Raw genomic sequence first — 72,089 nt, 5'->3', positions numbered from 1 at the left:
ATGTAAAATTTTTCTGCAGAGAGAAAGCTGACATTACAGGTGGGTAGAATGAAATTTGATGGGTTAAAGTTGCATCTTGATCCAGATTTGTGGGGAGATAAGAGAGGAACTGTGGTGCCAAAAACATAAACATACAATAGGTTGTTGCAGTTCTTATTTGTGTATTGCTTGTAACATGCACTATATACTGATGCATCAATACACAGAAACCCAAAGATGTACAGTTGCTACAGGACCCATGTGTATTGTTTCTCTCAGAGAGTTTTTTTCTAATTGACCCCAGATGTTTGGATCTCCTTCTTTTAGAACAGTAAAAGCCAGAAAGCCATAACTGACAGCAAGCCTTTCCCTTTCACTACAACTTGCACAGATTACAGTTTCTCTGAAAAGTGTCTCTGGAGTTTTAGAGCTTTCTTATACGCAGTAACACTATCTAGAATTAACAAGCATTGCTGTGTGGAAGTTCTTTTATGCACCAGTGTAGAAAACTGAGAATTAGCTGCAGTGTGATTCTACACTGTCATTTATTTGGACTTCCTTTAGCCTTAGAAAAAGATATGACAAAGATTAATCAACTTCCATCTTCTTTTTTTAAATCTGCAATTAATAGATCGCTCCATTATTCCTAATAATTTCCTTCCATTATCAAAGAAAAAGATGTTTGTGAAGCACCATAACAGTGCTGAAGTTCAAACAAATAATACTAAGTATTGTCTGCATATCTCTTGGGAATATTCTAAAGAGAAATTTCAGCAGTGCTGAAAAGAGTAAACATAAATTTTAAAAAATAAGAAATCCAATGACCTTAAGGAACCAAAGCTAGAAATACAGTAATAAAGACACTAGAGACTTGACTCAAAAGATCAGTTATCCTACTACCTCTTCTAATGTTTCCCTGTGTAGTTGTAGGCAAATCTTTCTGTATTTCCATTAACCTTCAAAAAACCGCAGTACTGACTCCTTTGTTTTTGTTGTTTACTTCTTCTGTTTTGTTGTTAAGAGGCATTGGAGGGAAAAAAAGCCATTTTTCCATCATTTCCTGTCTTATTACACCTACACTAACTTTTCTTTGCTTTCTGACTCTACAAATCAAATATAGATCCTGCAAATCTACCAACTGCAGGAAAAGAAGTTGGGCTCCCTCTTTCCAGGAGGCCAGTTTGACAACAATTTTAATCACTTTATAAACCACAGTGTGCCATTAGTTGGGGAATGGAACATAGATCTGAATTATATACAGTGCCACTCATAGTCATGAGTCCTTTGGAGCTGTTACCATTACAATAAGTTATTTTTATTACTGCACAACTGTATTGATTTAGGAGCACACAATAAATTAATAAAAATTAGGCATATTTATAACACAGAAGAAAGAAAAATGAGGAAAAGGAGAAATGTAAATTCCTCCACTTTGTGTTTTTCAGAGTAGCCAATGTTTTTAATGAATTAAAGAAAATATATACCATAGAAACTGAAAGAGGTCATAGTAACTAGGAGTAGGAGAATAGCATAATATAAAAAAACTCCTGGAAAACAATAGCATTTAGGTTCTTAATTGCCAGATCTCATTTAAAAACAGACTAAATATCCTTTGTCTTCTGTGCAGTTTATCAGAGTTGCCTGAATGGTTCAGCATAAGTCCACTCTTACACCTTGGTGCAATTTCAAAACAGAATTTTGTCTGAACCAGACAGCAGAACGCCACCTGACTGACAATTATTAGTATTAACCCTGTTCTTCTAACAGTGTTCTAAGTGGAATTTTAGTTTCATAGACCATGGGACTTGTGAAGAACCATATATCTCCTTCTGACCAGGCACCAGCCAATACTCAGTATCCAGATGGTTCTATCTGTATATAGCAAACACTCTACTGAGGATGCATTGGCAATGCTGCTCCCATTTAGCAAGTCAGAAAACTGAAACACAGAATGTGTTAAAAAGATTGCTGGCAGGACACAGCTGTTCTGTGTGGTTACCTGTTAGCAGAGCATACTACTTGACTTTGACCAGATTTTCTGGTAATAATTATAGCATAAAAGGCTGACACAGCACATACAGTATATAAATTATCATTTCAAGACGGGGATGTGGATTTTTTTCTATCCCACTGTTTTCCAACTGTTCTCTCTTCATCCATACAGACAGCTGAAATCCTGTGGAATGTTCCATTTTTGGATGGAAAATAGGTGAACTTCCAAATACTCTATTGTTGTCTGCTAACAATTCAGAAATCAAACAAGTATACTGACAATGTATTGTATATTTATGATGCTGAAATGAAAACTTTGGAAGGTCCTTTATTATCAATAAAAGTAAAAGCAGTTTACTCTGAAATATGTAAATTTGATTAAGTAAAACCATCTTAAAATCTTTCCTTGCTGACATTCACTAGTTTAGGAGGAAATAATTTGGTTTCAGTGCTGCACTCTTAGCCTGTCTCAGCCAAATGCTACAAGGTCTTAAGTGTTGTGCAATCCTTTGAAGGTTTTAGTGGGTCTTTAGTAATGCCATAGCCCTTACGCTGGCACCCAGCCCAGGGTGAGTTTTACTTTTGATGGCAACAGCTGTGTACCTATCAGATTTCTGAATATGTGAGGAGCTCAGAGCAGGGTGGTGCAGTCCCCAGGCAGCTGCCAAATGCAGGAGAAACAGAACTGCCGTGCTGGGATCAGGGACTACCGAGTAACAGGCACCAGCTGGGGTTTTTGTCCTTTGGCATGTGACCCTTCCCATTCTGCTCCAAACCTCTGTGGCAGTCTAGGCACTTTGGAAGGCACATTTCTACCCTCTGGGCAACCTCAGTTATAGGTGTCACTCCTAGAAGCACTAACGCTGCCTCTTTTTCTCCTTAGTATTTGCTCTGTTAGCAGCGATTTGCCATGTAAACATGGCAATTAGTGGTTGCATTTACAATAAGTCTTGAAAGTAAAGAGGATATGGGAGAAAAACTTTGCAAATAAAAATATTATAACAATTGGAAGTCTTTGAATATTGCAAAATCAAGAAATGACATCTCTGAAGCAATAAACAAGCATTTAAATAATGTACTAAACTTTTATGCTTCACAGAAGATACATGACAGCATGCTCTTGCTATCATTATTATGGATGTTTATCTTAATATTTTTGAAGATTCGGCTCTATTCTTAGACAGGCTTTTCAAGAATGGACAAAGAACAAAGCTGAGATTTTTCTGCTTCCTAGAGATTTTAAATAGAAGAAAGAGGAAGCACGATGGGTTTCAATGTTTCTTCTAATTTTTATTTCCTAATATTGAATAATGTCTTCTTTGATTATTTTGTCATGTGGAGACTGACTAACCTAGTAAGCTGTTTAGTTAAAAAATAAGTAAAATCGGCTCTTTTCAGAATTACCAAGATTTGGGCTTGCTTACTGAAAGACTTCAGGATTTTTCTCAATGACTCATATTCCCTTCACACTGGCACTATAATCTAACACCATCCCGGAGCTGTCAAGAAAAGGGAGCCAGCAGCCCTGCTCCATCCATCTCACTGCACCACAAGCAGAATCTGCAGCATGTCTTACATGTTGTTCTTAACACCTTGTGCTCATGTGCAGGTGAACCTTGGGCCCCCGTGAGATCTGTGGAGGGCACAGGGAAGGAAGTGGGACCTTGTTTTGCACCATGCAGCTGTAACTGGTCTGTCTGCAAAAGAGCATGAGTACTTTAATATAGCAATCTCAGTTCAAATAAAAGTCAGACCTTTCTTGGCAATTGATTGAATAAAAAAGGGGAGAGCGGAGTATAAAAGAGCAATTATACTTTGTTAGACATTTGAGTGGATTTAGGTGGTTTGTTTCCAACATACCTCTCCTTGTCTATTGATCAACATCCCCTGGGATCAAGATACCTTCCTGAAAATCTGCTCTATTTCCTTCTCCATCTGAAAAATAAAGACATAGCTGTATTTCAGTGGATGTCTCTATATAAGGAACTTTTCTCTGCATTCCACTCTCTCACCCTGTATATCGTAGAAATCAAAAACTCAGTGAAGTGTGTTAGAAATGGAATAGTTCCCCACTGGTGTAAGGCACCTCAGATACAGACTTAGTCATTCCTGAGCTCCTCTTTCTTTCCTGTTTCCTGTGTTTCAAACAGACCTTTAAGATCAACAGACCCACATATTTTTATTAATTCCTTTTCTGTCATGTTTTATGGTTTTATCACTGGTACATTTTTACTGCCATTGAAATACTACTTGTGGCCAGTCTACCTCTCCCAGCTCCGATCCCCTTCATGTTTCTGTCATCCTTGCAAAGTGTCTTTGGCTCCATTTAATCCTTTCTCAGTTTTCTGAACTTTTTTGGTCTTCCACCAGTTCCCTTGTATTATTCCCATTCTGTTAAGTTGCTCAGCGAAAGTTTTTTTCCCTTGTGCTGTCCTTAGTCCTTGTCCTCTCTCTTCTCTTATATGTAAAGGTCACTGCATTGTCTACCAGCGTTTTTTTCCAATAAAGACCATCAAATACACAAAACCTCATGACTGAGGAAGATCATTCCACTTTTATGATTTCCAGCAGCAATATTTGTAACCTTGACATGAATTTATTGGCTTTTTCTGTGGATGCTACAACTACAGGATTTGATTCTCCTTTCAATTGCATCTATTTTGATATAAATCCATTTGATTCAGTCAAGTTATTCTTAAATTAGCAATATAATTGAGAGGTTAATTGAAATAGGAGGTCAAAATTTGGATTTATCTCCCTCCAATCCTTTGTAATAAAAGATGGAATATTCCCAGGGAGAAGTTAAAAAGAATAAATGTTACGGCTTGGCAATAGGTTTTTCAAATACCTGCTTCTAAAACTTTTCTCACCTCTTAGTTTTGTCCTTTCTGTTAACATAAATCCTGGATATGAGACTTTTTTAAATGCTGAGGATAGCATATATTAGTTTTATATATTAGCATATATTAGTTGAGAACATTTTCTGTGGATGAGAAGAGAAAGTGAACTGTGATCCATATAGTCAATCATACTCTAATTAATTTATTTAGACTGCAAAAGGAAATTTGTCTGTCATCTTCACATATGTCTTGTTTCCTTCTCAAAACTGCACCCACATTAGTTTCACATAAAAACTGAAAGATAAGAATTAAAATCTCAAATAGCTGAAAACAGAAAAGTGGTTTCCAGAGTGTGTGCCATAGGAGCAACTTTGTACTGTAAGTGCTTGGATTTGTATTTTCCAAGACAAAAACTTGATGCTGATTAACACAGATTTTTTTTTCACATCATTTTCTGCCTGTAATATGTCATGAAATCAATACTTTTAGAAATATATTATTTTTTTAATTCTATCATCTGGGCCAATCATGTGATGTAAGTGCAAGCAACAAATATTGTATAGAACTTGTTAGAATCAATGATAATCAATTCTGATAAGTTACAGGAAAATACTGTAGTTCCCACAATTCATAATATAAAACTCAGTTAAGCATTTGCTTACAATAAGCATTACCTAATGGGCTCTTATTTGAAAGACTTGATAGAGAAAGGAATGGTTCGCAAAAACACTTGATAAATAGTAAATAAATGTGTAGCTATTAAATGGAAAATATGTTAATAGGTACATTACTGAGCAAGAGTTTAAGGGGAGAAAAAATAAGAAAATATAGTAGAGGCTGAAAAAGGAGTAGAGAAGAGAGAAAATGATGGAAATGTTCTTGGAGGCAGAGCAGAAGAGGGGACTTTAATAATAGAGTCTGCTCCATTTCCAGCATATTTAGTTGATGTTGTTTTGAGAAATAAGACTTTGTTCAAACACAATTTCTGCTCAAATAACATAAAAGCATTTGAAGCAAATTAAAACGTGCTATTAAGTAAATGTTTCTTATGTGTTCCAAGAACACTGTCTTATCCTACGTTAATGTTCATTTTACTAATATGAAGACAACTGCCATAAATGGTACTAATGAAGCAGTTCAGGAATAGGAAATCTGTCGTGACCTATGTCTTCATGTAAAAATGGTAAAACTGGTAAAAATGTCTTTGGATATGGACTAAAAAGTAAAACTAACGTGTTGTCCTAGATGAATTTGGAATTGAACACTTTGAGTGTAAATATAACATGAGTCATTAAATAACTCATAAAGAAACAAAACTTATTTCTGAAAAACAGAACTAACCCTTTTCTGTTAAGAGCCACCTTAAAATTGAGTATTCCTAGAATAATATCTCTTACATTATCAAACATTCAGGTTTCATGCAAACCTTAGAGCTCACTCCAGGTTGTATTACAGCTCTCAGGTGCACGTATTTTGTAATGAGATTCATCTATAAAGCAATGACCCATAGGGCAAAAAATGTAGAACATTTGTTACGTCTACAAAGTATTGCCTTCAAATTATCTGTTACCAGTACTGTAATGAGCTTTAAAAAATTTTAAATTTTTAAAATAATACAAATTTCGTCTGGTTTTCAGGTAGAAACATCTCAACTTATAGACATATTTTGCTTTTCAATGTTCTAGCATTTTCAGTTTTTTTGTGTTTTGGTGGTACTTTTCTTTAACCAAAGCAACAGATTTTCATTCCTTAGATGTTTAAAAATTAACTGTAAGAATTTCACGTAATTTTGAAATAAGGATAAAATTAAAAGACCTCACCTGCAGAATTGCAAAAACCTAATTGTAAGACTTCTTGACTTGATTCAGTGAAAGTCAGGTGCATGTGATGGCAAATAGCCAACAGATGTATTTGTCTATGCCTTTTGGAGCTAGCTCACAAAAATCTCAGTCCACAGTTACTTAAAACCCTCTGCTACAAGATTAATCAGTGAGTATCACCTTAACTGTAATGTCCTCTGATAGCTGAGCCAAAAAATCCTCCAGATATATTTTGTCTAATTTTCTTTTTTTTGTTGCTGTTTTGTAGTCTGTTCTCTTAAGTAAGTCTTGCACATTGCTGACAACAGGCTAGGATTTCCAAAGAGTCTGGAAATTCTTTAAGATCGATTCCTACCCAGTTCAATAATTTATTTTGTATATAATGATGCTCTAATTTAAATAGGCATGTTAACAGACAGAAGAGCCACAACAGATATATTGTCTCATTAGTGCTAGTGGGCCAATTACTAATTCACAAATATTGAAACTAGCACTGATAAATTAATTTCTCATAATTTAATAATGCTAATCACAGGAGCAGTGAAGACCTACAACTATTGGCAGTAAAGCAATGTGAATTTTAGTACAGAAATTTAAAGTCACTAACATTTTTTTCTCTGCATTGTGCAATATTATGTTATTAAATGCCTCTGTGGTTAATATTTTGCATTTCTTCTGCTATTTTATCTGCTAAAAAATCTTTGAGTCAAACTCTTCCAGCAGACAACCCTATTCAGTTAAAGTCATGGATGTTTTTGGAGTCAAATGCCAGAGATTTCAAGGTGCTTGTTTTTACCCTTTTTGTATTCCCAAATGGTGAAATATTAATGTGAGTTGGTGTCATTTAGTTGTTCATCAGCTTCTCTTAATTCAATTTCATTATTAAACAGAGAGGTTGCTTCATATGGGAAAACTGTGCTGTAAGAGTTTCTTACAATAATATTTAGTACATCCTGATACATTTAAAACATGAGACAGAAATTGGTTTTCTAGTCATCCATATAAAGCTAATGAAAATGAACAAATTTTGAGAAGGCAAAAATCAGTGTCTTAATAACCTGCACTTCCCTAGCTGATAAAATGCCTTATTTTGAACGTAGTAGAAATGACCCTCGAAGTCCAAACTTCTACTAAGAAGTTTCATTAAAGTACATAAATTACACCAACTGTCAGAGATGGCATTAAGTATTCAATAAAAGTGGACCTAACACAATTAATAGCAATTAAAATTATACTTTTATGATGTCAGCCACCAGCACTGTAAAGACATAATTGCCTGTAAGGACTTCTCTAACCATATTTATCCTCTAAAACTGTCCAATTTATATGAAAAATGCCAAAAACATATCCCAAATGGGTACCATTATCTTCTTGGATTTTTAAAAGTGATCTGTCTTTATCCAGCTTGTGCACATTAAGCTAATTTACTTTAATTAGTTTTTTTTCTCATTGTCTTAATAGGCATGTTGATAAGGTTTTATTGGGGGGGGGAAGGGGGAAGGGGGAATGTTGGTTGGTTCTTTTCTTTTTCTTTTCCTGACTACGGGTCCTAAATTTTATTCATTGTATATCTTTAAGAAATTACAACCTGGAATCCTGGACTTAGATTTTCCCTGTTCATATTTTCTCTCTTTGTTTGTCAGATACAAACATACTGACTGATAAAATGTTTGGTATTTTTTAGAGATGTAGTATTAACTTGTACTTTGGCTGAGTAGCAGATAATTAAAAAAGACTGAATGGCATCTTAAGCTGTGCTGTGAAAAGGAAGTTTGCCCTGGACATAACAAATTAATTACTTCCTAGAACAGATGTGTCTCTCACATCAGTAGAATGTCCATGAAATAATGCTAGAGTCTTCAAGCAAATTAAGAACAAAATACAAGTGTGTTCATCCACAGGTCATTGTCTGACTTTAAGATCTAGGTTCAGCCTTCTAATTTAAATACAAGGTTACCTTCTTCCACCTCCTGAAAGAACTGGGAGAACCTGTGTGTAATTGATAGCAGGCAGGAAGCTCCTCATCTAGGTCTTTGGAATTACCCCTGAAGATGCACAAGTCACTCTATTGACTGTTCCATTGAGTTTCTGGTGTGGTACTGCTGAGCTGCCAGCAGTTTGCATGCGTGAAGTTTAACAGGGACTCTTCCTCACTCTACTGTCTTCAAATATTCTTTATTGATCTGATAAAATTTACAAATATATGTCCAGTGTTTCGACAGCATTCCCGCGGGGCTATTCTTTTATTCTGTAAATTTTCTTACACAGAATGTGATAAACCAAACCATAAGTGTGGCTTTAGCAGATTTGTCTGTAATATGCTCCTTGCTTTTCCAAATACATTTAAGATTCAAAATGTATATTTTGCAATACACAAAAGACAAATTGATGTTTAATTTATGTTACTGGATGGATAGTTCAATTTTAAACCAGCATCTTCACACAATCTAAGAATCAATAAACTATAGAGGCTGCTCAGAATAGGATTACATACAAATTTATGACAGTGAAAATAGCCCTGCATTACTTTAAAATTGTGCAGACATGGAGAGTTTTAATGGTGTCTGGGCTTCTTCAGAAATTAAAACTTTGCTTTTTGTAGCAATTCCTAAGAAAAGCTCAGAATTTAGTGATGGAAAAATAGTAAACACTAAAGAATTAATCCCTGATTCAGAGGATTTAATTGAAAATAATAAACTTCAACTTCACTTTGGATGCCATTAAAATAACTTGATCTCACTTCTCATTCTTAAGCATTTACTTGAAAAATGCCATAAAATATTACCTATTTTTACAGTAGTGTATCAGTTATGCATCACGATATGAACTCCCTATATAAAGTCTAAAATTGTTTTACAGTCATGGAATGAAATTATATTCAAAGTGATTGCAAAGAATTCTGGGTACCTGGGAAGTATTTTTGTGAAGCAGATCTAAAAGAGTACAGTATTTTTTTTAATCCCTATTACAGTAGTGTACTGGTAACTTTGTATTACACCACATTAACTTAATTATTTACAATTCATCCAGAGTATTTTCTTTCATTGAGTCTATACTTTATGCTATAGGAAACAAGTTGATTAGGTTTCAAACTACTGAATTACAAACCTATCCCACATGTGATTTTTCAGAAGATATTTTTTGCTTTGCTATCCTGACTTGTCCTTTACTAGGAAAATTTCTCTCGTTTTTGGAGGGAAAAAAAATAGTTATTTTGAGAATAGTCAATAACTCCTTGACCAACATAACAAAACATAAATGTTGAATCAGAGACCAATTTCATACTCTTATATTAATAACAAAAATCAACAGGACTTCAGCTGGTAAATTTTCATGGCTGAGGTATTTCCTTTCAAATGAAATTGAAGTTGAAACATTGTTAAACTGAAGGTGAAAAAAACTTTTAAGTTAAATTTGAGTAAGTCAGGATAAAGCCATTCTACATATTGTGCATAAGTTTCTGTGTATGTGTGTGTAAATATGTTTTTGTTACACTATAAAAATCTGATACTAAGCTCTATAATACATGCACTTTTGAAATTCTGCTTATAAGATACTTTTCAATACAACTATTTTTTTGTAACAATGGAAAAGAAGAAAAAAGAATAAAATAACCCAAAAAATACTTAGTGTAGGACTGACACTTCAACTTGAAAAATTCAGTTAAAATCTGAGGCAGTGCCAGGGTATTGTGAACAAATGTACAATTCTTTCTTCTAGAAGGTAAGATAAATGCTTGAATTTGTCTATTCTTATTATAAATTACAATAAGCTAAAGAAACAAAATAGGTGTCTGGATTTTTTTTTTTTGGACAAATGTTTGAAACTTTATTAAATCTTTACTTTTAAGGCAAATTTTAAATGAGACCTGTCTCATAGGAACATTCAGTGTTGTTTATAACAAACTTCCTTTAAAGTTTAATTCATTACCCCTGAGAACTAGAAAGTTTTAGCTTGTTCTTCGTTTTTTTTTTGCTAACATTCAAGGCTTAATCACTTTCTGGTCCAAAAGCTAAACTCTAGACACCACACTGTGGAGGAAGGAGCTGATTTTCCATCAGTAAATTCAAGTGCTCAGTTCTGACTTTTGCTATGCTGAATTTGGTGTCTGCTTGTGCTGAAATATCTTTCTGAAGCCGTTATCAGTAGAAGTTGCATAGTAAGATTACAAGAACAGAGCAAGTGTGTACAGCCAATTCCATGAAATAAATCAGATTTCCTGAGAGTAGCACCTGAGCCCTCCCTAGTTCTCACAAGAAGTTTCGGGGGAACTTTCACAATTTGTGAGTAACATGCAAATGACACACCAATTTTATGTTGTCTGCCTCTCAGTGATGTGATTTGTAATTCATTTAGACTTCTGCATCCAATATTTATTGAATAAAATCCCTTGTCATAATGGGATTGACAATTGAAAGTGATGACATTGAAAAATAAATTAGCGTTAGAAAATAAGTCTTGGGATTTCCTTATGAAAGCAAAAGCATTCCAAGGCAAATGGCATAAGGAGCCATAAGTATTGCAGATGGTAAATTATTTTCTATATGACTTTCAGATTTATGTCTAAAAGATCAGCATTTTTTATACATTCATAAGATCTGCCTTTTCTTTAGCTTTTCAGTATTGAAAACTACTTTTTTCGGAGACGGTAGCCTGCTACAACCTAAGAAATATTTCCCAGATTTGTATGCTGATTACATGAGCAAAGAGTAACTGGGTTATTGATGACATTGGAGATGGTTATTTTGCAATTTAAAATTAGAAAATCTGAATACATCAAACCATGGAAGTTTCAGGATAAAACAGAGAACTGAAAATTTAATAAAAAAGATTGAGAATGAATTAGCCTTTATTGTTTTATTAGCTTTTACTGTGTAACATCAAGGTGTGTGGTTGTCTTGAAATCAGCTGTTATAATTGGTTCTTCTCTGCTGTTTCCAGATGTTAAGCTTCTAGTTCCTAACAGAAATACTGTTTATATATAATCCTGAGTTTCTTGTTGGCAAACTTCATCCCATTTCTATTACACCAGTCTTCAAGGTCATCCACTCTTTCCTGTATGATCTAGCTGTCATCTTCTGTATTGGAGCACCTCTGCTTACGTTGTGTCATCCATAAGTGTCATCAGTCTGCTCCTACTATTTTCCCTAGCAAGATCACTGATGAAAATATTAAATCACATAACTGAAAAATCAAGCTCTGAGAAACTCATCCATGTCTGGCTTTTGCCACTTTGTCAGCTATCTTGCTTTCAGACAATTCTTTTCCTATCTAACCTCTATTACAGTGAGCTCAGTTAATGTGGCATCTTAACAGTTTAGTAATGGTGATGAATGAGAGCTACTGTATTTCCTATTTCCAGAAAGAAAATGGGTATTTTATTAAACAGAGGTTAGTCTAGCTTTTGATGCATGAGATACAAACACATTGGGTAGAAAAAGTAAGAGACTTCTAAAGAAAGAGTACAAGAAGCTTATCCAGGCAATTCTTCCCTGTGTATACCCTCCCACCACTGGGCAGGCAGTGGCTTGGAGCCCTCTGTTATGTCAGAGGTCAGACTTGTGTTGGGCTCCATTAGTATTGATGAGCCCACTAGACCTTTTGAAGTATTATTCATGCTTGTGCAGTGTGTTGTCTCGGGATGGTGACTTGCACAATTTAATTATGTTTTTTCTTTAGGAAACCATTGTGTTTGTTTTTGAGAACCTCTCTTGTAGTATTAGAACTGAAAGATTCCTATTCCAATATCATAGTAACGAAGATTCCCTTTATATATTTATATAGGCCTTTATAAAATCCTTCTTCAGTTATCTCTTTTTCAAGCAGATGAGCTCTGGTCTATTCCACCATCTTCTTATACAGAATGACTTCAAAATCCCTCTATATTCTTTCTACCTTTTTTTTTTTGCCTCTTTCCTACATCTTAATGTCTTTTTTTTTTTTAAGATATAGTGATCAGAAATTCAGTGTTGAACATGAAGATAAAGTGTGTAGATTTATTGTATTTTAAAAAAAAAGTTTCCTCCTCTGTTTTTTGGTCAAGTTGGCTTTTTTTGCCCCTAATAATTTCTGATATTCTGGTGTTGCTTTTTTGACTGGGGTTGCAAGCTGGTGCTTTCAGAGAACTAACCACAATTAGTCTCATATTTCTTTTTTGAAGCAGGATTTAGAAGCCACTGTTTTGAATGTATAGCAAGGGGTTTTTATTCCCACACAGACTGTGTTATATATATTGACACAATTTCACTCATTCTTCTGTGTAGCATTCACATCTGTTTCAGACAAATATCTTTCCCTGATGAAACAGCTTATCAGAGAGGACTGTTGAGTTATGTGTTCCCAGAGAAGTCCCCAATACTCTTTGTAGTGTCACCTGCTTCCTAAATGCCATTTTTCAGACTGCAAGTGATGTGAGGCACTATTGGTATTCTGGGGGTTTTGTGTGGGTTTTAAATTTGGTGGAATTGTGACATTTTCCGGACTTCTTTGTTAGTCCTACATATTATTATATAGTTATGTCTAAGCAGTTTGTTCAGATTAGCAGAAAAACTTTCATTAATATCAATGGAAAATCAAACTGGTAATGAAAGATACGTTATCTTTCAACATGAAGAAACAAAAGAAAAACTATCTCAGTTATGCCATAGCACAATAGTTCTGTTGTCTTTTGAAAATACCCCAAATCCAAATACACATGAAAGAGTCATCCAGAAATCAAGCTGTTTCTTTGAAAGCCCTTCTTACCCTTGTTTTTGGTAAGACTAATATATGAAGATCAGAAAATCTATTAAATTATCTACCTTTGGTAACAGAAATCTCTATCTTATCTGTAGAAAGAGAACTGTAAAGTATGTGAGACCTTCTGATGGCACTTGACTGTATCCACCACCATTAGTTCAGTGGTGATGAAAGAGTTCGATTTGATTTAGTAGATTGTCTCACTGACTGTAATTGCTTTGTTGCCAATGTATTTTCTGTATACCTCAGTGTACAGACACCTGTATTAGGTTTCTAATGCTGGATGTGCACATAACAAGAAATCTCATCTAAAAATCTTTTGAAGTATTGGTGTTTTCCCACATTCCAGCTGAACATGTTCATTCTTGCCTGCATTAATTAAATCTGTATTGAAAAAGTTTAATCGGACTTTGCTATGTTTTACAGGAAACATGAATTTTTAAAACCATTTCAGACCAATAAGAAGACATAAATTAGATACAGTCTGTGGGAAGCTTTTCAGAATAGATGTATTTTGCACTGAAACAAACACTATATTTTTGCCTTCTTTTCGCTTGGTATTTTACTCATGATAATGTGTTTTGCCCTAGAGATGTACACAAGGTATATGCCATTAGGAGGATGGAAATTCTGCCAGTAAAAATCATAATTCATAAGCAGAAGCATTAGTACTTTTGTGTAAACAATGAAAGTTGGTCTTTGGTGTTCCTGTCACTGCAAACTGCAGGGGAAAGGTGGAGATTCCAGCCTGCCTAATGTGGCAGCGAATGTTGATTTTCTGCATGTAATGTTGTTTTCTGATGAATCACACACATGCATAACTTGCTATCAGTTTGCTCTAATTATTGTAGATCATGTTCATGATCTGCCACTTGCAGCCTAATATATTATGCTAGTTGAAGTAATATGTTCTGGTTATAATTGGTTGCCCACTATTGATATGGGTAATAGATCTCTCCTGTGAAATACGAACAGTAACTAGATGCACAGCATGCAGGTGAGTTAAGTACCTACACTACCTAGGAATCAGCAGGTATTCTTCATGACTTAGTCTCCAGACATATTTTTTCTGGAAGCTCAGCATATCTCTAATTGCAATTATATTTTGTGTCCATCTTGTCTCAGATCTTAGAAAAGGGGTTTCTGTGTATAAATATTTAAGTATGAAAGTAAAAGCCAATACCAAGCACTTTTCTTCAGACTTGTAGAAATATGACTGGCATAGATCTCTTCACAGAATTCCAATTTTTTTTTTAGCAGAGTTGTTCTCAAGGATAAAGAAAAGAAGAAGAAAATCAAATCTTTAACCTGGAAACTGTGAGCTACATTTTGACGTGGCAGGTCTTCATATTCATATTTAGTTTAGTGGAATCAATGGCATTAATAAATCAGTGCATTGGCTGAATTCTAGAAGGATTGTATCTCTCACACAATTAATTGATTTTTGTGTTCTCCATGTGAACACAGAAACAACTTAGTTAAGTGCACAGTTGGTGTAATATTGACTTTTTTCCTGATATTTAGTGACTAAGTGTCCAAGGTTGATAAGAGCAGTTATATTCCACTGTTTTCTATCAGTAATCATATTTGCCTAGAGCTTTAGTTTACTCCAAAGCAGTTCTTGGATTTAAAGGCCTGCCCTCTTTTACCTATTTTATTCAAAACTTCCAAAATAATCTGGAGAAAAGATTTAGATCCCTGCAAAGTACTATTAGAAAGTTTGATTTGAAAAATGCATGCTTGAGGCATATGTGTGTGGTTCTGCATAAACTTTTGAAATATCTCACTTGGTTTCTTTCAGTAAATCCAGTTATAGGTGTTTAAGAGCAGACCATCAAAATCTTTAAAGGATTAGCCTTCTTTTCTCATCCTCAGTGATTTATACCTTCCTAAAAAGACTTTAAAAATAAAAAAGAAGTGAAAAGGACATTGCATCCAAAACCACACCCAGGTGTAGCCCTGGCCTTCGACTTTGCATATTTCAAAACTAACTTAGACTTGGATATTACTTTTGTGACATCCATTGCAAGAAATCATTGAAAATAATAAATTGCATTCTATTGTCATTAATTTTTATTTTTTTGAGGCTTTTAAAATTACTTCTAAAATATATGACAGCAGTTGTTACTGAATTTTCTGCTCTAATTACAACTTACCTAGTACTAACCTTATCACCTACCAGACAGTGATTATATTTCTGCTTAACTTGAAAAGTTGATAGAAGTATATGACACAATACTAATTGAATGATTTAAAAGAAATTTTTCGCTCTGTACAATTTCTAAGTTCAATAGAAATAGTTAAGTAGGTATCGCACATATAAAACATAGATAAGGCATAATAGAAAAAAATACGACTTGTGAATCTGTAATGGAAGAAGAAAGTTTTGCATTTTAGAATAGCACTTAAGAGTCTGAGTTAATTACTGTGTGTTCATATGTCTTGTGTAGACACGGGAACTGGTGAAATCAATGTACCACTTTCACAGATGCCAGAAGCTGGATTGAGGGGACAAAAACCACTTAATGTTGCATACTTGGCCTGGGATCAGCACTGGGGTTAATAGCAGGGGTCTTGATATTGCTGAACATGATTTTCAGCTTCTTGTTGTCTTTTCTTAATAGCACTGCTTTTCCAGGGACAGAATTTAATCTCAGAATTTATTGAAAAAGTAATTATTTGATTAGTCCTTGGTGAAATAGAGTTCCTTTAAAAGCCATACCCCATTTAATTGACAATAATTTGTGATTTTAGATGTTTTAGATTACTAAAATTCTCTGACAACTGGCTTTCAAATATATTCTCTCAAAACTGCTAAAATTTATTCTGCTAAGCATTCAGTGGTAATGTATGGTCATATATGCCCATCTTATCACACTATGCACATTGGCTGGTCTTGGCTTCATTTGAATATTCATCATGATCTATAGAATGCACAATCAAGGGATGGGCAGAAAAGATAGTTTTGTATTTAATAATTATCATGATACTACTTTAAGTACAGTAAAGATGCACTCATTATATTCCTCAACATTGCCTTCTCATATGCAGTCCTCTTTTGACTTTTTAAAAATATATATTGACTTTTGCATGTAAAACCTTGCCAGATAATGGCATCAGCAGCAAAAAAAAGTGTTCCATGTAAACAGAAAAAAAGTCCTTCTCTTTAAGAAATAAATCCATGTTGAAAAGATGAGGAACATTTTTAGGTTATGCTTATTCGGAGCTTTGTTGAAAACCTAATAGAAGTGTATAAATTATTGTAGTATTGTTCACAATAATTTAAGCAGTTAAATATCCCTTGTGCTCTTAAACTCTACCTTCACCCTCTTTTTTTTCCATGCTTTACTCTTTATTTTCCATTAAGAAAAATCCAGTAGATATTTCATAGCAAAAATATGGTCTGTTTACCTGTTTGGTTTGGATAATGGGCTTTGTGTGGGATAATGTGAAAAATCTGCACGGTATGGGTGAACATACAGTTGAAGAAAGAGGTCTTTTGTTCAAAAGAGCCCATAACGTAGCATGAACTTCATACTTACAAATAGTCTCAGCTGTGCCAGGTTTGAAGACAGATGCACAGTGCTCTAATTATTGCACATATTTTTAACATATGTTTTGCATTATATCACAGAGAGACCTGTTCTTTAAGGGTTCTTCTTCTCGTGTCACTTTTCCTGTGATACCAATTATTTTAAGCATGTATGACAGGTAGCTGGCATCTTCATAGCATCTCAGCAGGTTTTACCAGTATTACTGTGAACACGAAAATAATATGTTAAGAGTCTGTTCTGTGGAAAAGGGTATCATAGACATAGAAAAAGCACTAAACAACCTTTTAAGAAAAAAACCCCCAGCAGCATGAGTGAAGTACATAGTTTCTAAGTAATTACATGTTAAGGTTATGATGTTGCATATTCCAAGGCTGTCTTTCAAAACCGTTCAGATTTAGTGTCATGAGCTCTAGTGAATACACGTCGCTGTTAATAACCAAATTAATTAACAGCATGTTGAAGTTCCGTAGAGATCTTATAGATATACTTCTGTTGCAATTAAATAAAAAATGCGTTGTTGTGTAGAAGGTGGTAAATCATAATTACTAATATACTGTTCTGTCATTGGGTTTTACTGTGAGAAGGTTATAAAAAAATGTGGCTACAGAGTATGTTTGGTTTTTTTCACACAAACAACAATGTAAGAATTTTGTACAGAACAATCCTGTATATTATATATAATTGAAGGTGTATAAAACTAGATTTATACAAATATATAGACATAAATATCTAGTTATACATAGTATTTTATACATATTTTTCCATTTATGTTTGTTCTATAAACTATATGCGTGATTATAGTCTTATACATCCATGGACGGATAGATGGATGGATGGATAGATAGATAGATAGATAGATAGATAGATAGATATCACAGAATCCCAGAATGGATAAAGTTGGAAGAGGCTGCAGTGAGCCATCTGGTCCCTGTTTAAGCAGGGTCATTCTAAAGTACCTTTTCAAATAATATCTATCTATAGCTATATCTTTTTTTGCAAATAATATCTATCTATAACTATATCTTTTTAAAATGTTGGTGTATTTTTATTGTAAGTTTTACGTGAATTTGACCTGTGTGGATTTTCTAAGATCTCAGGTTATCACTCTGCCTTTTGGTTTTAGGTAGTCCTTTACATCAGAGCTAGTCCTTTACATCAGATCTAGTCCTTTACATACAGAGCTTCTATTGCCACTGTGGTCCCTGATTCCTGGCACTGCTCTGGGATTATGGCAACAGATCATTGCTAAGCATAACAGGCTGTAAGGGCTATCCACCCATACTGAATAAGGTTGGTTCTGAGAACCTGGTGTTATTTATTCTCTGTAGAACTACAATTTTTGTTTGTTTATAATTAGTTTGTTACTAAGAACTTTGGATCAATTTGCCAATGATTCATTTCAATAAACTAATAAATAAAAATGTTCTACATTATTTTTGGCTCAGGACTTTTCCCAGCTGCATCTAGGAACATGGTTTAAATACAACTTAGAAGGGAGGACTATTCACAGAAGTAGTCAGGATGCTTCTTCAGTTTGGTGATAGTGTCTAGCCCAATCTGTTCTGTTCCTTATAACTTGTTCTATGTGGAGGGTGCCATTTTGTGAGAAGGTACTTAGCTGCTTCATTTCTGTGCCATAGATTGTTTGTTAGATAGCAACATCAGCTCTACCTTATGCTAACTCGTCAATTTACAAACACTTGAGTCATTGTTACTTTGACTTTTTAGGAATCCTTATCAACAAAGACAGAGAAAGAATGCTTGTATTGGAAAACTCACTACCCTTTTATCTCAACATAAAACTGAGCAAAACAGGATGAAGTTGCAGTTCAGTGTCCTGAAACTGAAAACTATTTTTGTGATGTGCAAGGTATTCTTCCCCAGTTCAAAATAATACATGCTTTCTCTTAGATGTTAATGTAGCAATATAACCACTCAAGTTCCAAGCTGGTAGATATTTAAAGTTGATAGTCAAACAGATAGGAGGTACTGGATCATTTCAGTGTTTTATCTGACAGGCAGCAATAAAGTTTTATAAGCTTTTTTGAGGTTTTTTTTTTTTTTTTTTTTACATGAAATAGAATTGATGTTTTCCATCTCTTCTGTTTTCCATTTTCTCCCTGGGATGAAAGGCTTCATCTGAGAATGTGTAATAAATATTCCACTGATGAGTGGTGAGCAAGAATCACTGTTTAGTTGTCTGCTAGAAAACAATGCTATTGCCTAACTCCAAATGTTCTATATTGAGACCTGCTGCATTCTGGAAGGCATCTGAGGGGAGGCAAAGCTATTGCTACCCTTTGCCTAAACCAGAGTCATCGTATATTAATTTCTGTTGTATTCTTCCAGAACATAGTTAGGAACAATTGGGTGCAATTTTAATTTTCTCATTGAAGATTGGCTACTTAACGTACCAGTGCCCTCCACAATGCTGGGAGACTTTTCCCAGGTCTGCTGTGAGAGCTTGTGCATGAGCTGAACTGCTGTAGATTAACTGCCAAAGAGTACATTTCCTTTTAAAACCAACACCCTGGTTAGTTGGAATGAATCAGGTGAGACTGATGAATTCCACATCTGAGCACCTTAGAGCTGATTGGGGATGAGCCTGTGTTGCTATTTGTTGCATTTTGGCTGCTATTTCCAGTTTTCCTTCCCGTGTTTCTGAGGGCAGCACTCTTTGATCACGCTCCAGTAAATGAAGATCAGAGCATCAAAGGGAGTTAAATATGTTGGCAGTGAGTGTCACCAAGCTTGACTTTCAAGTGTGCAATGCTAAGAATATATTCAGAAATGCTCATTAAGTGAATCAGGACAGTTAAGCACTAAGAAATGGAATCATGAAGGTAAGAATTTTGAGCACAAGATCATCTAAATCTAGGAAAAAGGAAATATTCAAGAGAGCAGAGATAGAAAGCTTTCTGTGTTTTCTTATACTTTATTGACAGTTGTAAAGCCACACCTTAGAAATTATTCCTGCAAGTGATAACATAAATAGAAAACACAAGGATGAACATTTCAGGTTTGCCTTCAAGCTCTTTTCTGTCTGGAGTTCAAGGGCAGGCTTTTTTAAGGTCTTTGGTGCAGATGCTCTGATGACACAGATAAGAATGCTTAGACACTTGCTTGGGAGGTTAGGTACAAGTCTGTTTGTTTTGTAGTTGTGTTTATACCAAACACAATGTTTATACCAGTCACAAGGTGTGACTCAATGATGTGGCAACTGTTCACCATGCCTTAGAACATTTTTGGTATTGAGACTTTAGATTTTCAGTACTGTGCCCTTACATTGCTGCAATTATATTTTTAGTATTTATAATCTTTCATGTTTATGTTGTTTGTACAGTCAAGCTGTATATTCAATTGTATGTATGTCTACACATATATTTGAAAAAAAAATGTTTACAATCCAGGATTTAAACTTAGAGAGACATGTGCCTCAGTAATATGTGGGAGAGTTTTCATTGACTTTTATTATCTAGTTTTGTATTTACAGATACCATAGGAAATGCTTTTTGTGGTTCTGATAGAATTTGCATGCACACATCCAATATATATCCACTTTTCAGGCTGTAGAGAAAATCAGACTTGTGATCTGAGTCTGTTTTACAGAAGTTAAAATTAGGATGCTTATCCTCTTAATCACTGCCTGTCAGGAATTTGGAGACAATATAATAGAATTGCTTTCCTGCTTGTTCTGGATTAACCCAGGTAGGCAGCCAAGCTCCCTGCAGCCGCTCACTGTCCCCAGGTGAGACAGGAAGGAGAATCAGAAGGGTAAAAGTCAAATGTCTCATGAGACAGAGACAATTTAATAGGTACAGCAGGGACTGTGAGGTCAAGCAAAGCCAAATAAGGGATTCATTCATTACTTCTCATCAGTAGATAGATGTTCAGCCATTTGCAAGAAATCCAGGCTTCATCATACATAACAGCTCTCTGGGAAGAGAGTACCATAACTCTGATCATCCTTTCCTCCTTCTCCTTCCCCAGCTTTTTTTTGGTTGAGCATAATCTGATATGGTGGAATATCCCTTTGGTCAGCTATCATCCAAATCCTTGTGCATTGCCAGCTGACTTGATGCTAGCTACTGTAAAGAAAATTATTTCCAGAAAATACTTCTAGACAAAACAAGCACACTACCCTTATTTGGATCATATTGATACTCTTCCTTCTAATTCCTGGGTCACTGAGTTGAACACATACCTTTAAAAAAAAATCCCAGGAAATGCTCAGCTTTTACACTTGACCTATTTTGTTTGAAATAAAAAAAAAAATATAGGTGAAATACACCATATTTTTAAAATGTTGACAGCATGATAAAATGAAAACATTTTGTCATGGGGAAAAAGCTTTACACAATTACAGGAAGTGTGCATTTTTTTTTCACATTCCAGCCATCATCGTAATTTATTCTTATCACTGGCAAAATCACAGCTTCCTTAAAGGCTGAGAGAAAAATTGTGTATTCTGCTTGGATTCTTGTTTGAAGAGGAGTTCTAGAAACAAAACATTGTGGCTGTTCATTGCAAGATATACTGTATCTTTTTCTGCTTCCCCTTTGGCAGATGTTACAATGTGAACTTCATTGGAATGTGGGAAAGATAAGAATTAAACAAGATTTTCAGATACTTTTGTTAGTAGTAAGGGATGTATTCCGTGCATCCTTTTAATTTACTAAAGCTCCATCCTCATATGTGAAATATTCCCAATTTCCTGATTATTAAAATCGAAAATCATTTTATAGTTTACTCCAGAACACTGTAAGCTTGCAATGCTTATTAAAAATACTGTCTGAAAATAGCTCTTTGTATATATTCTAAGTGCCATTATGTCTGTGGCAAATCATTATCTTTTCCATATGTTTTATGTTTATTACTGTTAAATACGTTGGCTTTGCGAAGCTATAGCAGTGGGATTTATAGTACATTTGCTGTTTCATACATCAACAAAATTGCAATTGAAAATTCATGTCAGCTGTGCTGAAGTTAGGTAGACCTTTCTCTTAAATTCTCAGAACGCTGTTTCCCACAGTGACAGAAAGGAAAGAACATTTTCATGTGTGACCTGAAGGAATCATATGTGAAAGTAAATGAGGTGCAGTGAGCATGGATCTCCGAAATGCCACTTCTGCATTTAGTATTCAACATGCAATCAACACTTCCATATGGTTCAGAGAAATAAAATTGCATCTTACAAGTGTAGTAACATGTCAGTCCAGCAGTAGCTATAATAAATATTTTATTACAGATACTCTGCATCTCATTTAGACTTTAGGAAAGATACGCAGTGTATGACCACATCATATATCACAATGCAAAGAGAAAAATCATAATGAAGAGAAAATATTATCATCTATCATATCCTGTCTTGATTTGAGACAGGTACTGAGGTATTCTATAATGATCATTAAACAATTACAAAATAAAAATGTTTGACCAAAATCTTCATATCTGTTCTTATTGCAGATTCCTGGCTCATTAGAGATCCACTCACATGGAAAGCTGAAGGTAAGATGAAACACCCTACAGCCTTAGTGTCTGGTGGGAGCTATGTAATGGCACACCATTGTGTAACTGACAGAAGTATGTACAGTCTTCTACTGACTTGTCCATTACCAACAGTTTATGCTGCTGTATCTCATTTATTGTTGCTGCAATAGCAGTGTACACCAAAACTATAAGTAGGGAGAAATTCACAGAGCACAAACTTTAACAGACATAAATGGCTTGTGAAAGAAGGAAAATCCAGGGTGATAAATTCTCCACCCTGTTACCAGACTCATCAAGGATAGAACATAATTGAATAAATTACAAATTTCTCAAAATGACTTATTGTCTTATAAGCCTTCTCGAGTTTCCACAAGTAGATACTGTTGCCCGTGTGTGCCATGTTGTGATGCTTTGTATGATGCCCCTCTTTAGATTAATAAGTTGAAAATGCAATTTGTAGCCATGATCTCAACTCATCTGAAAGCACATCCAGTCCCAAAACTCTGAAATAGCGTCCACTCAAAAATGTTTGAATTTGGCAGCAATCTGGCTGTGCGGAAACCTGAACCTGTCTGATCAGTACATACCTAGCAACTGCACTGTGTTGAGCAAGTACGTGGACTTTGGGTTTTCTTCCTTTGGTTTTTAGCTCAGTGATTTTTCTCAATGGTAACCAAAGTCAAGTAATTTCTAGCTTGTGAACCTTACAAAAAGAGTTCATTTACAACCATATTCTGCATCTTGTGACACCAAATGGAGTGTGTGTTCTTCTATATGACTACAAAAGATTTTAGAACAGCGATCAGAAACGTGTTCTGCTCATTAATGTTTTTACAGTAGCTGCCTTAAAAGAGCTACAGTTTCCTAGAGCAAGTCATTCAGAATTCAACTACTCTCTTCAAGTTTAATAGGTTGAGCTCTTTGAGTTCCCCTACCTCCTCCTGACTGATGGTTTGTTTCTTCTTTTAATACAAAATTCAGCAAAATTTCCCACAGTGAAAAGGGTCTTTTAATTATAAAACATCAGCGTGTGGGAATGATTCAATTTACACATCAGAAAAGTTCAGTTACTTGACCGTAATTTATTTTTTGTGCTGATCATTTACAGACCACAGATTCTTCTTCCTGTCTCCCCCCCTTCTCACTTTCTCTCATTCTATGTAAAAGAATGAAAATCTCACTACCCTGTAAAAGGCTTTAGATATTGTATCAGTCATCAGAACTAGAGGCTTCATTATCAGACTTTTTTCTATCAGCTTTTATCCTTTTCTCATTTCCTAGTTATGTTGTCATATTTAATTTAAATGTGTGCTTTAATTGCTGAGTAATATATTTATTTTTTCCTATCTGACAAAAGGACTGCATAAGTAAGGAGGGGCATGGTATCTCATTCATGAAACTGTGAGATAAGAGATACTACCAAGAAAAGATATAAAGATATTTGCAGTTCTAATGTTGCATATTATGCTACTGACCATTTTTTTTAATATTAACTAATTAATATTGAAATATAGGTCTAGAATGGATGGACACTTTTCATATTTTCATGTACTTCCTCTGTGCAGTATTAGTCATCCTTATTGTTTTATTATCAGAATATAGTTTAGGACTTGCACTGGTAGGTAAAATTTTTACTAACAAAGATTTGTAGGTTCTAAATGTGATTTTCCTAGCAAAACCAAAAAAAAAGTTAAATCTTACTTTGTGCTTATTATGGCCATAAGAGAGATAAGCAGTAAAAATGTCCAGAATAACACTTATAGTTTCAAATATACATACAGATGTGTTCTTAAATTTGCTTTTGTTTTAGTCAAATGTGGTTTGTGACCAAGTATCGTTAGATTAGATTATGCTCATTTCAGTAAGAAAAATTACATGTAGAGAACTGCAGGTATGCTCCATTTGTTCTGGGCTGTATATGTAATTCTGGTTCAGCGGAATATTTAAGAATATGTATTGGTTGGCTGTTTGTTTTCTCAGATACCTACACTACTGAAATACATTGCCTTAATTGTTTGCTTTTTTAGCATTTAATTTAGTCTGTTTTCCACTTTGGAAGGGCTGTATATAGGGTACTCTAGTAAAAATGTGAAACTTGGGAGCAGTGGTCATACCTTCTAATTCTTTTTAGTTATTTGAAGGTTCTTCTCTTTTACCCTGGAATAAGTACTTGAACTAAAATAACCAACATGAATTTGTGTTTTGTAATGTTCCTGTGAGAGAGAAGCTAAAAGACTATTTTTGTGACATCTGTACCTGCTACTGTTTGGAATTGCTTTTGTGTAGAAACACAAATGTATCCCTGGATAAGACCTGAAAGACAAAACTAGCATGTGTTTGTAAAATGGACCGATGTGAGATGTAATCTTCCATTTGTCCATTTGACCATTACAGGTTAAAGGAATCCAGTTTGATTTTACAAATCTAAATGTCCCCTACTGCAGTTTTCTCTAATTCACCTGTAACTTACTGTATCCTACTCAGTAAGGGGAACAATCTCAACCACATGAGGACAGCAACACAGGCACGCATCTTAAGTAAACTAAATAAACATAGTTTTTATTTCCAAAAGATAATATTAAAAAAAAATTATGATCTCCAAGTAAGTACCAGGCCATTGTATCTTCCATGTGACTGGCATACCCTGCTGAGTGAATGCTCACATACATGATCTCACCAACAGTCACGCAGAAGATGGATTTTACTTCTCTTACACAAAGCTATCATCAGAGACATACAGTTATGCTGTGATTTTGTTGTTGTTGTTGTTGTTGTTGTTGTTGTTGTTGTTTGAGTACAATTGAACTCCTTTCTTCTTCTACATCATTAAACCTAAAGCCATGAATAAATAATGGCTTTACATTATTTCCAAGGCTGGTACAATATTGATGCTTTGTGTGTCCTGAAAGATGTGACCAGCCCCTCAGTACTCTTGCTGCTGCTGCAGCAGCTGTCCTGTGATGATGCACCTGTTTTTTGGGGGTTCTTTTGTACTCCCCATAATGGCTTCCAGGTCTATTTCATTGGCTAAGCCCTGTAGCATTATTCCCAGTAAGTCTGTGTTTCTGCAGTTGTCAGCAGTTCCCAATAATGTAAGTCCTCAGTCTAAACCTCAACTAAAGGGATAAAAAAAAGAGTCCTGCAATTTTTTAATATGTTTAAATCCCTGTTCTTCTAGACCATTATCTTATGAGCTTTTACTATGGTAAATAAGGAAGCTAAAATCAATAACTCTGTACAAAACATTAATTTCAGTAGAAGTCTTTGTTCACAGTTTTTATCATTACTTTTCTTGCGATCATTTATTTTCATCGCTTCAGCTTAAATACTAGCATTTTGTATTAATTGTATTCAGGAGAGGCAAATGGTGCTGTATGCTGTGCTAAAGTTTGTGTTTTTAGTAGATTTCTAGATTTAACAGATGTTCTGATGGTAAAGTTTTATGGCAGAAGTAATTATTGGCAAAACCTTTCTTACTTTCCTTTCATGACAATGTACATGAGTGTCGAGTGTCTGTTAAGATTGCAATATTCTCACCCAATACAAAGAGCTTATCCTTTCCACTGTGTTGTATACATTTTTTGCACATCCATGGCATTAGTCCTTTGGTAGGTGACTTTACAGTGACTTATGCTCTCATGTTGTAACTTAACTCTGTCTATGCACTAAATATTACAGCATCCCAGGTCCTTGCATTGTTGATAAGAGAATCAGAGGTGACTTCCCAGCTGATAGTAGGCCCATCTCCCTGGTGGTACTACACGTACTTTATTCTTTTGTTTTGTGGTTTGCTTTCCTTTTTTCTACAGTTAAGCATCTCTGTGATTACTGTGTTTAAATGCAGGTATGAATGCTGAACATTGCTATCAAGCTTTTGTCAGGCTACCTATATTTATGAGCTGTAGAGAGGCATGCCAGAGGAAATACTTTTTTTTTAAGTTGTTCTCAAAAAAAATGAACAGGTATCATACTCAGTCTTTTGAACTGTCATCTTCTCACAACAGTCAGTCAGCATGGCACTGGATGGATGTTTTTATATTTTTAAACATTTCTATCATCTCTGCACAAAACTAGACTGCTTGGCATTTTAGTTGTGAATGTAAGAAATGATTTGTCAAACAAGAAAAAAATCTTAGCCATGGTTCGGAAGTGGTTGAAGAAGAGTTTGAAATCTTCTCTTCCCTCAAAGCTGAGGTCCCTCTCTGAAGGTTCAAGATAAAAATCAAGTTCAGCCTGGAAGTCTCACAGGCCCGAATTCCTGGACATTATTATCTTTCTGAACAGATTACTTCTCATTCTTCCCATTCAAAATCCAAGATGGCATTAATGATGGTGCTAGTTTCTATCTTTATAAAAAGTATTTCCTTGAAAGTGGGAAAACTTCTGTATTCTCAAATTCTGAGCAGTAGGAGAAAGGATCATGATTTAGCCCAGTATTTTATGTAAATACTTCTGGAAATGTGGATTGGAGCCAGGATTCTCCTCTGCTTGTCAGATTCCACCATGTCAAGAAAAATTTTTTCAACATTCTTAGTCATGGGGAATTTGGTGTACCTCCAGCCCCTGCTGAAAACCTCTCCTGGAGATGTATTAATTTATTAATTCAGTCTCTCACGGCAAAGAAGATATTGAAGCTATTAAATTTTAGTCTGTTGTCATCACAATCAACATCATATATTTAATCAAAAGTGTCCAGAGATGTTTGATCAGTAATTAGCTTAATTTTGTGAGGTTATTAAGCAGGTCCTTAACCTGTTTAATGGCAGAATAAAGAGATGCCTCCTTTATAAAGCTCAGGTGGAAACCCACTCCTAAGCCACATTCCTGTTTTGCAATGAGATCAAGATCCTGAACCTCTTGGGACTGGAGCAGAAAATGGATATCAGCCCTTACTCTTGAGCCTCAGAACAACCTGCTGGTATAGCCACAAGCAAGAGGCAGCTGCAGAGATAGTGCTAAGGCAGGGAAGCCCTAATGGATACACATCATCAAGTGACTCACTATGAAGTGTTCTGGGAACTATATCCACTGCAGATGTGGTGCTTAAAGACATGGTTTTGTGGGGGCTTGCCAGTGCTGGGTTAACAGCTAGACTCGATCTTAAAGGTCTTTTTCAGCCTAAATGATACTGTGATTCTCTCTTTTTTTTTTTTTTCCTCTTAAAACATGAAAAGTTGCTTTTGTCCTGAGGAACTATTTCTGTCTTTATTGGTAGGACTCTCCTTTGGTGCATTAGCAGAGATAACAGGTGAAACCATGGGTTCCCTTTCAGAGTACAGAGCAGTGGGGAAAAGTACTGTGCCTAGGGAAGTTCTACATCAGCACAATCCAGGATTTTCAGTACTGCCTTTTAGGACCTTTTACTGTTTGGCAAAACTTTATTTTAATTCTGTGGCTTGTTGACATTGATAGAGAGGGTATTCAGTCCAGTATCAGAGAGTAAATATCCCAGGTGTGAAAATCTAGAGTATGTTGTCATTGCCCTTCTGTAAAAAAGTTATACTAACTGGATAGTAAAACAGTAATGCTTTACTTTCTATGTAGAAAATTCTGCATTTTTTTCAGGAAAAAAATGTTTACAGTTGAATAGAACTTGGGGTTTGTCATATATTATGAATGCAGTTGAATTAATTAGGGTGTAGGTGTTTTGAGTAGTGTGCTAGATAAAAAAGAACAATTATTTTCAAGCCAATGAACTATTGTTTCAAAAAACATTTTATTTTCTTTCAAGAGACTAAAATCTCTTTCTTGTGGTTTGTTATGGCTCTCTGAACAACTTTTTAAGGCTAATTTGTGATAGATTTTTATACTGTATTTAGTCTATTGAAACCATCTAACTTGAATAGACCAAGTGAGCTAAGTCAGAAAGGGTAGATATCAAGAAAACCTGAAGTTGGTACTTGGAGCTGAACCAGAAGCTAGTAGAACTCAATTTTTCTTGAAAGAACAAAGTGAGTATTTTTCTTGAAAGAACGAAGGACTGTATTTTTAACCCAAACATTCTGCTTCTGTCTTAATAAATTGTGATTTCTGTATGTTCTGTGTAAAATAAGAAACAACATTTGAATTTTTGATTTTTTGATGTAGTTTAACAATCTCTGTAGGAAGGGGTAGAGTTTTCTGAAAGGGAAATTTGACCTCCAGATCAACTCTGAAGAGGTTTGAGTCATATTCTTCATTTAACAGTGATGGGGAAGGACATTTCCATGCATGCTACACTTCTTTCTGAGTTGATGGCAAACTGGTCTCAGGTTCAGGTATCAGTTCAGATATCAAGAAGAGGCTTTGTGCTGGCTCAGTATGCTTGAGGCTACTGCACAAATTTTGTTCACAAAGTTCATTTTAACATTATATTAATACAAACAGAAAGATGAACAGGTTTATGGATGCCATTAAGACGGTGATGGATCTGATTTTCCCTTTAATAGAGAAAAACAAATAAGAAGAGATCATTTGGATGACACAAGTCAATGAACCAGGTGAAACTCGCTAGAAATTAGGGAACTGGTTGGCTATTTTGAGACTCCCCAAGAATTTTTCAGCAGTATATAAATTAAGAACCGAAGTCCAGATGTACAAAACTCTATGCTAAAATTGTAATACACTTGATAATAGCTGTGTCGGACACTACAAAACAGTGTAGAATATATGCTAATTTATTAATATGTTATGAACCAGTCACATAGGTAATGGTTTTTTATATAAAAATAGAGATCTTCAACAGGGTCCTACTGAGTTTTGGGAAAGTCCCCAAAAATTGTAACTCCAGCACATGTGAAGCTCAGTGTGACTGCACAGCTCCATTACAATTTGGGTTTTTTTAAGTGGAACTTTGACACGTAGTGTTTTGCACACCAATTGTCAGCAACAATGTCAGTTAACTATGCTGTTTTTGAAAGAAAAAAAAATAAAATGGAGGATGGTATTCGCCTGGTCTGCTCACTATGCAGTTGATGACAGTAGTTATGTTTAGTGACTGAGGCTGTAAGAGGCAATACAAGCTACCTTCCACAGATATCTAAAAATAGGGTAGCCTTGCCTGAGTACAGAAACTCCAGGTGAGATTATGGAGACTTTGCAAGTATTTCTGTTACTGAATATATCTCTGTCATGTGGAAAAAATGGTTTAATCTCAGATGTAAATGCTGAGAATTACATGTCACTTACCTTCAAGCAATAAATGCTCTTTTGTCTATCTAGATTTTGTTATATGTTTTTCACAATAATTCCTAACAGGGCACTATGTCATTAAAATATAAAAATCCAGTAAGTAAGCTGACAATAAATGGAAATATAGAAATCCATAGCAAAGATTAGTGATATCTAAAAGTGGTTTATGGGTCCTAGTGGGATTCCTCCTTTTTTAACAACAAAGTGCAGAGTGAAAGAATATGCACAGCTTACTTTGTCTTCCTATTTCTTTTGATCTGAAAGAACAATCAGATAAGGCTGATTTCTGAAGACAGTTCAGAATGAACAGATCTCAGTTGCCCCCAGTGATAACCATCATTGTCAACAGGAGGCATTCCAGGTACTGACACTAGAGCCTTAAATGTTCAGATACTGAACGTTTTCTCTTTTATTTTAAAAACTACTGCTGGGAACTCTCTTTATAGAATGCAATGGATGATGAGTATTTAGAAGAAGAATGAACCCTGAAGGAGAATAAAGCTCAAGCCTCAGAGACTGTCACTGAACACCAGAAGGACAGAATAATTTAAGGTTACGGTGGGGAATTTCATGCACACAGAAAACCTGAAGCTGAGAAAAATGGAATGATAGAACTAAGGAGTTACAGTCTACAAAATGAAAATTAAAATTATGTAAAGGCCCTGGCCCTAATGGGCTTTTGTCCAGATTAGTGAACATTCTGTAAGAGTTCAGCCACACTAAGGGCTTTTTCATAGGGAGGGCTCAGAACTACCATATGTTGCAGTGATGATAATCAAAGTTGAGGTGTCTGGATTACACTGGTATGCAGAAATGCTAATAGGTGCCTTCTGTAATCCATGCCATTTACAAGTGCAATCAGTTCTTCTACACGCAATCTTCAGATCTCAATCTTTGAAGAAAATATTGGTTTTGACAGGATGTGACAACTTAGTTTTACATGACTCAGGTATGCTGTACAAAGTTCACCGAGCAAGGGACAATGCCAGGCAGTTGCTATGAAAATTTGTTTTCAAATGTAAAAATTATAGTATTTTTCTAGTTTAAGGGTAATAACACCTCACCTGCTGCAGAATGCTGCTGATTATTTTTTTAATTAGTAGTTAACTGTATTTGTGATTGTCTAATTTAATATTGATAGCTTAACAAAGCTCAAAAGTATTAAAAAATATACTATTATCATTAATTAAGGATAGCTAATTTTGAATGAACAGGTGCTAATGGATTAATGGTCAAAGCTTTTGTTATGTGCTTATCACTGATACTGCAAAATACTTGTTATTCCTCATCTGTTCATTTTAAATGATTTGCTCTGCCTACTAAACTTAGATGCTGAATCTAAACAAATTGGTTCCTGTCCCCCCACTGGTGCCATTGTTGCTTTCATGGGGTTTGGATGAAGGCTTTTGTCTGTTTTTACTCTCATAACTGGAGCAGAGTTTAATTTCTGAGAGTTTCCAAATAGGAGTTCCATTAATATATGTCTGCCTGTCAGAGAAGAGAAATACGGAGTTGTTATAGATTGGGTCAAACCATACTGTTATTTGTGAGTATGTAGGCAACATTTCTTTTGTTTAAATCTAAAGAAGTCTTAGAAGTCTTTTGTCTTAGATCTAAAGAAATCTTGCATAATTTCTACTTCTATCTGGCCAGACTTGAGCAGAAGGTAGTGAATGTTGTAGTCTGGTAGAATTTTTCAGTGTTGATTGAACCAAATTCAGGTGCTGATGAGTTGATTACCAGGTTTGCGATTATGAATGTGTGTGAGTAATAAAGAAGATAAATCTAAACATATATTTGAAAGTCACAAACATTAACAAGTAGAACTAAAGGTCTCTTCTCTTCTTCTTCCGTCCGATACCCGGATTTGTTTCTTGATCCTTACACCACTTTCTGCTCACTTGAGAAGTGCATGGCTTGTGTCTCCTTGGGCTGGCTCTACCTACAGCCACTCTTGAGGCCAAACTGCCCAGTTTTCTAAGCACACAGGAATTCCTGTTTATCCCCAGGTCTCCTTCGTTGGTAAGTTTACTGCCAGTTCTGGCCTGCAAGGAAAATGCAATTCCATAGCTTCCATGTATGTCCCTCAAAGCTGATGTAAGTCTTTCTGCAGGCAGATCAGAGTAAGTCAAGTTAGGAAGCACCAGGTTACTTTTGGGAATTCCATGTGTGTCTCTCTGGCACTCAGTTTTTTCTATCACCCAGCAGTAGTATCTCTTAGGTAATGTTCCAGCAACACAGTTGTAAACAAAGAGTTTTACACAATGGGAACATAATTACTTGGCACACTGCACAAAAAAGAGTTGCAATGATGGCAGGTGTGGAGTATGATTTCTCATTTATGTATCTTGAAACATTTTTTTCAAATGCAAATGTAATGTACCAGGTGCAAAATTAAAACTAATAATCACTTTGGCTCGTTGTGTTTTGCAAAACAGTTTCTAAATAGATGTGTGTGAAGGCAATTGAAAGCACTGTATAGAAAACATATTGGGAATACCTGCAAACTTTAAGGCAGTTTCTAGGTTACATAGATTTTGATTTGTGATGATGAAACACATTTTAAAGTGAAGCACCTAAACTGTGAATCTGAAGATACTGTTCCCTTTAAATAAGCATAATTCAAATTTAATGCATCTGGGACCTTTAGAATTTTGACAAGATTTGTGTTTATTGAGCAGATAAGATTGACCATCGTGCTGGTGTTCTCTACTGCTAGCAAACATGCAACATTAAGTAAGCAGAGATTGAAACTGCACTGTGGGCTTATATAAAACTAGAGAGCATCTTGCAGTTAAAATATGTAGAGCAAAAACCGGCTGCAAAAACACCTCCATATCTCCCCCCCTCCCCAAAATGTCAAAGCTCTCTTCATGTAGTGAGTTTTTTCAATGACACTGATCTGAAAGCCCACCTTGCTGATCTTTTTTCATAACTGCAAAGCCTGTATATTGCTTTAATTTTTATGCAAAGTTATAGTGTTGACATATTCTGTAGCCCTTCTATGACAGGGCAATATGAAAACCTTTCCTTCCATGCCTACCAAAGAAATCATTGGGGTTAAATGACAGGACTCTACCAGTGATTTGCCTGTCACAGAGAACTGTAAATTGTAGCCTGTCTCCAGGATAGTGTTTAGACACATTCTGAGATTAATGGTTTTGCGTAGACACTTTGGACTTCAATTGATTTTGAGATAAGCTCCATCAAGAAGATTCTTCCAGTTTGAACTCAACTGAAAGTGCTTTGTATTTCAGCTATGTTTATATGTAACTTTGTTGGTACAGAACAGACAGAATCTGATGTAAAAATGAAATGGTGTCTCATATGTTCCAGGCTACATAAAATTTTTCGCCTCCAGTTTAACTCTTTGTGACAGATTTCTTCTTTTGTGGTGGTTCTTAACACTTTCAGATAACAGACAGCACTGAGTCATCTTATTTACTTGACTGAGCCAATCATATCTTTTCTCTTAAAGGAGCACAGTTAGGAAGGAAGGTCTGTATCCTAAATTTAGGGAAGAGGAAACTGTGGCATATTAATCTCCTGTGAAATCTATTTAAGAATGTGATAATTCATTCACTTTTCAGAATCTGAATTAGTAATTGATATGTGTTCTGCAGCAAATGAGGTATTATAATTCAGGAACTCTAACTTTAGACAAAGGTAATAATAAGGTTTCTTTTTTACTTAATGGGGAAGTGAGAAAATGTTTGTCAGAAAAATGTAATGAAAGCAGACATTCCGTTTCCATGTATTCTATAGTCTCCTGATTTAAAAAAAAAAGAAAAAAGCACCCTTTATTATTTGTATTGATTTTCAGCTCTTCTAATAGGTGCTGAAGGATGTATGGTTCCAGTATAATAATATAGAGTCAGTCAGATGCCACAGCAGTGGTGGAGCCATGGCAGAATGAGCATTATGGGCTAAATATTTCTATTTTAGGTAACCTGAAGTTTCTCTATGCTTCCTCTCCCTCTGGGCTAAGATAATCCCTTATTACTTAAGCAGACTTTTTTAAAAGGTATATTATATTGCTGACCAGATATACACCATGAAACTCTAACAGCGTGTGGACCCCTTGTGTTACCTGTAGTAGGAATTTTTCTGTTTGGTGGCACCCTGTGTCTGACCTGTTCACCTTAGGATCAGTGCAGTTACATAACTTCAGGTTTCTGAGTCTTATCATGTGATTAGAGGAGAATTAGAAAGTCTTCTCAGGAAAAAATAAAAAAGCTCTTCTTTGCAAAATGGTATCCAGATTTGTACAAACATTTATAGAAATGTCTTCATTATTTTTTCCTTTCAGTGTTTAAGTTTTTACATATAATATCTGTGATTCTGTTTATAACATTTGTGATTGAATGTTGATTAAGATATAAAGAAGACTGAGAGGAAAACAGATGGATTTGAATAGCAGGTTGGAAGTTTATTAACTTAATATACCAAATATTAGATGGGGTCTGTGCAGGAAGTTGCAGAACTCCTTCCATAACATTTCACAGCAGATGCATAGTGTCTTCAGGCAGCCTGCCAGTGATTTGGATGCTCCTTCTGCCCTGTGTCAGGTAAATAATGTAGAAGCTGGTCACTACATGTAGCAAATACCTCACATTGCTGGAGGACCAGTATCGACTAGAACACATGAAAATTCCAAAGTATTGGAGCAAACCAACTGAAGTTTTTTCATGGTGGGCACGGGCCCCAGCCTCCTAGTGACTGATTAGCAGTCATACTCTTTTGCAGACATTAAATAATAAATAAATTTTCTGCCATGACTGTGTAAGACAACTAGATCCAAACCACACCAAACTGAAACGAGCTTGGGTGTGACAGCTGGATAGAGCTGCAACGCTCAGGGGTAGAGCTCCTATAGCAGCATTATAGTTCAGAGTTCATTTAACAACTAGAAGTGAGGGGTTCCTGAAGCCTTAGGGTGAAGTTTAAGTGATGACTGCAGGAAATTAATGTATAAGCCTCTATTTCCCTTTGTCAGAAAGGAGAAGCCAGATTTGTGTTACTCAGTAATGTGCATGAATTTCTCCTTTAGAAGTTGAGTTGCTCACATAATGAGGTAACAAACCCAAAACGCCAACACAATATATTGGTGTTGAACTATTTCGACTGTAATAGCTTAACTTGTTTGTTTTAATGCAGCTATGGAACACCTTTATATTTTTTAACAACCAGAGCTGAAGTTTACAAAAATTATAAAGCACTAGTAAGTGTATATGAAAAATCCTATTCTGAATGTGATAAGTGCATGCCCCTCGCTAATGTCAGCAGTTATTTTTAGTGGAGAGCATTTTCTAAGATCTGGCAGAGAACTCTTGAAATGTCAGGAGGGTAAGAGGAAGCATAGCAGAAGCCAAATACATATATTAATATGCTAGAGGATTTTAATACTAAATCCATCATTTTTTAAAATACAAGATGCAGCTGTCCTAAAACTGACATGGTAGATCATAGTTCCCCTCCCGTGTCATAGGTGTTGTGCAGACATGACATAATTACTTGGATTCTAGGAAGAAGCTTGGTTTCCTTCTAACCTGAGGAAAGATCTTGTTCTCCCTTTCCCATCTTGTTTACAGACAGGTGATTGTTAAACAGACATTGTTAAAAAGCATATTTCACTCTACTTCTAAGAAGTGTGTGTTACACTTGTGCAGTGTCTTTCTGACAGAAAGATCATCAAGGTTTGCCTCAAAATACTTAAGGTTTATATTCTGTCTTGCATACCAAAAAATGTACCCATTCAAACCTTCCTGGAAGCTGTAAAGGCAAGGGCAGTTCCTTTACAGCATTGTTGCCAAGCTCAGGAATGGTGCTGTTCAGTGCTGTTATCATTTTATTTGATACAGTAATTCCTGCATACTTGTCAGGTGTACTTTATTAACAATATTTTCCCAGTGAAATATGGGTCAGATTTGTAAGCAGCAGTATTTCAAGCATATATTTGTGAGGATTCTCATTTTCTGTGCTGTTTCTAATATCTGATTATATACTTCTATTTGCATAAAGGCAGGAAAGCTGCTGAGTTGTTGTTGCTGCAAAATTTGATACCTCTTAAGATTAAATAATTTAGCTATTCAGTAGTGCAGGAATAGCACTTTCCTCTTTGATAAACATTGGGCTCACAGATTTCATGTCATGCAAGCTCATTTTCACTTACCCATTATGCAGAGGGTTTTGTTTGCTGGATGGGTGTTTTCTAAACTTCTCCTACCTAGTTCCCATTGTCAGGTGAGTCCTGTGTCCTCTACACCTAATCAGTTCTGGTGTCTTTACATCAGAACTCTGTCCTCAGAAATTACTCTGAATCCTTATGATTATCAAAGTCTTTCTAGGCAGATTCCAGGCATCAGGGTCACCAGGAACAGAAAGCCTCCAAACACCCTCCTAGTATCCTTTTCTTATTGGCTATTGAAAAATTGCAGGAACCATACCCATTTTACAGATGTTACATACTTCATTGCTCTCTTGGTTTTTGCTCTCTTTTTAATTGGAAAATTAATTTTAATCCTTTAAAAGTAGATCTGGTTATGGAAAGTTACACTCAGAGCTGAAGACAAAATGGACCAGGTAAATCCAGGTAGACAAATAACATACTAATGGCCAACAAACCAAACTCTTAAGTCCTCTTCAATTGCAGTGTATGTTCTGAGATTTAAGATATAGTATTTATTGATAGTCAGTTTATTTCTTCTTAAAATGGAAATTATGGGACCGTAGTGGAAAATGAAAAAGAATAATAGCTAAAATTTATGAATGGAATCAGCAATTTTAATTGTGATGCATTTTTATTGTTTTAAACCAATTTTTGGAGTGATTGTTTTCAGAGTTCCCTTAAAAATACACAGCAATTAAAGATTCTGCTTGCTACCAAAACACCGAGGATTTGAATAAAAATAAATACATATGTAAGGTCAGTAAAAAAGCTTAAAGTACTCTATCAAATTTTAGCTCATCCAAAATTTGACCTTATATATTTTAAAAGATCTATTTTTATATATGCTCTGAGTCTGATAATCCTGCCAAAATTAAAATTCCAATGCAAATAAAAAATATCAGCCATGCAGCCAGATCACATTATTGCAAATTCTTTTTTGTGTTTGCAGGTAAGTCTTCTTTTTCTGTTAGTTCCTCCTTGTGCTAAATACTTTAATAGATAAATACAACATTCTGAAGCCTTTATAGTCTGACTCTCCTTTGCTCTACTACAGTAATACAGCAGACAGAGGGTTAAAAGACTTGTGTGTTCCCAAAGTCTACTATTATGAAAATATATGTGCAAATGCCATTCCACGTTGTGAATTTATTTTATAGATTTATTTCAAAATAGTATTTCTTTTGTTTATATAATTACTCTGTGAAATTTCAGCTACTTAATACAAAATCTTTGGATAAATACTGCTTTGGATGTAAAGCTCTATGAGCTAAAAAGGTGTGTGGGGGAAGACAAGACACAAGACCATTTCTTTTGGTTGCATTTTATTCATGCAGAATATTACAAATTTTATTGTTGCTGAAGCTAAGAAAGAGAGAAGATAGATGTCAGAAGGCAGTTCCTTTTGTATTGGCATGAAAGAAAAATGGCTCACATAAAAATAAATAAGCTTTGAACTATAAAAATATTGAATATAAAAACATTTTTTGTGAGAGAATAGGAATTTATAGTTTTTAATGGGGGATGGATAATGGTATAAGAGTGATTGAGGAACTGCGGATGTCAAAGTACTTTTTCAAGAGAAATTACCACGAGGCAAAACTAGGGCAGGGTCATGAAAAATTAAAAAAAAAAAAAAAAAAAGGTAACCTGGGTTTAGGCTCTAAATCCAGATTGAAACCCCTTATAGTAGTGCTGATACTTGAAAAGTGCTAAACACTCGAGTTTTACCATTGAGGTCAGTGTTTTAGAACAATAGGGTCCTAGAAACCAAGAACACAGGCACTTAACTGGAGGCTCCTATTTTTGTGATGCTTGATTAATATATTGATAAATAGCACAGTACAAAGAAACTAAGACAATCTGTAGAGGAAGGATTTGTTGCAGGGTTGAGAGCTGTGTTCTTCATCTGAATCCATGGAGAACCCAAAACAAGAGACTTAAGAAGATTTCAACTTGGCATTAGCAAGATCTAGTTAGCAGGAAGGAAAAACAAAAGACTGTCACTTTTCAAAATGAGTTGTCTTGGAAAATAAATCAGAGATTAATTAAGAGAACCACAAGTGTTGAAATGAGGCAGAAAATCAGATCAAGATGTGGAGTCTGGGGAAAGAAAACTAGAGAGAGAGAGAGAGCAAAAATAGAAAGAAAGAAAAAGTCATAGTGGAAAAAACTCCACCAGTATGCAGAGTTCATATGAAGGCAGAATTTGTTCTCAAAAAAATGCTGGTGTAGTACACCATTGCCTACACATTTTGAGTGCTCTGTGGGCCATGATTGCAAAATACAAATATTTTTGAGATACATGTCTGTGATATGAATACATAGTACTATAAGGAAGTGAGAGAATTAGGGCTATGAATCTCCTGTTTTTCTCTTCCATATGGCATTCTGATCTTTACTTGACCAAATAAGTAATGAATAGATCTTACAATAACATGAATTAATTAAAAAAAAAAGGTAGAAAAGCCTTTGGAAAAATGTAATACATAAATTTGCAGAATTTGTAGTGTGCTATTTAGCAGATTGGCTTTCGAGGCACTTGGCCCACGCTAATCTTTGAACCCAACAGAAAAAGAACACTGCTGTTGCAGTTGTATTTCACCACAGTGAATATATATTGCTAACAAGCTGGATATTTTGGTTTTTCTGAGGGAGTTCAGAAACTGCTAATAACTGGTAACAAAACAAAACAAATACCATTATAGTGTTGTATAGCTTGTCAAACAAAAGGCATGCTGTATCATTTTAATTTCCCAAAAGAATAAAAATTATGAGACTCTGAAAATGTACTTGTCCAGCTCATCTACCTGCTCTGTTACTAATTACAATCTTTAGTATAACTATACTTCTGTTGATTTTGTGGAACTAGGAAAATTTTCTTAAAGAAAATGTAATAGTCGGTAGGCGAGTTCCTTCTGAGATGTCAAATACCTACTTTATTATAGCGAGAAAGTGACAGTCAATTTAAACCAGAATTTATTGGGAACATTAAGAGCTGGAAGGGCTTTGGCTAATCACTGTAATGTCCTCAACAAATGGTAAATGAAAGCATGAGGAAATTGAGTTAACACAAGTTAAAAGTTCACATACTTACTGAATTATATTAAAAACCCTATAACCTAATTAAATTATCTAAAACTACTCATTTTACTCTGTCCTGTTATTCTAGTGAATGCATACGATATTTTCTTAGATGTGTAACAGTTGACAGCTTTAGCATGAGTCAGATAAAAAGCCAATGAACAAGATCAAAGGATTAATTATTTACTAATCTGCACTATTCTGAATTGTTATACTTAATGATGAAAAGAATTTTGCATTGATGCTTCTTTATATACTTCATATTTTTAACTTAAAAGACCATTATTGTCCGAACTTGAATGCGTAAGTAAAATGTATCCATTTCTCCTCCTTTTTGTAATTTTCTGGGGGAACTGCAAGAGAGGGTAAAAGCAGTATGCAGCATGCATTTGTCTACAGGCGTGTATTTCAGGGATGCCAACTGCAAAAGCTGTATTTTATCTAGTCTATGTACCATCACAACACTTAACAAAGATCCTCTAAATGCCTGGACTTTACAGGAAGATACAACATTGAAGATCATGTTTTCCAAGTCTTTATGTTAACTTACTGGAGAAAAACATTTCCATTCTTTTGCTTCAGTTTTAAAATAAAGGAAGAAAGTTACTTCACTAGTATAGCTTGCAAATTTTCTGCAATTCCTCCCACAGATTCAAGTTTTATTGAAAATAATGGGCAAAGAAACTTTTTTTGTGTGCTTTCAGCTTATGGCTTATGAATTTGTACTTGAAAATGGTAGGCTTTGAGTGTCTATGAGAAATTTGACTCAGTAGTCAGATAACAGCATGTACATGAAGTATTCTCAATTCCAGCAGCACAGAGGACTGTGTCAAGAGAAAAAATTTGGATAGTGAACAGCAGATTTTTTTTTTTCAATTTGTAGAGTTTTTTCCTTTATGTATTTGCTGGCTCTGCTTCCCTGAAATTAAGAAAATCAAGCAGGATACAGCTCATCCTTTGGGTAACCACAGGGAACAGAACCACCATCTCAATGAACAACCTTTCCTGGCAAAACTCAGGCACTACAGAGGAGTCATCTCTGTCACCTAACACACAAGTGCGTAAGGACAGTTACTGAGCACAGCACAAGGAAGAGACAGTTTTCACCTCTAGGGGAAAAAATAAGAGATAGTGTGAATAATAAAATATCAAGATGGCATTCCAGCATTCAAACTGGATGTATCCCATAGGAAGCTCTACATTTCACTTCACCTTGTGATGCATTCTGCTCAGTCAGAAATAGGCTATTACACATTTATTTCTAACTGCATGCTGAAAGAGAAGAGCAAATGTACAAATGAGATTGTTCTCCCACCCTTAGAAAAATAATTATTTTATTAAGTGAGAGGAGCTTTCCACTCTAAATGCTTGTCTACCAAAAAGAAAGGATATCATTGATTGTTTATTGCTGACACCAAGATGAAAAATTTTGTCTGGCTCCCTGATGATTAACATTCAACATTAAGTTTAACATAAAGGATAAATGACAAAGAAACAAAAAACATTATCCTTTTTTCCCCCCATTAAGTATATAATGCTTTTTCTCCATTTAAAATGAAGAAATTTAAACTGTATCAAATGTAATACATTATATATATATTTGGAATAAATAATATTTTTCTCTGTAACAGAAAACCACTAGTTTTAAAACTGTTTTTCACTCACACATCCCTACCAAATAGATAAATACATGAAAAGTAAACAACCTACACTATAAAAGGGAAACTTCAACATTTCTGGGTAACCTGAACACAGCTTTAGGGAAACCTATGAAAATAAGGATAAGCTTGCATCAAGTAAATGCAGCAAGAGCTTCATTTTAAATTGAGGCATTTATATATATATTTTTCCCCCATGAAACAGATAAAATCCCATCAGTTTTTTTCAGTCAGAAGTGAATGAAAAGGAAAAGTCTCATGGAGACCAGCTTAGAAAGCCTGTTACAGTCTGAGATGATGACCAAACCCAGAGCAACTTTTAAGTCTGTAGTGTGATCTAAAAGCATGAAGAATTATTCCAGTGAATGATCATTATGGAGTGCTTTTTTTTTTTTTCCTTTCCGTATGAATGCAAAGAGTTTTTAACAAATGAGAAGGAAATAATAATATGTTATAGCTCTGAAGTGCTGTCTGAAATTCCAGCATTTGTAATAGGTAATCAAATTTCCTTCACTTTCGTGGTGAGCTGCCCGCCCTCGGTGATGAATGCCGTGTATCTTTCAGTCCTGAGCCATCTCTGTGCTAAGTTCAGCACTGGTGAAAACCTCACTGAAATCAATGCCCTTGTACTGATGTAAAGCTGGGCTAATGGCTAATGCACCAAAGGAACAGCCTCCAAAACTCAAAATTCCTTGTGTGGCTCTCAAGTAAAAATAGAAACTGCTTTTAAAAGTGCTTCATAAAAGACATTTGTAGATATTTTTAGTGGGATTTCCCAAGGTCTTTTATCTTAGTATTTTTTCTTTAGATTGTCTGAGTGTAGGTCAAAAATCCTTTTACTTCACCCACAGTGGCATATGTGCTGTACCTCTTTGTGCTTTCACAATGTTATGCAATTGCTTTTGCTGCTGTGAATACCATATAGCACAAAGAAAAACATATTTTCTAGTATATAACTTATATTAAAGCAATAGGACATAGTATGTCAGATTTCTTAGAAGTAAATTCTAATAATGGCTTACATAAAAATGAGAGTATTTGTTTGTCTTAGCTCTGAATTTAAGTGTTGCAGGGTCTATAAGTATTTCTGATTGCTGCATAGGCATTCATCATGCTGAAATGATTTGCCATGCCCAAACAAGCTTAAACAATATGAAATTTTAAAGATACTTCTGTAAGCTCATTCTTTAATTTTAGCAAAATAATGAAAATCATATATTACTTTAGTTTGCAAAGCACTGAAATGCAATTCATATGAAGAGTTTCTTTTCTACACATATGTGGTAATGTTGTACATGGAGTTAAAAGCTGTTCCTTTTTTTCATATTTAGTTTTTCCATTTTTGTGGATTTTGCAATAAGATGCATGAAGTTGTTCAAATTATACCAAACTTTCTAGACTTTATCAACACTTTAGGCCATCTAATATATGAATATTGAATATTATGCATACTCAACATGAGCTAAATAAGAATATTTGTTGTCAGCAGGCAATAGTGAATCAAGAAAAAGTTTGAATATGCATCTATGTGTGTTCAGATAACAGATGAAATTAAAATAAGAAAATTACACAACAAACTAGAGAGAGACCCAAAATGTTAGTAGCTAAACAGAGAATTTTAGCAAAATGAGAACAAAGTAAACCTAAATTAATTTTTTGAATAGTAATACTCCTTTCCTATGGAGGAAAACTATTCCTCCATTATTTATTTAAATCAAGTTACATCAAACTATGAATGTTATTCATTAATTTTCTGACTGGCTTTTAGGCACCTTTTTACTATCCAAAATAAAACATTCAGTCTTGTCTTAATTTTTCTCAGAAATAAAACCTTTTCTTTTAGTAAAGGACAATCCAGAACCTCTTCTATAATACTGAGCACTGCAATGAGTTTGATGTGCCATTTTTTTTTTGTATATTATATTACATTTCTCTGTTAATAGAACCCATTTTGCAGGCATTGTTGGGTTGCTCTTGGTAAGTTTACATTCAGATAACATGTCATTTCCAAAATCACCATTCAGAGCATCTTATCAAATGTTTTATTCTTTATTTTTTAAAGTTAATATAGTTTTATATTTTTCTCTTTTTTTTTTCTCAAGCACTTTTCTCATCCCTAGAGTGCTTTTCTCCTCCCACTTGCCTATATGCAGTTACTAGGATTAAGAGTTTATTCTCTGTTGATGTAGAGTTATTCAGGTATATGATATCCCTGTTTTTCTTTCTTTTTTTAATTAATAGATATCCAAGGGAAAGTGTTTTGGGTCTGAGGGGGTTTTGACTATTTTTTTTCCCCCCTGAAAGTACATCTTACATTGAAACACATAATTTATATGGATTTACACTGGGAATTAAATGATGAACTACCATTTCTGCTTTGGGAATTTCTCTAAGAACATTCTAGGGGTTTGGCTAGTAAATTCAATTACCTAGCTGTAGTGACAGGAATGCAGAGCACTGCATATGCAAAGATTCATCTGATTTATAAAAATAAATATTCAGTCTGAGATGTTTATCTGCACAGATTTACGTGACAGATCTATATATTTCTGCTGTTTTTAATGGGCCTTCTTGGGGGACTCGGGATTCTGAAGCACTTAGGTAACTAAACTCATAGTAAACAAACTGGAAGCTTTTTAAGCATAGGGACTGCATTACTGATATCTAAACATATTTTCTTTTTGTTCTAAATATACCAGTGCTTTTTAAAATAAACCTATTTTTCATGTAGTAAACATCTGCCCTTATGTTGTCACTTTCAGACAATGAAGTTTGAAGAGATGTTACTGAAATAACTTCTTTGTTAACATATAATGCCACAGCTGATGTCTGTGAGCAGTAACACATTGCAGAGTGTGTTTGAGTCTCTGAATGAATGCATGTGCCTGTTCAGCACTGGAGCCCTTTGTCCTGTAAGTTCTGAGTGTGTGCTGTACCAGTATGCTGTAGCTGAAGATGATATCAATGAAGAATGGAAGCTGAGAAATAGCGACTCTCATACTTTGCCCAGCCCCCTACAAGCTAAATCCATCAGTATGGGTAGATCAGCATTAATAAACAAGGAGGACAAAATAGCTCTCAATGCAGGGACAGTTTTAGGTGACCTTTGCTACGATGAACTTGTACTTGGTCACGGCGATGCTCCGAGCTGACCTCTGCAGCGCGGTTAAATCTGATGTAACCGTGGAGAAATAGCACCAGAGCTCCACACACAGCTTCGGGGTTTCAAGCGCCTGAGCTTTAGGGGAAAGAAATGTTGAGTTTCTCTGTTTGTGTATCGTTATGCTGATTCCAAAAGGGTTTTATCCAGGGATCACAAGTGTAAATCTATAGAAAATTACTTGTTAGAGTCATTAAGGAAAAGGTGCTGCTTATTGCTTTGTGATAAAAATTAGTACTTTTGTGCTGTGATATGCATAAAGACAATACTGACTTGGTATCCAGATTGTTTCTGGACATCCACCAGAAGAATTAATTTTTATTGTTAAGATTCAACTTGGTCCCAACAGGTTTCAGCATCTAAAGAATTATCCATCTCCTGATCAAGTTTATACTTCGAGACACTGAGAAATTCCTTGGAGATTGAATGCTATACTCCTGATGCGTTGCCGTTCTTCTGAGAACAGTGTTTTCATGCATTTAAGAGCTGCAAAACTTTCAGAACTCTTCTTTCCCCCAGTCTGGGGGTTGGGGGAAAAAGAAAAAAAAAGGCATGGAAAATATTATTGGTTTAATTCATTCCTAAGATCGCACAAATGAAGCTTTAAATGTAGCTTCCACATCTGCCTTGTGATTCTCCACAGCCAGAGGGGTTATGAATGTCCCAGAAAAGGGACAGAAGAATTCTTGTGTTTTGGTGTGTATAGCAGTTGAAATGACCATTGTTACAGTATCCCAGAGCATCAAATCACTAATGGTTCTTGCAACTCATGATGGAAATAATGCTGTAGAAGAAGGCTGTAAAGGTGGCAAGCACGAGTTTTTAAGTGATGTTTAAAATAATCTTTGTGCAAAGGTGCAGGCAGTGTAGCAGTGTATAATGAGCCTAAGAGCAGGGTTGAGTGTGTTCCTCTAAGTCAGAAGTTCAAGTGCTAGCCTCACTTCTCACCCAAAACTGTTTCATATATAGAGCTACTCAAGCAATTTTAAAACCCTACATTTCTACTTATACTCCTCTAAGTACGTGCTTTTTGTGTACAGCTTAGGAGAGCTTGTTTGTGGTTAAAGAGTCTTTGACCACCCTGCACTTCAGAGATTCCCAAATTTTCCAGGAACTGCATTTCCAGTTTCACCCAAGTCCTAGCCTGTAGCTTTTTTTTTTTTTTTTTTTTTTTCCACAGCAGCTGAATTTGCCTTTGGTTTTGCCACAGCCCCTCCATGTTGCTAGCATTACTATTGGCTTATGTGGGGAAATATGGACATAGTCCTAGTTCAGATTGCAGTGAAAACAAACTATGACCTCTTTGGAGCAGGGCAGAAATCCTGCAGTATTTGTAACAATGAGTCTATCACTAGGCAATATAGCTGGGCTCTGAAGGAATTTTCCTGTGTGTATTTTCCCTCTTATGCATTATTAATACTGCTTTTTAGATCCAATCTAGTTTCCCCTCTTCTTTTTTTTTTTTTCTTTTTTTTTTTCCCCCAATACTTCTGTTTACTTTCCTATCCGGATTCTATCTAGCTGCTTTGGCTGGCTGATGGAGGCTGCTGTTCAGAAACTCATCATCTCAGCAGGATAATTCACTGTTCCTGAAGCACCATCTCTGCTGCAGGAGGAAGGGCAGTGCCCTTGTCTGGGCTGAGTCAGCAACAGCTGTGATAAATACTTTTCAAATGTAAATATTTTTAAATATATCTTCAAGTGTTAAAATGGATCTAGATTATGAAAGACAAGTTCAGATCTAAAGGAAAGAAGTGAAATGAAATGTCATTAACATTGATAAAGTGGGACTCAGATAAATTTGGGTATTCTGTATCCTTTTCCATTCCATTCCAATCTGCTGAAAAGTCTTAGTCATGCTGTGCAGGTAAATATATAACTCAAACCACAAATAAATCAAACCAAAACAAAACACCTCACTTTGTTAATTTTAAGCCATTTCAAATTAAAATCACGTTAACTCCATGAATACTACCACAAAATAATTTCTCAATATTTCTCTTTGCACTGTTTCTACTCTATGCTGCTTTTTATGACCAACAAAAACATAATCAGCAAATCATTTGATCACATCTACGCAGGAATGTGACGGAAAAGATTCATTCTGGATTCCTTGAGAAAGACCCTCATTCACAAAATGGCTTGTAATATATGCTTACCCCATTTACTGAATTATATTAGATGTTACCTTAGTAAGTCTGAGGCCTGAAATATTCTAAGTAAATACTGACCAAAAAAAAAATTAAAAAAAAAGGATAACTAGAAACTGTCAAGGAAGAAACATGTGAATTCTATATCATCTCATTCATCTGATTGCTATTTCCTTGAGTATACAAACCTAGAACCTCTACTTAACCATGTATTTATGGTTAACAAAGTTCTTGTATTAATGGAAGGCAACAGATAAGATCTAAAAGCACTGTTATAAGCAAGAGAGAAGAGATTGGTATCATGGTTGGAGAACACTTTGCTCTCTTATTTTGGTACTGCAGTCTCCCACTGCCCATGTCCAGCCTCCCAGCTCTTCTGGAATCTATCTGCTGCCTTACAGATGATAAACTGCTGCTCTCCCTTTCTTTGGGTGATCCCTATGACTAAGGCCTTTGTGCCTCTCTGAAAACACCCTCCCTCTTGAAGCTGGTTCCTTGGCACTAAGAACTTCATAAGTATCATTTTACAATTAAGAATGTAATTATATAGAAGTACAATATTAGCTTGTTTATGATGTGAGGAAGGCATCAAAAATGTTACTGTGTTTCATAATTTTTTTTCTCATCCCTATCCTAATTCCTTACTGTACAAAACACACATCCTTTTCTGCCCATTGTGTTGTTTCTGTTAGCAATTACATGATCTTAGTGTCTGTCAGGTGGAGAAAGCTGGTTGTCTTTTGAGCAACAGCACTTCATAGGTTGTTTGAAATAGGATATTTCAATAATGGTACAGCTGTGCCACCAAGCTGAAGTATGTCACCTTGGTAACATGCTTAGTTTTCATCAGCCTTAGATCCTTTATTTGCTCCTGAACGTAGTTTTAGCAGATTTTTGAAGACAGTCCACTATGGCACAAGGCCAGCTGTTTCTCCACTCATTTAGGTGAAAGCCATATTTCCCTCCATGCCTTGAATAACCTGTTTTCTTTCCACACCTAAATTAGTCATGCAGGTATCACAGTGTCCACATTAGAAAAGGATATTATTCTAGAATTATTCTCTTTTTTTAAGCACATAGGTTCAGTGGCATTTCCTGAAGGATCTTTAAAGACCAATAGAGGTCTTCATTCAGAAGGAACTTTCAATAGTTTTTTTTCATGCTACACACTTGTATGAAAAATTGCTTCAGTCTTTCCAATGCTACAAAGAAAAGAGATTGCAGATGGATCAGAAAATAAATATACATATCTTTAGCTATCACTTTTATAGCTTTATCTTTTTTAAAAAATGTACAAATTTTATACAGGATTTTTTTTTTAGATCACAGTTTTGTTCAGAGGGAAATTAATAATAAGTTTAAAAATCATCACTGCATCAGTAAGAAAGATCAAAACTCTTTTTAAAAGTAAATTTTCAATTTTTAATTCATCTCTATTCTTTAAATTGATACTGTTCATCAAATCAGTCCTTATACATAAGAACCTTGAATATTATCAGTGAAATTAGATAAAGCATTTATATTTCCACATGGTTAATATTAATACAAGAATATAGGAGGTATATATTATGCAAAAGTAGGATTTCTTTATGTAAAATGTCTGCATTAATGAACATGTATCTAAACTACAGGAATATGGTATTTCTTCATTTGGAAATTATTAAGTAGTACTCTGACATTAAAATATACTTGATTAAAAGAAAGAATATAATGCAATTTTTGGTTATGATACAGAGAAAATAATTTCAGTTAGATGTGAGCCTTTCACAGAGCTAAGGAACATGTGAGAGCTACAATGCTCAAGTTTCTCTTGTTTTGTGGTGGGAACTAGATGTTACTATATGTACATCACCAAAGAGTTTTGACTCTCCATTTTCAGTGTTCTGAAAGAAAGGGAAAGAACCACAGAAGTAATTATTAAGAAAAACTGTACTGATGATTTTATGTGATGGGGAAACTACAGTGCTGGTCTCTAACCTCAGTCAAGGGTGATATTTCTACTTGACAAGAATTGACTTTTTATGAGTAGAGATTTAAAATTGCACATGCAAAAAGGTTCTGTTCAGATTGGCATTGTGTGAGAAAAGGGGTTGTATTTCACACTCTCTGAATGTTGTTTTCTGCTACTGAGAGTCAACACAGCCTCTGAAATTTGAATCTCTTCCATCTAACTTAGAGATACACTTATAGCACCCTTTATACAACAAGAAAGAATTATAAATATATAGTCATATACTTATGGTTATAACAAGAAAGTAGTGATATCAGGAATGCAAATACATCTGGCAGACTCAAATATTAGCAGGAGCCAAAGATGAAAGGAAGTGCCTATGCTGTATGTGCCTAAAACAAGTGCCTATGCTTTGATTTATGTCATGATTTACATTTGATACATAGACTAATGAGTAGGTTTTTTAGCCTTCTTTTTTATTTAAAAAATACTTTTATTCATATTGTGCTAAAAGGATGTTGACCACTGTAATAGATTTAGTCTGAGATGCTCACTGAATTATTTTTCTTATCTGCAGTCTTAAAAACATAAGGTGTATGAAAAATTATTGTATTAAAAAAAGTTTGTGTATTTTTACATAATTGTACCTTAACTTTAATGGTTAATAAGAACTTCAAATGGCATCTGTTGTGAAGTATTCCTATAAACAAAAAGTAAATGAGCTTTTACACTGGTAAAACTGATAGCAATACCATTTATCCATAAAATTCAGGGGAAAAAAAACCTAATTTTTCCAGGGATCTGTAACTAAATCAAAATCTTTAAATCCTGAACTTTTACCACACCACCATTCCCTTAAAAAGTAAGTAAATAAATTGGAGAAGTGGAAAAGGAGAAGGAGAGAGAGAAACTTACCTATATCCCCCAGGATTAGTTTAGGATTGTTACTGCTGTCATTTAGGAACTGGTAAGCAAATTTAAAAGTACAAATCCCCTGGAAAAAAAAAAAAAAAAGGATGCCCTTTGTAATTTATTTTCTAAATTCAGGCTCAGTTTTTGGTTTTGCCTGATTTCAAATGTAATAGAAAGGATTGGTTTCCCTATTTTACAGTGGGCAATCCAATAAAAAAGGGAATTGAAAATAATCATTAAAACATTCTATATTCTTATTTTAAATGGCAAAACTCCTCAGGCCATGTTTTCATTAAAACCTATGTATTTTTCTTTTACTATGCTTCCTCCCCAAAAAGAAAAAAGTCCTTCTTGGTTTTCTTTTCATTTTTTTTTTTTTTTCACTTCAGAGTGATCAATGTGAAACTGAGAAGATACCTTAAGTGACTGATCCAAACCCAGGTAGTTCTTAAAAAGCAAGCACCTTTCAGTTCCTCCCTGAGGAGCTGCTGGCTCTCTTGGGTGAATCACTTAATCCCTAATGTTTCCAGATTTTAAAAATATTGCTAATCTAAGATGAATCATTAGACTGATATTCAACCAGAAGTTGTTCTTATCTGAGCCTTTAAAAGAACCACTCTGGGAGGACATTGGGTTTGTGTGACAGAGTGACACTGGCCACAGTTTCACTGCAGCCCATGCTTCCAGGTGCTGCCTGGCTGAGCTAGACACCTTTTGTCCCCCAGTTTGGGTGAGTCTTGTACCTACTCTGTACCTTGATTGGCTCCTCAGTGAAATATTCTAGTAATATTCTAGCTGTTAAGCTTGTTTTTAAAGTCCTGCTTTCTCAAACAAGTCTAAAATGGGCTTTGCTATATTCACACTTGCTAATAGTACTGGTAATAATACAGAAGAGAATGTTATTATGTGAAGATGGTTATTTTGATTTTATTTGTCTGGTATGATAAAGGATATTCACAGTGTATAGTATTTCAGTGACTGGTTTTACTGAATCTGAATTTATTATGACCTTTGAAAAATAAGTAATGGGAAGAAGTCTTCATATGTATTTGAATCTATGTATTAAAAAAGAGGCACAACTCGTTCAGACCAGGTGAAGACTTCATTGTAAATGGTAATCAGCATCACTTAGCCCCAGGTGTGAATCTCAAAACTTTAAAGAATTTTTCTGGGACATCATCTGTTTATCACATGTGCTAAGCACAGCTGCAAAATCTTCAGTCTTGTCTCTTGGAGAAACATGGTTAATTTTGAGGTGTTGGCTCAAAATTTTATTTCCTGTCACTACAATGCAATGTAGTAAGTGATGATAATAAAAAGCACTTGAAATTCCTAGCAACTGGTCAAATTTGATTAGGATGAAAATGTATTCTATTGTATTTTATGTTAGGTATGAATCTAATTTTTATGGAATTATTTTTAAGCCAGAAAAATTAAAACTTCCACTGGAAATACCATCAGAGCTTTAATCATAATAGCATAAATGCAAGATGGTAAAAGATAAACCAAAAGAGTTTGCAAATTCCTGTGAGAACTATGCTATGCACAGGACAGAGGGATACATGGATAGACAGACAGATAGGTAGGTAGATGCATATCAGAAATTGTAAGGTGTAATTGCCACAGAGTAAAGGAGTTATATGAGAATTAGATGTATGATATGAAATTAGATGTATGTGTTAATGAAGTAGAGAAATTTAACGACATTTAAGAGTCGTTCATCTTTCATTCACATGGATTTGTAAATACACAGGATAATAGTACCTGACAAAGAGCTAAGAGGAGGGTTAACATCCAGTGTGAGGTAGAGTGTTTAATGGATGAGCTTAAAAGCAGATAACAATATAGCATCCCATGTATACTTTCATAATTGCGTGTTCCCCCAGAGATAATGGATATCATTATCAGCGGCGCCTGTCCTAAGAAACTTGGCAAGGTTATGATTGTTTGTTACAGCTTTGGTTATATTAACATACACATTAATATTTATAAATATTTGATGTCATGTTAATTTTTCATATAAGATGATTTATGTAATGCTGCTGTGCCCTGTTAGAGGGCATTTGCAGTGTGCTTCATAAGGGAAGAGAATTGATGCATGTTCTTTAAGAGGACTGGCCTGTGTATTACAGTGCTCACAGTGCATTATTCTGGAGAACAGTGATTTAAGGATAAATTATCTGAATCGCAGATACACTCCATTAACATTTTAAATAAAACATAAAGAAAAGACCACTATAGGAAATAAAACAATAATATCATCATGAGTTTTGGGGGGGAAGGGGGTGTGTGTTCTCCTAAATAGTAAGACTCCTTGGTGTGACCTATATTCCAAGACCTTTTTCACATATTGGTAGAAATTGATATATTCATGACATAGGGTGGAAATTCTGCATCAACTTTGCAAATAATTGTTGAAGAAGTAATAATAATAATTATTATTAATAATAATAATAGTACATTATGTAGATACAGCTATCCCCATCCTTTGATGACAGATAGTTTGCTATAAATCCAACTGCTAGAAAACATAAAATTTAGGTACATCTAAAGCAGCAAGTATGACTTCAGAAGTGAAAGATGTCTAAGTAATTATGCTGTTCAACTGGACTATTTCTCACTAATAACTGGAAGAATCAGCCACAAATTATTGGATCTGTGAATTGGTGGATATACAAACAAGTGTGATGAAAGGATAGTGTATCACAAAGGGTAGGGAGGTTTCTTCTGACAAATGCAGCTTCATTTGACAAATGTAGTTTAGTTTAGCTTGTTCATAGTACTTCACAGTTATAGAAAAATTCTTACAGGGTATTTATATAAACAATTAAATGTGCATAACAGGAAACCTCACTGCACCACATTACATGCTAAGCCTTTGGTAAATGGACAAAATCCCTTTTTGTGCATTCCCATGGATTTGCAAGTTTAGTGCAGTAGTATCACATAAATGTATTTGTTCATATATGTATTATTCTGCAGAGAGACACATTATTGATCAATTTATTTTACCTTTTCATACTTGGATTATGAAACAAAAAGAATAAGCAAAGGATTAAAAAGCAAAAAACTCACAAGAGTTATTTATATTATTTTTGTTGATTTGTTAACCATCTATTCAAAGTCACTTGCAATTTCCAGAACTGCTTTGTTCTGATGTGATGCTTTTAAGGTTGTAGATTATTAAAAAAACCTGATTCCCAGAATATACATGGAATGTATTAATGAGCTCTAATTCCAGAAGTTTAAGGTGATAAGGATCTGTGACCATCTTTGATTGGATAATTCTATCACAATGTCAGTCTTAAAGTATTTTGATTTTGTCTTTTGAGTAGCAGTATGTGCAGTTACAATGTGGTTGGTAGGGAGCAGTGACTCGAGATTTGGCTCTGCCTCTCAGATTTTCTGTGTTATGTCAGGCCAGTTATTTAGGATGGCTGTCTCTAACTTCATGTCCTATTTTACATACATCTACTCATTATTAATCTATTTTAACCTAGTTGTGTGAACAACTTCTGTAGCTTTTACAGAGGAAGCAATCACAGAAAGCAGCTCATCCCTTCTAAAATGGCAATCAGTGCTGGGACATAATGCCCATTTCTTTCTAGTCCTTGAATGGAAGTTAAGTACAAAAAATTCCAGCTTCACTATGAAGTTTTTTTTGTGATAATAAAAATGAATGTTTTGGAGGTCAGGATATGCAGAGAATCCCTTAGCTCTGCCGTCATGGGATACCAATCCATTCTTTTCAGGTACACCAATCCCACAAAACTACCATCTTTTTTCCTGCTGCTTCTGAGGGGTTTCCTGATTGAGGAGTTTGTTTCTCAATATCTATCACCAGGATACTTTCAAATCAAGGTACAAACAATCGGGAAAATATAAACAAAGTATTATTTCAGAACTCAGAAATTACAAAACTGGATCTCTCAAGAAGTGGACATAACCAATGAATGATTTGTTTCTGAGATATGACCTACAGTTTTCCTTACTAGATATTTTTTAACTTATAATTTCTATTATCAATCTTTATTATGACATCTATGAAGTAGATTTTTGACACAGATGGTGCTGTTTTAGTTGCATGTCAGCATTTAACAGTTGGGAATCTGTTCCAGGTTAGTTAATCTGGAACCAGCAATAGTGTTTTGTATCTTGTAGTCAGCACCTGATCAAAGTAACAGCAGTATACAGGACCATTTGCCCAGGGGGAAAGAAAATAAACTAAAGATTTTATCTCGGTATGGATGTTTCAAAAACCATGTCTTTATAGCTTCAGATTAAATTGTTAAAATATATTATCTGAGGAGCTTCTCTGGAAGGTATTTTATAAGTAGTGTCAAAAGAAAGGCTTGTTATCAGTCTTAACAACAGAGAGCCGATGCATTTTTTCCACACCACTCCGACTGCACATCGTGTATCCGTGCTTTGCTATAAATCTCTGGAATCTTTATAACCTGCATCACAATTACCCAAACATCCACCTTGGTAACTGCGAAGTCTTTTGGCTTTTGAAGTCAGATGATAGGATTTCCCTTTAAATCATAGATGTGAATGAACAGTATCTCTTGATTTTGGGGACATCTGTTTTTAAACTATTGCCTCTGTTTGTCCTATAAAATATGAGCACATCTTCAAAACCACAACTATACTAATACATAGACTTTTGCCTTGGGGAATAATACCTTGATGAATTTGTGATTGGATTTGGTCAACAAAACCTATAACCTTTTAAAATAAAGTGAAATAAAAACCTGGCAGCACTTTGACCCAGAACTGGATTAGACAATGTAATGATGAGTGTTGTGTACAACACAACTATGCTGAAAGTGAGAATACTGAATTTAGGCTACTATTTCTTAAGTCCTCTTTTCAATTTTCAATACCAAATGAGAATTTCATCAGAGTTAACTACTGTGGAAGGGGAGGGTGAGAGGAAATTATAGAGAATCTCTGGGCTGGAACATGATTAAGTAGTCATACAATACAATAACTGAAATGACAGTGGACATTAATTGGTCTTCTCTGTGGGAAATGCCAGTGTGGGCAGAGGAATCTGACAGTGAGAAGAAACTGCACATTTGTACAAAATATAAACACATATTGTCTAATGAAAATCTTAGAATAAATTTGATCATATTTAATGTTAAGATTGATTTATGCAGTGTTTGAAAAATATATCTATATTAGGCCAAATGTTGGTAGTATTATTAGAAGAGGATTTCACACAAAATGGAAGTGTAAGGAAAAATTAACAAAAATACTGTCATCGGGTTTTTTTGACCACTAAAAACTCTTGTTCTTAATCAAGTATTTTATTGGTGAAATCCTAATGTTTGCTACAAAGAATGTGCAAGGGCAATGCTTTGTTAATTTTCATTACCCAAGTTGTGAGAAATTCAAGCAATAAACAAAAACGATGCATAATGACAAGTACATGGAATAGAGGGGGAAAATTTTAAGTAGATCTTGAGTTCTGTTAATACCAAAGCATGGCAATTGCAATATATGTTTGCATGGCTTCTGACTTTTGAAGCTTCTCAGTGCTGAAAGCCTGCCTGATGGGTGATTGTAGCTGTGTGTTGGCAGTAAGAGGAGCCAAGGAGGCACACTCCGTATTTCAGCTATGAGCATGGAAGCAAGCATCCTATGTTCAGTGCAGTGAGAAGTACAGCAGTATAATTTCACTTAGCAGCTAATTTCAGTTTTTAAAAAATTCACACATGTCAAGAGAAGTGATTCAGTAAGACTTTCTTGTGTGTAGCATTTTTCTTTTTTTTTCCTTTTTTTTTTTTCCAGTTGTAATACTGGAAAGTAGATAGTATTTAAGATATCCAGGTAAGAACAGATGTAGCAGAGTGCACTGGAGAAAAAAAATGCAATAAAACTAGTGCTGTGAAGTTACTATCAAAGTCCTTATTCTGGAAGGGAGAAGTTCACCAGCTGATGATACAGTTAGAATAGAGATGCTTTCCAGTGAAGTGAGGTCTGGAACCTGTTCTTAATTTACAAAATAAATGGTGGATTAAAGTCCTGCACAATGCAATATATTACACTATAACTGACTAAATGTTGGTCACAGTAATGAAAGGAAGACAATAAGTATACAAAATAGCAGTACTGTTTTTAAGCAATGGGTGATTTAAAAAATTCATTTAAATAAAATATTCTAGTGAATAGAAATGCTGCAAGTGCTCAGTACTCAGTACAAATCACAGTAAAATACAAATACCAGTAAAATATTTAACATTTCATTATAAAATGGTAATATATACTGTAAAAATGCACAAACATGAGTTATTAATGCATTGATGGAAAGGCATGCAGCTGTAACTGACATTTCTATCCAATGGCAGCAGAGAAAGGTGACTAATTCCTTCCCACAAACTTAGGAAATGTTTTTGAAGTAGGAAAAATAATTAATGGAGCTGTGGCAAGGTAAATTTAAAAACTGGTTCTTTCTGCAGCATTACTTTTGAATAGGTTTTTATTAAGTATTTTTTGAAGCTGCTGTTAGTACAAGTGGAGTACCTAGTAACTGGTACAGAGTGAGATTACTAAAGCCACATTTTATTCTAAGCTAAGTATTTGAAATTCTCAATTAACCTGTATTAGTTTTCTCTTAAGCTGAATTTATTTATTTATTTATTTATTTATTTATTTATTCTAGATTTACTTTTTTACTATTTAGGAAAGGTTTGGTTTGTCTTTTTTGTCTTCTGGGGAGTTTTTGTAACATATATTAAATATTAAGATTCACGTTTGTTACCTTGATATCTATTTGTTTTACTATAAGCTATATCACATATAATGTGGAAATTCAGACTTAAGTGAGGAAAGACCAAATTTAAACAGCATTCAATGTAGTTTGAAAATCAGCCAGCGTGTTGGTTATGACAAGGAGTGTTTCCTCTAATTTCATCAGTGACTCACGAGTCAGCACAGCTAATCAAAGTATGCCATAATAAAACTTCCATTTCTCTTCCTTGACAAGCACAAGCAACACATCTAGCCAAACAAAACTAGGAAGGATCAGGAGAATAAAAGGTACTAGCCCGGACAAGGATATAACATTTTGAACACTAGCATTTTGAACATGTGGCTAGATACATTGTTTTCAGGATTGTAAGCAGTGCTGATACTTTTCCTCTTGTTCTTTCAGGTCTTCCCTCTAGACATTTTCACAATGATACAGAATATGTATTATTCTATTTTTTTGTTTTCTACCACTTGTAGAAACATAGCTAGGACTATTGTATCTGAATAGACAAAATATTCTACTGCAAGTTTGTGTCAAAATAGTGAGAGATTATACGCAAAATATTCAAAAGAATAATTTATTTTATCCTTTGGTGAGCTAAGTTACAAAGTATCTTTTAGAAAAAGTGTAAGGGACACCAAACTAAGCATTCTCAAGTCTATGTGTAAGGACTAAATGTTTGGAACAGCTGAATGGGAAAATTGCCTTAAAAGCTTTTAAACCAAACTGTTTTTGAATGCGGTGTTTCAAAAATTTGACTGTTTTCCTAAAGTATTTATTTTCCTTTATTTTCTTTTGAGAATTACATTTAAAAATTAAAGCTAATTTCTGCTAGGCCACCTCCTCCCATTTTGCAACATTCAGAGTTAGTGCAGAAGAGAAAGATTTTGTCACTTCTGTGTGGTTAAGTGAAAGCTAAAACAGGCCAAGAAAATATTCCACTCATTTTCTGGTTATTTTGAATTGAATGGCTTAAAATAATGCCACAAGGGCATTATTTTTTATTATAACTCAAAGAGCCAAAGTTAAGTTGAATTACTTCACTGCTACTGGTTACACTGTAGAAACTTCTTATAATGCAAACCTTACTGTCTGACAACCAGCAGCAGTGAGGAGGTACAGTGGAGCTAAGGACTCGATAGTGGCCCCTGCCTGGAAGGAAATGTCTGCTTTGGAAGATGAGGTTTCTGAAGATACTGTCTGAACGAAGTATTTATTATTTTAAAATTGAAAAAAAATCACCTCAGCCATTCTGTCTAGTTTCTGAAAGGACACTTGATGATGAGCAATGGAATTTAAAATAAAAAGAGATTTCTTTTTCAACTGTAGTCTGTCTGCGGGTCCCAGCACAGTCATATTTTAGTGAGCCGATGCCCACACATCTCCTGTGGTCAATTAAAGTGTAAAACTGAAGTGAAAGTATTGCAAGTATGAGGGAACATAAAGATGAATTTGAGGTGGACAAATATGTGGAAAAAAAGACCAGAGCTTAAGTAAGGTGGATTTATGTCTGACATTCCTGAACTGGAGGGGATATACTTGGGGAGACCCAGTGAATGTCCTCAGGGAAGCTGACTGAGTGATCACTGATTTAGACTGATGTCCAAACAGAAAATAAAGAGAGAAGAGGGCTGTTTCAAGTAGAATGGAAAGAGAATAATGGAGAGGTTTAAAGTTACCAGGGAAAGGGAATGTGAATCAGTTTGCTAATGCAAAAGCAAACTGTACTATTTTTCCCCAAGTCAAAATTAAAAAGTCTTCCTTCAATTTGATTGTTTAACTTTGGTTAGGATTTTACTTTCAGATTTGTTTGGGCTTTTTTTCCTAAGAATGGAGTTTCAAACTGAAATTTGATATTTATTTTATTGTAACATATTCCAAAGCTAAGCATTAAAAAAAACCTGACAGCTGAAACTGAATAAAAAGAGAATAGAGAGATGTTTCTTTTCATTAGTCTACCATCATATAAATTTCTTAGTTGATAAAGATTTGTTGACCAAAGGCTGAAATTTCTTAGTACTTACTGTGAGAGCTAATGTTTATCCATCAAATAAGTTTTTCATCCTTATGGCTTTTTGTCATAAGTTGTAAGAGTAAAATAAATTAATATTAAAATTTGCAAAACTATATTCTACAAGTTAGGAACAGCAAACTGTGGGTGCCTGTGAAATATTATTTCGCTGGTGTGTTACATGATTTAATTAAACAATTGCCTCGTGCACAGAGGAGCCCTGCTATAGAAATGAACCACCAGTTTGTACCAAATGGGTTTTCCTTAGAATCTTTTCTCCTGAAGTTGAAAAGTACTATTGCATGTTTGACATGGACTGCAAGGCAAAAGGTGATTTCCTGGTAAGGGAACATAACATGTCTCCTGAAGAACTCAGCTATCAGTTTGCATCTGCTAAAGGTTTTTATGTTGTTAGGGGTGAGCAGCTCAAGCCCAGTGTTCACAGTTGGCTCTAGTGGGCTAGGGATTTTCTAGAAACATTGCTAATCCCGTGCAGCACACTGCTCTCTGTCTCAGGCCTACTTGTGTGTTTCAAATTAGGCACACAAAATTTCTATGCTATTCAAACAATTCTAGACTTTGAATTCTGGGCCCCAGTGGGTTTCTTTTCTATGTAAAATACTAAAATACCATGTCTACAGTAGCACAGAGCTACCTGTGACAGAACTGATGATGTTTGCATAGAATTACAGAATACCCTGAGTTGGCAGGTACCCACAAGGATCATTAAAGTCCAACTCCCTTTTATTCAGACATGAAGTAAGGAAGATTGGCAAAATTTATTGATTGTAGGGGATAAAACTAGATAGTTATTAACTACTTTTCCTCTAAATAAGATTGGCCTCCAGAAAAGCTAAGTATTTCATCATTAGAATATCCTTATATCTAAAAGCAGGTTACAGAATTGCAGTTACGTGGGCAGCCTTCATAACTAATGTCATTAGTTGATAATTGATGGATATAGAAATCTCATTGCTCTTTGCATATCACATCTTATTTTAGAGTGTACTAAGTGTATGTGTCAAAATAGCTTGGAATTTACATGAGGATTAACACATCTCAGATGCACTTCCTGAAGCCAAAGTAGTCCTTACACATATAGAAAACAGAAAAATGAGGAATAGTATCAGCAGAGACATGGAACCTATTATCAAATTACCAAAGGAAGTGGTGTGTGAATTTGATTATTGGCAGTGCTGTTACTTATTTGTATTGCCATGGCTTCGATGAGCACTCAGACTGTGAGAGCTCTCAGACACACTGCATTAGATGTAGCATAAATGGAAAGACTTTTCCTGTTCCAGGGAACTTTACTATCTAAGCATTAAACAAAAGCAGCAAGGCACTGCAGCTAATGGCAGCACGGCAGCACAAGGAGTACTGGTCAGCACAATCACAAATACTGTCCAAGCTTTTTGAACTTACCCTGGGAAAGAAAATCTCTAAGAAAGATTTCTCTGAAGTATGAGAGGAATCGAGGTGGGGGGGAGGGGAGCAGAGAGATGTATTTCAAATTTTAGGAGTTGGCAACAGCTACTGCTATCATATGCCAGGTTGACATGGGTGTTGAGCTCTTGACAGGAAGAAAGCGGTGACTGGCAGGATGGAAAAGGGCAATTGGAGGATCCTTAAAATGAAGATGAGTAGCTTAAGTTTGGTACTGGGGAAGAGGCTGCCAGAGGAAGAAAGTGCTATTGCCACAGTACCCAAAATGGCCAAAGTGGCAGGCTGCACAAATACAGCCTTTGCAGCAGTACATGAGAAAGTCATAAGCCACATAAAAACTGAATCAGTAGGTGTTTTATCTAATTTTTTAAAATTTACATGATATAATTCTTTCTGAAAGACGTAAGTTTTTTGTTCTGAGATTATTTCAAGAACTATTTCTTTTATAATGGAAAAATATAAATGCAGAGCTCTAGTGGTGCCAGCATATGAGCTGTAGATTTCTTCTGCTGCTTCTTTATAATTTTCAATTTCTTTATGACTGGTGCAAGAACAGAAAAGCTGTATTTTTATAATGTGCATATGCAAAGGGTTTCGCTAGTTTTCTACAAGTACTGAATATTTAAGAAAGAGGAACTGTAGCTGTGTGCTTTAAAAAGCTTCCAAGAAGATTTATGTTGTAAAATGAAGCTACTTAGAACAATTTCCTTTTCTGTTTTGCCTGTTGCAAGTCCTGATCACAGAATGGTGGTGCAGCTTTTCTCTGAGTTGGCAAATGATAGAATTGGTATTGGTGCTGAACTGGAATCTAGGTTTTCTAAGATTCAGCCCTTTTGTCTGAATTCAGGGACTTGGTGTGATATTATCAACACATCATAGGTGTTCAGTGGTCTGATGACAATTTTGGCTTTTAAAAGATCCTGCCATTTCATCTTCTATTGAAAGTTTTGATGAATGCACTATTGTGGATGTGACCTTGATCCAATATAAGTCAGGAGAAGTAATGTAGAATCAGACATGCTCTTGTACATTTAAACTGCCATGAAATCAGCAGCACAAATACTGCACTGTTATGGTAGGAGCTGAGAGCTGAAAATATGAAGCTAGAGAAAGCAAAAGTGTGTTTTCTGTTGTCATCCTCCATTCTACAACATTTTTCTATATTTAAATTGTGGAAAAGAGGGAACAGAAAGAATGCATACATCCAGAAATTGTGGGGGTTTCAACATCAACTCAACTATTATAGGCTGTGTTTAATAGATAACTGAAAGAAAACACAAACAGAAAGTTGAAAGCATATGATGGGAGGGACTACAGAAGTCCAAATTTGTATCAGTCTCAAAATTGTATCGACTGTTGGTGGTTCTCAAATGTTGAGGTGAAATATGTAAAAGAGTACAGAGACCTACTCAAACTGTGATTTTTGTGTATACAGAAGTAATGTTCTGAATCTGAAATGAATATCATAGAATCCAGGTTTACATCTCTTTAACTGTCTGAAGTCAATTCTGTTCTGAACTGCTACTGGAGGTCAGAAATTTTTTGCAGACAATCTGTGTGTGTGTGTGTGTGTGTGTGTGTGTAATTACCACTGAAGACATTTGGAGTGTCCATATTTTGTTCCTAGTGTTTGAAGAACTGTATATATTGAATTCCATTAATTTCAGTTTTTAAAACAAACAAGCAAAACAAAACTGTATTGCGTTGTGAACTTCTCTCAAGCCATAAAAATAAACACATTTTGAATAAAAATATTTGGAAATCCAGAATGAGAATAATTTCTATATCCCAGTATAGTGTAAATTTTAAAAAATTGAGTTCTGGTCTAGCAAAGTTGGTACAAGGGCATTAATATTAGCATTGGTGCTAAAGGTTTTGATTGTCTGTATTTATCAATGCTTTCCCTTGGTTTTCCTGAGTGGAAGTCTTTCTTGAGAGGATTGGCTTTCTGCATTATATTTCTTGTAACTTTTTAAAAGATAAGGCTGAAAGCAGCTTACGTCTTGCTTTCTGAGTAGCACGCCTCCTTTTCCTAGGTTCCTCCACCATCAGATTGCCCTGCTTTTCATGAAGGGAAAAACAATGCCATAGTTGCTAACAGCCTGTGGGGCACTACAGGTGATTATACCAACATATGTAGCATAATGTCATATCGATACAGGAAATCAGCATTTTCAGCCCATGCTCTTTTCTTTCCCACTGGAATCTTGGTTTGAATGATATGGGGCCATTTCAACCATAACAAATAATTTTTTAAAAAAATCTTTCAATAATAAGTTACATTCCATTGCCATGGAAACACATAATAAAGCCTACAAACAAGGTTCAAATAGGAAATAATGCTGATGAACACAGATCCAAACCCAAATGTACTTGCATACATTAATCCTTAATAATAATACACCATTTACATTGCCATAAGTGAGATGTTCTGAGAATATATGTGAAGTGGTTATGTAAAAAAAAAAAAAAACCCCACAGTTGCTTTCTCTGATTAGCTCATACAGTAGGAAAAAGGACACAAGCTTTCAGTTACAGAGTTCCTGCATCAGAATCGTCCATAAGTTATGGTAGGAAAGTGTTTCCATTAAAAAGTAAGATAACACTTGGCAGGGAAAGTGAATATATATGTTGATATTTTTTAATTTTACAAGGAAGCGCTGAAACATCCAAAGCTTTTGTGAGATCAAGGGGGAAAAAGAATTCTATCTTGAAACTGAAAAGACACAGAAAGTTGTGAACTTAACTGGTATTTTTTTATAGTATAAAGTTCCATAGGGTCTATGTGTACACAGAGAGGTTGTAGCCCCATGATAAATGTGTGATGTGCCTGTGTAAGGCTCAATAATCCAGCTCTTCTGAGGCAACTCCTGTGATTCCAAACCTCTGAGTCACTTCAAAGAACTCCTGTTTTAAAAAGTATCAAAGACATGGTGGGGGGAAAAAAATTATCCTCTGAATAGAGGACAGCACCTGTCCAGTGGTCCCAAAAAAAAGTAACTGTCATTGTACGGAGTAGGCAATATTTAGGCCACAACAAGTACACAGTTTAGCATTTGCAGTCCCGTGACATTCCAAGGCCTTTGTACTATTAGAAAAAGAAAGGGAGAATTCCCTCTGCCAGGTACAAATCAGTACTTATTTCCAGTGCTGAACATAAACACTGTATTCAAGAAACAAGAAAACCTCTTCCCAACAACCTAGAAACCACCAGACTCCAACACGAAAGTATCTTTACTCTTTCAAACAATTATTAGAAAGCAAAAAGAAAATTTTAAAAGAACGCATTATTTTTAGGTTTGAGGGATTTTGTATTGTGGAAGAGATATGCATGAGCCCTTAACAAGCAGACAGATTGCAAAAATAGTTTAACAAGCAGAGTACATGTAATAGTCCAAATACAATAGATGTTGTAACAGTACTCACTTGGAGCAATCTGCCCCACCTCCATCATGACTTTAATGTTTTGTGTATATTAATAAAACCAATGAGCCATAGTATTGTGTGCTTTCCTTTCTGGAAGACAAGGCACCAGCATGAGTTTTTAATATATGTACATGCTTTTTATAAACAACACATACATTAGTGAAGATATTTCAGGATCTTGTGGTGCAGCCTTTCTGAGCTAGGGCAAAATTATCAGACTTGGAATTTCCATTTGTAGGAAAGTCCTGTAAACACCTTCAGCTACTGTTTATTTGTAGGCTGCTACAATTATGCCATATATGATTTGATTATTAGGGTTAGTAGGACCATGGCTAATGGAATCAGTATCATGGCTACAGCAAGCTTTGTGAATTCTCCCTGCCAGTTTTCTGCATAACTACACTTGTGTCACTCACAGAGCACAGGGGTACTCTAACAATTAATTGTAAACTTTTAATGGACCTCTTCTTGAGATCTCATGTTAAAAAAAGAAAAGTTCCCATGAGTGAAGTGTAAGTTAGCTTTTCCAGGGGGAAAAAAAGGAATGAATTACATTTCTCTTCTTGTCCTTTAAATGAATAGCATAGTTTGGGTGAAATTATCAGGCAATTGCATGCCTTTTATGCAGATAATGCTATTTGATGAAAGCGGTGTTTTGATCTGCTGAGGATAATACAGATCCAGGGTTGGATTCATTGGTAAGAGTAAAGCTGTCTTCTGTGATAACTTCATCTCAGCATGAGGTCAGACGGGGAAAACTGGGATGGGGGATTAAAAAATGACACAGTCGGAGCAGTATTCAGTTCCCTGCTGTGCTCCTGGCTGCACACTATAGCTTATGTTTCTGATCTGTTATGGTATTGTCTGCTTTTCTCTCCCAGAGCAGAAAGAGATTGCTTAAAACTTTTCTTTTTTCAGCTAGAGGGATTAGTTCAGTGCAGCTTTTTTAATTAAAGAAACTGTATCTTTTTCAATGTAATTTAAGGCTGTACAAGACGGCCATCAGCATTCATAACTTAGCACTATTACCTGTAACAAAGCCTAGCCATTCATTTTATATTCAGAAGAAGAAATCACTATTAAGATTTTTGAGGGTTAAAATATGATTGGCCCTACGATTGAAAGAATCACAGTTAACCATTGTCCCCTAAGAGTTTTCTGTGAAAGAACTTCAGTTTTCCTCTTAGCTTATCTGGGCTTTCTTAATTAAATCTCTGTGACATCACAATGGTGGTTAAAAAATGGTCTGATGAGTGAAAATAGACCTGAGCATATTTTTATTTTGCAGAAAAAATAATGCAAAAATGCTCCCAAATATTAAAATTGCATCTACAGATAATTACTCTGTAACATCAGCCACATCTCTATCAGAAAGAAATTTCCACTCAACAGATTTTCTAAATTTGTAACTAGTACCTTTATTAGTAAGTAATAATAGGCAAATAACTGACACATGTTCATGATACCTAAAATGGTCGGGTTGCATTTGTGCCTGTAGATGTGTGTTTATGCATATATGAACATGTATGCATGGCATGCTGTATTCATATAGACAGATATAGCTTTATAAATCAATGGATATACACACAGTTACATATATTTTTCAGCTCAGAGAATTGAATTTGCAGCACAATTTAAACAAGGTTAATAGCTAAAACCTTCAAATATTTCAAATAAAGCCCATATGGTGATCACTTTACAAAGCACACAGAGACTGTGCTTAGGTTGCAACATACACATTTCCAACTAAATTCCATGCCAGATCAATTAGAAACAGTTCTCCTGAGCAGTCAGGAACAAACACAGATTGTTACCACTCCACTGCCTGAACTCTTGTCTTCCAGGAATGAAAGCAGTCATCTTGAATACAACATATTTTACTACTAACAGGCTAAGTTTTCTAATTTTTGGTTTTAACTACTGGTATTTTAATGAAATCTCTGTTTCAGCACATCAGAGCAATTAACATCCAAATTATCACAATAAAATCGCAGATTAGAGCTTTTGGTTAAAGAGGTATTTTCCCAGACTGCATTTGTTTATGATGTCTTCTGCTAGGAGGAGTACATGGCACAGGAAAAGAAGAAAAGGAAAGAACCAGACGACAGAAAAGCACTTTTATTTTCTTTTTTTCCTCATGCAATGTTATTTTCTTTAAATCATCTTTACTGTACATTTCCTAAATCTGAACAATTTTCTGGTTGAATTTCTTGTTATTATTTAAAATATGTGTTTTAGCTATAAAGCTAGAAAGGAGAACAAAAAAGTTAATTATGACTATGAAGCTTGGGTAAAACAAGGCCTCTTCTTGTAGATATCATAAACTCTGAATGTGACTTAATAAACTTCTGTATGTACATGTAAGACCTGTATATTGACTTCTGCATTGCTATAAATATTCTGCATTCCTCTGCATTAAAGGAAAATATGGATAGTTACCCCCAGCTATAGTTGCTGGGAAAGTGATATACCAGCAAGCACAAATCTTACATTTTTCATGACCTTGTGTATTAACTCACACAATGATGGCACTAGCGGTGTTTTGTGATGGCTCGTACTTATGAGTACCAGGTGATTAAAATGATTATGTGCTTTGGTTTAAGGCCATAAGTTTAGCTCAGGCAGTAGCTCCTAATGCAGTGCTAACACAATATGAAAGGCATTTTTGTATTCCGAATCGTATGCAAACTCCTTCAGGTTCTTTCCTGAGGACCCAATGAAGAGGGTCAGCAGTTTCGTGCAGCAGAAGTGCTTCATTTTCACCAGAGGTCAGCTTCCATATAGCTTTGTTTTATGCAGTGGAACACAAACTAATGTAGTGGAAAAGCATGACCTCCATTTAAAGGTTGATTTGTATGATAATCAGTACATTTAGCGGCTTCAAAATGAACGTGTGTAAGGCCTTATCTTGCTTTAATTAAGGTAATTAAGACATATTTCCCTCTGCAGACGGCTATTTAATTTTATGGCTTTGTCAGTGATCAGATTAGAATATTTGTTTTACAATTTTACTGCAACTCGATACTCGGGGAAAAAAGTGCCTCTCGATCTGCTGCTGGCGGTGAGACGGGCGAGACAGCGCAGCCCTTCCCGCGGGGAGAGCGATCCCAGCGCAGCTCCGCGTGTCCGCGGCCGCTCCACGCCGTCACTGCGCACGGGGGCGGCACGGGCGACCCCTTCTTCCCAAACTTTCCCCGCTCCCACAGAGGAGAGGTGCGGTTCTCTCCGGGGCTTAGGGCAGAGCGTGGTCAGGGCGGTTCGTCCCCTTTGTGACCCGGCCCCGGCGCGGTCCGCGCTCGGAGCGGTGCGGGGGCTGCGCGGGCTCAGCCGGAGAGGGAAGCGGGGCGGCTCCGCCGACAGCTCGAAAGCGGCCGCTCGAGCGGCTGCGAGCTCGGTTCTTTCGTGAGGCTTGCTCAGGAGCAGGAGCCGCGGAGCTGACCGCGCGAACTAATGGGGACAGTTGTTGCCATGTGATGACCAACCGGCAAGACTGAGTCGAAAGGAGGACTTTTTTTTTTCCTTTTTTTTTTTTTTTTTTTCAGTTAGAGTTGTGATTATGAAGTAACCTGACCCAGGGTAATGCTGGTAGTTATTCCCGTTACGTAGAGGCAATCCCTACCCAGCTGCATTAAAGCGCGTCTTGACTCTTACCCCGAAGGAAAATGGATGGTTAGGAACAATTTCTTCCTCCATGAGCTGAAGATCCAGGACCGTTGACAGTGCAGAGGTCTTGAGATCTGTTTTTTTCAGACATGCGAATATCCTAAAGAGCGTGGAGTCCTGGAACCAGAAAGTGCCGATAAGCTTGGCAAAGCCCGAGTTACCGTTCACGTACGGGAGGACACGTTAAGAACAGTTTGAGAAGTTTGCAAAGAACGTGACAATATCTTGAATGTGTGTCGTCTTTTGGAGTTACTGATAGATTAGTGCAGGAGCCGGCAGGTCGCACATCAGAGGACGTCCTGCTCTTTCCTCTCAGAAACACCTACCGTCCAAAATGATTTACTGATAGTCCCATCTGGAAAACAAAACAAAAAAAAATAAAACCAAACAAAAAAAAAAAACCAACCAAAACATCTCTAAGTCGATAAGGAACGCAAACACTTTTGTTCTTTCTGTACTGAAATAGTGAGCTTACTGGAAATCCAAAGGAAAAAAAAAATCCGAAAGAGTAAGGAATGGCTGCCGTGTGATTTAAGAGAGTTTAGTCACATTTAATAGTTGACATTAGGAAGATAGTTTCTTACAAAGCTCTAACTCAAATGTGCCTGCACACTTTTCAAATTAGTTTAAACTCTGAAGACTGAAATTTAATTAAATTTTGGTAAGCCTGGTAATGCCGCTTCAGTGATGTCCAAGTAAGAGTACCAAAATAACTTGCTCTGAACTTCAAATGTTTATCAATAAGTAGTTGACTTTTGCTGTCTATCCAGTGGGCTTTGCACAAGAAAGACATGATGTTATCTTTTTATTTATTATAAAGCAGCATTTTAACTCAGTGTATTTGAGGGTAGTAAAAAGTTCAAATTAGTCCTAGATGCACGGATTTAGCAAATGAATGAAGTAGTAGTGCAAAGTATAGTGCTTTAAATTTGCATTTGCAAAACATAACTTTAAATATTGTGTTAGCTCTGTACGCCAAAAGAAAAAAAAATGTAAGTAAAACCCTGAGTCTACAAGATTTTGCTTTTAGTTTAGCAAAAGTGCTATTTTGTTTAATATGCAACAATTACAGCATTTGGCGTAAGGTCAGGGTTGATTGTTCCTGTGTGCCTGGCTATAGGCATTTTGTAACAATGAATTCTGCACAGTTCACGTGTTTACATTGCAAATACCTTCTTATAAGGACTAAACCCTTTGTAGGATGTTTTATTTGAAAGACAAGGTCATGATGATTCCAGTTCTACCTGTATTGTCTGTGCACTTACCTGCACAGACCTCTTTCCAGAGAGGTCTCTGTGTCTGCTACTTTTTGAAATGAAATGGCACCACTTCAAAGACACCCACAAAGTCAGTATTCATTTCAACCCCATTGGTTTAGTTGTATCTTTAAAATACTTTTGCAAACCTGTATTTAAAAGTTGTTACTTCTATTACAACTTTTCTGGGGATGAAGACACATCATTGACATTATAAAATATTTTTTTTTTCTTTCTTTCTTTCTTTCTGTATGCTCAATATTATGAATTACACGTTGGTTGTTGACTTAAAAAGGCTCGAAACATTTGTGGTTTTCTATTGCACTTGCTGTATAACGGTGCTGTGTGATGCTGGCTCTGTGTGTGTGGTACCTGCTGTAATTCCCACATGCTGACCTCAGCACTGTTGAATCAGTTTATATACCCAGGCACCTTGTCTCTCGGGTCGAGTCCAGCAAAGTACAAGTGCAAAGAAAAACACAGGGGTAAAACACAGACATGTGAGAGAAAACTGCTGGACTGATCATAGACAGCCCCCTCACAATGCCCGTTGGTTACATCTGCAGTAACATTTCCATGATTAGGAGGTATTTCCAGTTATTTCAGGACAGAGGAATATAGGGATTTTCCTTGGGAGCGTTTAAGATAACACAGTCGTGCATCTTTCATTACAGAGTCAGAGATGTGGTGGATAAAGTTAGGAAAATCAAAGTATTGCAGCGGGTAGCCAGCTAAACGTTCAAAGCTGCTCGTCTGTCTAACTTCTCCGGGTGTTTCGCATCTCGCGTGTGAAACGCCTTTGAGTTTAAAAGAGAAGGATAAAGGCGTAAAAAGAGAGCGGTCCTAGATAGGCAGGTAGGTAACATCTCAGTGTTCTAAAAGTTACGGCTACTACTTTGAGCCGAGAGGCTGCTGAGGGAGAAAAATAAGCAGAAGCGCCTTTGTACACCACGGAGAAATGGCTTTAAAAGCAGATGTTTAAGCTGTAATCAGGTCACTCGGCATCCGGCTCCCGCCCAACTCCGAAAATTGCCGGGGTGCGGCGGAAAGGCCGACGGGGGTGGTGGCGGGGGGGGTTGCGGGTGCCCGTGCGAGGGGCGGGCCGCCCGGCCGGGGAGCCCCGCCGGCACTCTCCGGCCTTGCCGGGCGGCCCCGCCGCGCCCGGGCTGCCGCCAAAGAGCCTCGGCGGGCGGGCTGCCCGCGGCGGCGGCTCTGCTTGGCCAGGCGCGGTGCGGTGCTGCGGGGAGCTGCGGGTTATTTCCCCAAATTCTTTCCCACCACTGATACAAATAAATAGGTCCCCGCGGAAAACAAAATGCAGCAGAGGGATGCTTCGTGCCCTGCCGGGTGGAGGGAACGCGCGGCAGAGTCGTATAAGTTCATTAGTGTTTGCAATCAGGAGCACGCAGACACCCTCATCAGGGCAGACAGCGGCCAAGAGCCATTCATCAGCCTGAAGTGCCGCTCGCGGATGACCCCTAAATCACCGCCGGCGTCGTGGATGCGCTGATTAGGCTCAGTGTGGCAGCCGCGCCACGGCGCTCCACGCGAGCGGCGGGGCCGGGGAGGAGAAAGCAGGCCGGGGGTTCGCGTCCCGGCCCGGGGCGGCGCGGGAAAGCACCGGAGCCCTCGGCCGGGTCCCCCACGTTACGGCGAAAGTAGGTGCCGGCGGCGGCGGCTCCTCCCCGCGCTCCTCCCCCGCCCGGCACGTCGCTGTACGCGCACCTTCGCCCTCCCCTCCCGCAAGAAGAGGGGCCAAACTCCCTGCCCGCCCGGCGGGGGAGGAGGCGGGGAAAGTGAGCTCCGCGGGGCGCGTAAGCTCCCGCGGCGCGGGGCGCGGGCAGCAACTCGTGGCCCTCCCCCCGCCCGGCCCCCGGCCCTCCCCTCTTTCCCTCCCGCCCTCCGCTCCCGCCCGCCCGGCCTGACAAAGTGCCGGCGTGCGCCGCTCTCCCCCGCGCTGCTGCCGGGGTGCGGAGGCGGCGAGCCTCGCGGCGTGCCCGCGGTAAGTGGCGCGCTGCGCTCCGCCGCCGTCCTGCCGCCAGCGGCGAGCCGGGGCCGCTGCCCTCCGCCCGGACGAGAGCGGGCTGGGGGCCGGTGCGCGGGGCCGGCGGAGGTTTCTGCGGCCCTCCGTCCTTCCCCTCCCCGCCTCCCCCGCGGTGGCACCGTTGGCGGCGGGACCTTCGCCGGGCGGTGGGGCGGGAGTCGCGGGGCGCCCCGGGACGCCCGTCTGCGGCCGGAGCGCGGCCCCAGGTAGGGCTACGTGGGCGCAGGGCAGCTGGAGGAAGGGGCCGGGGACACAACTTAAGGTGGAAACTCCGCGGTGCCGGGCAGAAAACCTAGCGGTGGGGTGGACTGGGTCTGGCAGCAGCACTGCGCGGCCTCGGTGGCCTCGGAGCGGGGTCTGGGGCTGCTGGTGTGCGCGCTCCCGGGGGGGCTGAGCGCGCTCCCGGCGGCGCGGGGTGGCGGTGGGACTAGGCACCGCAGCAGTTTCGGTGCTTGCCCAAGTCGGCATCCTCCTCACTTTCGGAAGATAAACGGAAGTGTCCTCACTCCTGTCCGGTGAGCGTAGTGGCGCGGGCGGAGGCACGAAAGCTCTCCCGAGCAAGTTTGTGGTGGGTTTGGAACTTGGTGTTTGTTACCTCGGGTGTGCGGGCGCGGGGCGCTCCCTCCGGGTCCGGCGTCCTCGGGCAGCGCGTTTGTCTGGCGGCGGCGAGCGGTGACAGGCTGCCGGGTGGTGTGTGCTCCGGAGCCGCTACCGGGGCTCTACCTGCTCTCCTGCTGAAGGCGGGGGCTTCTGAGGCTCGCATCTGTAATGGTCTGGTCAGTCAACTCTAGTGAAAATCGTGTTACTGTGCAGCGAAAACGCACGGTGACCAAAGAAATTTTATGTCACCGTGGTTTGGGGACAGAAAGGGGTGGTCTCCCCCGCGAAATTCCAAACATTTTTCGTGTCTGGTGGGGTTTTTCTTCACGTCTATGTAGGAAGCAGATCCACTGTTCTGTGGACTTAAAAGTTTTATGTTATGAAGTTGCTTTTAAGCAAAGTAATGTAAAAAGAGGACATACCACAACTCCCATCTTGATGTGCTCAAATTGTTAAGTTTTTTAGTAGGAGCAATTTTCATAAGGTATCATGTAGATGTAGGTTCCTTTAAATATTTAGATTTAAAATACTTTTATAAGAGAACTTTAGCAATTTTATTTTTCACTTTCTAAGTTCCATGTTTCTCTTACGCTAAGCCTTGGTTCAATGCTTGTTTGGTTCTATTTGGCTGTTACCCCTGCATTTTATACCTACTTCCTCAGGCAGAGTATTTTGCTTCATATAGCTGAAGAGTTATAGTGATATTCTCTGGATGCATGGATCCTAAAATTCAGTCTATTAAAGACTATATTGAAGTGTAAATGTTGCACATCTGTGGTCTTACAGGAAAGTTAATTGTAAAACACTTGAAGAAGCTCTCTGAAAAATACCACTGCTCTTCCTTTCTAAAATAATCTAAGTGCTATTCAGAATTATTATTGCATTCACATCTATGTGATTAGTTTAATATTGTATGCTGGGAAAGTTATTTTTCATAACTTATAACTTTTATGTAATATAAGAATAGTTTGGAAGAAGGGCCCCTATGTAAGTATGAATATACATAGAAATTGTATCACTTAAATTTTGGAAGAAAATAACAGGTTGAGGAAAAATATTACCATACAATTCTGAAGCTTTGCTATTACAAACTTGCTGAGTTATTTTCAAAGGTCTAGTAAATTAAGGGAGGAAAAAAAAAAGCCAAAAGTACAGAAATATTAGATGCATACATCTGATTAAAAATGGAAAGGGGTTCAGTGGAGTGAACACTGAGATAAAAGGTGCTGTTCGGTATAAGAAATACTTGACCCCACTGAGATTCTTTTGTTTAGTATGTTTTGAGGAAAAACAATCCAAACTAACATTCATAATCCAGTTAGCAGGTTAAGACTAGTACTTCAGTCAAATCTCTTAGAGCTGGGAGTGATTAGTCTCTGTTCAAATGAAAAACGAGAAGAAAAGGATATATTAACAGAAACTAGGTTTAAAGTTACAAATGAGCACACAATGGCTGCTTTAATTAACAGTTGTTTTTTATAAGCCCCATAAAATATCAGAAAATTAAATAATAACCTGAAAATCATTTTTGTCATCTCCTAGCCCCTACAATTAACAGGTTATGGGCTTGGCTCAGTAAGATACTCAGAACCTTTACCTTCAGTTAAAATCAGTGAGCACTGTGCAGACTGATGCCCCTGTAGATTGATGCAGAAATTCCCACAAACTTGCATTGGATTAGGCCCAATAAAAGATGAGGGTGCCCAGCAACTTAGAGGGTCAGGTGCTGTTTGTGAAGGGGCATTTTGCTTAAAAAACAAGAGGTGCTAAGGCTTCAGGTCAGAACTGTTCTTATTTTTATAGTGATACTGCACTTACTGTACTTAATGTTGCATTTCTATTATAGAAAACTCATCTCTCTGTCAGTGTGAAGAGTAACTATAAAATTCTTATAGAGCAAAATTATTATAGAGAAATCTTAAAATATTTTTTTTCAAAGTGGTATGCGAGTAAGTTGCGCTTGTGTAAGATTTAGAGGCTGGTTTGAACTATGTTGGTACTACACACTAGAGATTGTTAATAAGATTAATATATCTATATAATATTATTTTCTTTTAAGAATAACTTTACTGTAGAATCTGTTCTATTAAATGAATGCATGCAAACTCATTAGGTTTACTGCTTTATAAATATAGTGATAATGTGACTCTAGCACCTCCAGGTTTGTGCAGTGTCAAGTGCAAAAAAATATTACCAGAAATAATTTTAGTGTGTTTATT

This window comes from Cinclus cinclus, chromosome 5, assembly GCF_963662255.1.
Source record: "Cinclus cinclus chromosome 5, bCinCin1.1, whole genome shotgun sequence".
NCBI classification, from domain to species: Eukaryota; Metazoa; Chordata; class Aves; order Passeriformes; family Cinclidae; genus Cinclus; species Cinclus cinclus.
This window is presented reverse-complemented; position numbering follows the sequence as displayed.